Below are 72089 nucleotides of genomic sequence, written 5' to 3' on the forward strand. Positions count from 1 at the left end.
TGTCTATTCTGTAACTCCTGTTTCGAGTTACTAATCTTAGCAACCGAACAAGTATCAAATACTCAGGGGCTACTATAAACACTAGTAAGGCACACATTAATAACATGTATATCAAATATACCCTTGTTCACTTTGCCATCCTTCTTATCTACCAAATATTCAGGGCATTTCCGCTTCCAGTGACTATTTCCTTTGCAGTGTAAGTACTTAGTTTCAGGCTATGGTCCAGCTTTGGGCTTCTTCGCAAGAGTGACAACTTGCTTGTCTTTCCACTTGAAGTTCCCTTTCTTTCCCTTTGCCCTTCTCTTGAAACTAGCGGTCTTGTCAATCATCAACACTTGATGCTCTTTCTTGATTTCTACCTTCGTCGATTTCAACATCACGAAGAGCTCAGGAATCGTTTTTGTCATCACTTGCATACTATAGTTCATCACGAAGTTCTAGTAACTTAGTGATGGTGACTAGAGAATTCTGTCAATCACTATCTTATCTGGAAGATTAACTCCCACTTGATTCAAGCGATTGAAGTACCCAGACAATCTGAGCACATGCTCACTAGTTGAGCGATTCTCCTCCATCTTTTAGCTATAGAACTTGTTGGAGACTTCATATCTCTCAACTCGGGTATTTGCTTGAAATATCAACTTCAATTCTGGATCATCTCATATGGTCCATGACGTTCAAAACGTCTTTGAAGTCCCGATTCTAAGCCGTTAAGCATGGTGCACTAAACTATCAAGTAGTCATCATATTGAGCTAGCCAGACGTTCATAACGTCTGCATCTGCTCCTGCAATAGGTCTGTCACCTAGCGGTGCATTAAGGACATAATTCTTCTGTGCAGCAATGAGGATAAACCTCAGATCACGGATCCAATCCGCATCATTGCTACTAACATCTTTCAACACAGTTTTCTCTAGGAACATATCAAAATAAACATATGAAAGCAACAACGCAAGCTATTGATCTACAACATAATTTGCAAAATACTACCAGGACTAAGTTCATGATAAATTTAAGTTCAATTAATCATATTACTTAAGAACTCCCACTTAGACAGACATCTCTTTAGTCATCTAAGTGATCACGTGATCCAAATCAACTAAACCATGTCCGATCATCACGTGAGATGGAGTAGTTTTCAATGGTGAACATCACTATGTTGATCATATCTACTATATGATTCACGCTCGACCTTTCGGTCTCCGTGTTTCGAGGCCATATCTGTATATGCTAGGCTCGTCAAGTTTAACCTGAGTATTCCGCGTGTGCAACTGTTTTGCACCCGTTGTATTTGAACGTAGAGCCTATCAAACCCGATCATCACGTGGTGTCTCAGCACGAAGAACTTTCGCAACGGTGCATACTCAGGGAGAACACTTCTTGATAATTAGTGAGAGATCATCTTAAAATGCTACCGTCAAACAAAACAGAATAAGATGTATAACAGATAAACATCATATGCAATCAAAATATGATATGGCCATGATCATCTTGCGCCTTTGATCTCCATCTCCAAAGTACTGTCATGATCTCTATCGTCACCGGCACGACACCATGATCTTCATCATCTTGATCTATATCAATGTGTCGTCACATGGTCGTCTCGCCAACTATTGCTCTTGCAACTATTGCTATCGCATAGCGATAAAGTAAAGCAATTATTTGGCATTTGCATCTTATGCAACAAAGAGACAACCATAGGGCTTCTGCCAGTTGCCGATAACTTCAACAAAACATGATCATCTCATACAACAACTTATATCTCATCACGTCTTGACCATATCACATCACAACATGCCCTGCAAAAACAAGTTAGACGTCCTCTACTTTGTTGTTGCAAGTTTTACGTGGCTGCTACGGGCTGAGCAAGAACCGTTCTTACCTACTCATCAAAACCACAACGATAGTTCGTCAAGTTGGTACTGTTTTAACCTTCGCAAGGACCGGGCGTAGCCACACTCGGTTCAACTAAAGTTAGAGAAACAGACACCCGCTAGTCACCTATGTGCAAAGCACGGCGGTAAAACCAGTCTCGCGTAAGCGTACGCGTAATGTCGGTCCGGGCCGCTTCATCCAACAATACCGCTGAACCAAAGTATGACATGATGGTAAGCAGTATGACTTGTATCGCCCACAACTCACTTGTGTTCTACTCGTGCATATAACATCAACGCATAAAACCTGGCTCGGATGCCACTGTTGGGGAACGTAGTAATTTCAAAAAAATTCCTACGCACACGCAAGATCATGGTGATGGCATAGCAACGAGAGGGGAGAGTATTGTCCACGTACCCTCGTAGACCGTAAGCAGAAGCGTTATGACAACGCGGTTGATGTAGTCATACGTCTTCACGATCCGACCGATCCAAGTACCGAACGTACGACACCTCCGAGTTCAGCACACGTTCAGCTCGATGACGATCCCCGGGCTCCGATCCAGCAAAGCGTCGGGGATGAGTTCCGTCAGCACGACGGCGTGGTGATGATGATGATGCTCTACCGACACAGGGCTTCGCCTAAACTCCGCGACGATATGACCGAGGTGGAATATGGTGGAGGAGGCACCGCACACGGCTAAGGAACGATCCGTAGATCAACTTGTGTGTCTATGGGGTGCCCCCTGCCCCCGTATATAAAGGAGTGGAGGAGGGGGAGGGCCGGCCCTCTCTAAGGCGCGCCCTAGGGGAGTCCTACTCCCACCGGGAGTAGGATTCCCCCTTTCCTAGTAGAACTAGGAACCCTTCCATGTAGTAGGAGTAGGAGAGAAGGAAAGGGAAGAGAGAAGGAGAAGGAAGGAAGGGGGCGCCCCCCCCCCCCTCCCTAGTCCAATTCGGACTAGTCCAAGGGGAGGGGTGCAGCCACCCTTTTGGCCCTTTCTCTCCTTTCCCGTATGGCCCATTGAGGCCCAATACGAATTCCCGTAACTCTCCGGTACTCTGAAAAATACCCGAATCACTCGGAACCTTTCCGAACTCTGAATATAGTCGTCCAATATATCGATCTTTACGTCTCGACCATTTCGAGACTCCTCGTCATGTCCCCGATCTCATCCGGGACTCCGAACTCCTTCGGTACATCAAAACTTATAAACTCATAATAAAACTGTCATCGTAACGTTAAGCGTGCGGACCCTACGGGTTCGAGAACTATGTAGACATGACCTAGAACTATTCTCGGTCAATAACCAATAGCGGAACCTGGATGCCCATATTGGCTCCTACATATTCTACGAAGATCTTTATCGGTCAAACCGCATAACAACATATGTTGTTCCCTTTGTCATCGGTATGTTACTTGCCCGAGATTCGATCGTCGGTATCCAATACCTAGTTCAATCTCGTCACCGGCAAGTCTCTTTACTCGTTACGTAATGCATCATTCTGTAACTAACTCATTAGCTACATTGCTTGCAAGGCTTATAGTGATGTGCATTACCGAGAGGGCCCAGAGATACCTCTCCGACAATCGGAGTGACAAAACCTAATCTCGAAATACGCCAACCCAACATGTACCTTTGGAGACACCTGTAGTACTCCTTTATAATCACCCAGTTACGTTGTGACGTTTGGTAGCACCCAAAGTGTTCCTCCGGTAAACGGGAGTTGCATAATCTCATAGTTACAGGAACATGTATAAGTCATGAAGAAAGCAATAGCAACATACTAAACGATCAAGTGCTAGGCTAACAGAATGGGTCATGTCAATCACATCATTCTCCTAATGATGTGATCCCGTTAATCAAATGACAACACATGTCTATGGTTAGGAAACATAACCATCTTTGATTAATGAGCTAGTCAAGTAGAGGCATACTAGTGACACTATGTTTGTCTATGTATTCACACATGTATTATGTTTCCGGTTAATACAATTATAGCATGAATAATAAAAATTTATCATGAAATAAGGAAATAAATAATAACTTTATTATTGCCTCTAGGGCATATTTCCTCCAACAAGCACTTAGTCTTCATTGAACTCTATGTGTAGGATCTGTGGCCGCAATAGGAATCTTCACCGGTTCTTAAACCAGGGAAGATCCCTATTGACAATTTAGATTCTACACAAAAAGATCATTGATGAGCAATGTATTTTTGATTTTTTTTAGATGCTTAACCTTAGTGGTAGTGCATTTTCTCACAAGGCGCTACTGCTATGGGCCTAGCGGTAGCGCTTTTTCCACAGGAGCACTCTCCTATGTACCTTAGCAATAGCGATGTTTTCGTTCCAGTGCTACTACTAAGTGTACCGTATCCACCCGCGCGCGTGCCTCTCCACTCGTATTCTCACTCGCCCAACTCCGCCGCGCGCCGTCGCTTACCAGCGCCCCTAGGGAACTCCCTCCCTCCCTCTCCGCCCTCCTCCTTCCTCCGGTGGCCCCCTCCTCCTCTCTCCGCCTCCTCCCTCCGGCGGCCCCCTCCTCCTCCCTCCTCCTCCTCCTCCTCCCCCTCCCTCCTCCTTCTCTCTCCTCCTCCTCCCTCCTCCTCCCCCACCTCCTCCTCCCGCTTTCTATAATAGAAAGTTTTTTAGTAATAGAATTTAAGAATAATTTTTTAGTACTAGGGTTTACGAGGATATATAGATAGATGGATGGAACTGGTTGATCTATCTATATATAGTAAGTGCTTAGTTGAACTAGTTGAATTAATAGAACTAGTTTATTTTTAGTAAGAAAATTTAGGTGTATGAGATTTGATGATCTAATTAAAATTTTACTATAGAACTAGTTTATTTTTAGTAAGAAAATTAATAGAACTAGTTTATTTTTAGTAAGTGCTTAGTTGAACTAGTTAAATTAATAGAACTAGTTGAATTTATGCCATTATCACTTTGTCATCAAAGAATTCTATATGAGATTTGATTATCTAATTAAAATTTTACTCGATGGAATATGCAGGCTTTGTAGAGCCGTGTCTCCTTGGAGTGATCATCATCCGAGCTACCTCTAGCTACTTCCTCTACACCCGAGTCGGTGAGCTAAAAGTCCACCTCCTCCTTCTCTACTCCTTAGTGTGTTGAATAGAGTAGAACTAGGGTATTTAGTCGGTGAACTTATGTGTGAATGCTTATGATAATTGATCCGGATGGAATTGCAAGTTTAAGCATCGTTGTTTGTGTATGGACATCTTTGTATCATAGGGAAATTAAATCCGAGTGGCCTATGTTTTGCTGGAGTGTTGATTCATTTCCGTTCCGGCAAATTTCAGGCGCTCGATATGTCCTATTTTAGCAAAGGTCATGCCGGATTTTCCCATGAATTTAAGCATGACTTGTGCTAGAATATGTAGGAAATATCGAGTGCCCCAGATTTGCTAGAAAGAGAATTAAATGACATTTGGAGTTGACTGTAAGTCTGTCGGGGCTCCATACATGACAGTCAAAAAATCGGTGAGGGAGAGTCTCCACCATATATGAGAGAAGAATGCTGACTGTTGTCGTGGGGGTCGCTTCTCCCTCTTCTCTTTGTGCTAGATCTTTGTTATGCACTAGGGGAAGAAGGAGTAGAGACCATCATCGACGGTCGAAAAATCGGTGAGGGAGTGTCCACCATATATGAGAGAAAGAAGAATGCCGACTGTTGTCGTGGGGGTCGCTTCTCCTTCTTTTCCTTGTGCTAGATATTTTTAATGCACTAGAGAAAGGAGGAGTAGCGACCATCACCTACGGTCGCAATATCAGAGAGGGAGTGCCCACCATGTACGTGGCATGAGAGTTTAATTAGGAAGGAAGACTCGACAGACCTAAAGTCAACCCGTTGCATATTGAGTAATAGTGATCTGTGTGTTGAGTTTCCTGGTAGTTGCCTTCGATCAATTTTCAATTAATGTTTCAACTATGAACATAGGAAATGTCTGACGACGAAAAGGATTTCGGTATGTGCGAATACTGCAAAGACGAGCGCAGCTTGTGCGACAGAAATTTCCTAGTTGATGGTAGGCGCTTCAGCATCAAGTTGGATGAGACCTTTGAAGTGGATACAGTAAGTCACAACGACAAGTCTCTTTTTGTAATTAAGCATGACTTATGCTTCTTTTGCTTCAACTTATAATTTTAATTTTTTACTATTCTACTAGTGTATACCCTGCCATGCAAGAATTTTTGTCTTGGATAAGATTGGTTTTAGTCGTATGGAAACTATGGAGGTAAAGAGAGTTCACTTGAGGACCGAGCATGATTATACTTTTGCCACAAAATTATACAATGCAGACACCTACATCTATTTTGAATGCAAAAATTGGAGAGCACTATGCAAGGCTTATGCATTTGAGCCTGATATGCTTATCACCTTTGATATTCATCCGAAAGATGATATTGCAGGTAATATCGACATCTGGGTCGATGTGCAGATGCCTCCAGCTCTACCATTATGTGAGTTTCTCAACCATATTTATGTCTTGGATATTGTTTATTCAAAAATAGTTGACAACTAATTTCTATTGACATCTTATTTCCATTCAAGCAAACATGTCCGGTGCTTGGTATACATGACCTACTACTGTCCCGGGGCTGAACTAAACTGCAAGGAGATAAGTCATTATGTTTCATGGCTTGAGGATCTTGATACTGTCAAGACAAATTACTTTCCTGGACTTGAAAATCTTAGTACTCAAAACGTGCGACCAATAGTGTTCGTATTGAACTACGATAACATCTATTTAGGAAAGATGGTAAGATTTTTACTATTTGTCCTCAGTGCATCTTTTGCGCATATTATTTTTTGAGCTAAACTTCATTGTTAAGTATGTTACTACGATGTTCTTCAACAGGGGCTCCCGATGATAGTTGTGCCTCATTGGATCGAGCCTAAAGGTCGCATAGCAATGGTTAGCTTATGACCAAGACATCCTACATTGCACATGAGTGCATTCATGATTTCTAAAAGCGACCAAGTCTTAATGGTCAAAGACTAGAGCAAAATTGTGAAGGATCACAGAGAAGTACTAGGGGGCAGCAATCAGAAGCGCAGCCCACAATTAGGAGACAGGTTCATCTGCATGCTCCAATATGATGAATCAGGAGTGCTACACATGTTCTATGCTATTTTACCTGAGAGAGCAGCAGGAGTTATTAGCTAGCTAGAATGAGTTTGATGATGATGATGTGCTATACTATGACTATGATGATGAAATAGCTAGTGTTGGTGCTAATGACTATGATGATTATTATTAGCTAGTGTTGGTGGTGATTAGATAGCTACACTATGTCTATGATGATTAAATAGTGTTGATGGTAATGACTATGATGATTATTAGCTAGTGTTGTTGGTGATATGATGCAAGAGCTTTTATATTAATATGATGATGATGATGATTTGTTATTATAATCATGATTGGTTATTATATCATAGGTGGAAGGAACGCGGATAAATACACTAAAAAAATAAAAAATAAAAAATAGAATAATGGTAGCGCGGGGCAAGAAAAACGCTGCTACTAGTTATATTAGCAGTAGCACTGTATGGACGGCGCTACTGCTAAGTAGCTATAACAATAGCGCGGGTGGGAATGCGCTGCTGCTATAGGTTAGCTGTAGCGTCTTATCAGTAGCGCGGGCGCCCGCGCTACTGATATACCTAAAACCCGTGCTACTGCTAGGCTTCTCCATAGTAGTGATACTATATTATATGAAGATGCCATCTAAATATCTCCTTGCATGGCATGCCTGAACTATAATATTATTAGAATTGATAAATATGCCATCTAATCTCCTTCCATACTACTCCCTCTGTAAATATTAGTTAAAGACTAATTAAGTCACTGTTTTTTAATTTTTTCTATTCCTTATTTATACCTCCAAACAGTACAGAATGTCAGGAGTTGAACTATAAATGCTTGCTTATGCTTAATAGATCACCAAAAAAATGGAGAATTTATTCATTTGCATTTTTGTCGTGTAGAGCGGCTCGCTGGACCTGGCGAGCCAGGCCGGTAGCGGGGACGGCGAGGGTGGGAATCGAACCTGGTGGATCGGAACCCCCGCCGGTGGACAGGACCAGCCCAAAGATAACCGGTGGTGGCGGCGGCGACAGCTGTAGCGGCCCAGGCAGTGGTGGCGGCATTTGCAGCGGCCCCACGGATGCGGCGGAAGTCGCCAGGAATGATGGCTGCCATGGCGGCGCGGTGGCGGTGATGGGCGGCGCAGCCGGATGCGGCCCGTAGGACCCGGCCAAGAACAGGCGGATCTCCTGGACCGCCTGGGTTAGCTCCCGCAGCACCCCGGATACCTCCTCTGAGGTGAGGTCAGCGGGGGAGGGCGCGATGGAGGATCCCGGCGGGGGCAGGAGCGGGGCGACAGTCGTGGTGGTCGCCGGAGACGACGAGGTGACCGGCAGTGGGAGAGACGGATTGGCCCGTGGTGAAGAGATGATCGAACCGAAGCTAGCTGATACCAAACTGGTAGGAGCTTGGGCCCTACCTAGCCTGGACAGTAGGTTGTAGGGGCAGGAGGCTGGTTGGCGAGGAGATGGGCGCCGCCGGCGGCGCGTCGGCGCCGTAGTCGCGCGGGAGGAGGCAGCGGCTGAGAGGGAGATGGCGCAGGGGAGGTGGCGGCTAGGGTTAGGTCTCCCGGCTCCCTAAGGAAGCCGATCAAATATGATTGCTTCCTGCTTAACTTCAAACGAGTCCTTACATGAGTTTATATAATCTCCAATATGATAACTGGGCTAAGCCCCTAATAACGATAAGATAAACTGGGCCAGGCCCCTAAAGTATATGCCGGCCATAACAATTTTCATGTTCTATCTTAGATGTAGCACATTGTGTGTATGAATCATGGTGAATGTCAAGCCTACTTAGGTCATACCCAAGTAAGGTCAGTATAGATGTATATTCCTTATAAAATGTGGTGCTCTAATGTAACTTTGTTCCTCAATGGTGAATTATGTTTTTCTATAGTTAAAGTGCATGTGTGTTGCTTTGGTGTATATAAGTGAAAGGGAACAAAAAAAAAGAATGGGAGAAGGGAGCTTCTTGCTTTTCTTTTTCCCTTTTGTTTCTGTTTGATAATTACTCATCCATCCTGATGCTTGAGTATTTTCTAACCTCCACTGTTTTATTCTTTTGGTGCTACTTGGACGTTTCTAATGTCTGATTTTTTGTTTTCTTTCAGAATACAGAAAGAATAAGCTACTAGCATTCCTAATGTGCAAGTAAACCTACTACAACGAGAGATCTGGGCTGCTTCTTTGTGGCTTTCAAACTTGAAATGTTTGTTCGGAAGTTAGTTTAGTTTTTTGTTGTGGATTCACAGCTTCTCACATGTACCATCCTCTTAGACCTTTAGATTTCTAAAGAAACTAAATGAAGATATGGTGGTATGGTCTCTATAGTACAACTTAACGCCTTCCATGCTTTATATTTTCTCTGAAATTTGTTCTTGAAGAATCATGTATCTATGTTAGATCCGGTGAGAAAAGGCGGCTTCCAAGCAGAGGATGCGGGCGTGTTGGCCACATTTGGTTTTCGACTTGGGTGTCTAAATATTCTCACAATACTTGACTCCCTCTCACCCTTTGCGCCATTGGCGCAACTAGTCATCTAGTTCTATAACAGATGGTAGATATACAATTATACATGGTTAGAGAACAGAAAGAGGGGCATGCAGTGTGTACAGCCTGTATTTCAAAAAAGGGAGCTCGACAGGGAAGGAATGATGCATCTATGAGGAAGGAGGGAGCTCCATTAGAAAAAGAAAACGAGACTGGGAGATAAAAGGGTTATGGGTTGTTCTGATGGCTGTTGCTAGTAGCAGGGATGGTGAAAATAAATCTACGCCATGTTCCTGTGAGAGCTGCATGAAGGAGAGCTGAAAACCCCGTTAAAAAAAGGAACTGAAAATTCCAGCCTGGTCGATCGATCTGTAGGTGAGTGTAAGATGTTGACATCTTGTGAATAGTATATCCTGTAAAAAACAAATTTGGTAGATCTTCTGAATAGTATATCCACTCAAGGTGAGTAGAGGAGTGTAAGATGGTGCAACACCAGATTGACATCAGGTATTTAATCAGTCTTGTATAACGATTGCTTCTCTGGGCGGTTAAATTTATAGTCTGCTTTTTTCGGATTTTTTATTGAAGTTGTGCACTATTTGTTACTCCCTCCGTCCGGAAATACTCGTCGGAGGAATGGATGTATCTAGATATATTTTAGTTCTAGATACATTCACTTTTAGACATTTCTCCGACAAGTATTTCCGGACGGAGGGAGTACATAGGATCAAGAAAGCTAGATCTTTGTGTGCATAATGAATTTCCTTTTTGTTTCATGATTTACATTTATGATTAATTATTATTTTTATATGCACACAGTAATTTTATATGCTTTGACAAGAACTTTTAAGTGGCTCAAATTATCTGTAGAATTAATCTATTTTACAAAGGAACATAATAGCACATGTACCTCTAATTTTAATATGCCATGTCCAATTATTCCATCTACGGTGAAAGAAACCAAGATACCAGAAGACGATCCGTCGACATATAGACTTCGGAATCTTCCATTTAGACATCAAGAGTGGTGCTATCTCTTCTTCCTAGGAGCTCCTAAAAGGCATGCTCGTGGTTGTGACTAATGTCCATACTATTTATCTCAAGGCTACACTGGTGCACAAGACGGAAAGCGAACTTTGAGGTTTCAATGTCTCATTTGAAAAACATTGCAATAGAGTTCAGGCATTCTCCCCAACCCGCACACATACACCATCATCATCAATGACCTAGGAAGCACCATCCCAATGGCGCCAAGAATTATTCTATGGGGCACCATCAAACGCACCCCATAGCTTCCGCTGCATAAATAGCATTGCCGACGGCGGCACCTGGCAGGGGGGCAGAAGGGCTATTTTGGGACCATTACACTGTTGTACCTCGACAACGGTGATGGTGAGGTAGACATCCAGTACAAGTGGTACAACCTCACCTTCTACCTCGATAAAGATGGGTCTAGCACCAATTTTACCATGCAATGGTATGGGATTCATTATCACCTTAGCTCACGGATATCATACTCACCCGCATCAAGCCCACAAAGAATGCAAGGAAAAGATGGTGAAGGTACTGGTCACGACCGCCGTTGTCTGGGGCCATCATGGTGAAAGTGGATGGCTGGGATTCATGACGGGTCTGAGGCCGATCCCAAGCAAGATCTTAATCAATTGTGAATGTGATGCCATTGTCGATGAAAACGACGCAGGGCATGAAGGGTGTCAGCCGCGACACAGTGAGGAAGTAAAAATATACCTAATCATGTCATGTTTCTTCCTCCCCGCTTACCGCCTCCTTCCCGCTTCCTCTTGCTCCTCCTTGCTTGGATTCCGCGCTCGTCTACTAGTAACGCCACCGAATTGTTAATCTGGCTTGGGCCCTCGTGGAATTGGGAAGGGGGAAGGCTCTGGTTTAGTTCCGTCTTGGAGAAAACAGGTAGCTCACGCCTTTGGTTCGATGATGAATTAGATCCCAGTCTCGCCCAATCATCCAGCGAAAAAATATGGAATCCAATAACTCCCGAACGAGGTTCGGATTTTGAGCATTTCGTCCCGAACGTTTTTACATGGCAACTTTAGTTCATAGGGGATGGCAACTTTAGTTGACAGGGGATGACAACTTCGTCCTTTTTCGTTTTTTTGTCAGAAAATTGCCATGTTTTCCTAATCTCACGCAAACTAAACTTACCATCTAAACCCGTTTAGGTTGCCATGCTTAACTCCCGAATGTTCGGGAGTTATCATTACCGAAAAATATATCCCTGTTCAACTGTATATTTGGGAGGAATCGTTGCTAGTGCTTAACTCCGGTAGATTTGGATGCATCGTGTGTTAAGCCAGATGTCTGATTTGTAGTATTGAACCTGTGAGCTGCTTGGGCACAGGTATAAGATGGCGAGCGAGCTGACTGTGATGGCACTCCTGCAATGTTCTACACACAATTAGTTTGTGAGTTTGGGATGTCACTTGATGCCAGTTAAGACATCTCCCACTAGGATATCAAAACAGTGAATACTCATACACAGGCTTGCTCTTGTTCGATTTAAAGCACGCATTCCACATATTCTTCCTCTCTAGTGAAGCTGATTGAGGTTAATTTGAGATGACTGCAGAACATAGCATGCACAATCACTGTCGATTGGTACCAAATTTAGACATGAAAAACATTGTTATAAAACAGGCCCACCTAGACCACATAAGCGATGGGGGACTCCTTCACGTCTCGCCTGCCTATGCAGCCACATAGCCTGATGGTGTCAACCAGGTTGCACCCACCCTGCCGCTTGCCTAGCACCTAGCCATTCCCATAAAACTTTGAATTTACTTGAGTTCACTCTCAAATTAAAGAATGCTCCAGTACACTCTTAGATTAGTTTACAGAGGTAGTATGTTTTATGCCATGGCCCTCAACTTCTGTGGGGATTGATAGTACAAAATCACTTTCTATGTTGCAACTTTACATGAAAAAATTTAGCTGTAAAATTTACGAAACCAAAGTATTCTTTTAGGCTATAAAAAGAGTGAAGGATGAAAATCGGTGCATATGGAAAGAGAGAACTTCAAAAAAAAATTCTCTATCAAGTCTCTTGTGGCAGCTTATGCATTCAGAGCAGAATGTTTCCTGTTCTTCAGAAACTGAAGTGATTTTTTTCTTAATGTTAATGTACTGGAATTTTCGCAGGAGGTTGCAAAGACATTCCGCGTAGAGGCGATGCCGACCTTTGTACTGGTGAAGGGCGGGCAGGAGGTGAGTCGCGTGGTCGGGGCTAAGAAGGATGAGCTTGACAGGAAGATCAAGACGTTCATCTCATCGTCCTGATCCTAGCTTAATTAACCTGCACTCCAATTGCAGTGCCAGGTTCTGTCTTCTCCCAGTGGCAAAGGGGCTCCTATGGTTTCCCCATGGTGTTGTAGCACCAATCCTCCTAAAATGCTGCAAATCCGACGTAAAGTGGTAATAAAGGTTCTGAAACTTGGATCGTGTAAATGTGTAACTCTGGCCTGTCTGATCGTTACCTGTCACCTTTTGGCAATCAAGTTACCGAGGTACTCCCTCCGTCCGGAAATACTTGTCATCAAAATGAATAAAAGGGGATGTATCTAGATGTATTTTAGTTCTAGATACATCCCTTTTTGTCCATTTTGATGACAAGTATTTTCGGACGGAGGAAGTATAAAGTTTGTTACTTGTCAAGCGTGTTTTATCCTGATTCTTTTTGTTTTGTTACTACTAAAAGGCCAACCTGTTTCGCTTTGCTATCAAGTGACCGGCCGCAGTGCAGTTGATATACTAGTAGTCGTCGGCATTGGGACATGGATTCCTCGAGAGAAGCTAGCATAGGTGTAGTAGTTAGCTGAATGTGTTCTGCTTGCAGACTTCATTCAGCAAGACAGTAGTAACAACAGCCAAGAAACTCACTAGAACTTGGCCAACAATGTGCTGCAGATATCATTGCAGTGTCCAGGCGTCGATGAACGTATAGGAATGGATTTCAGGAACTGCATGGTTTACCGTTTACTTTGACCAAGGTTCTTGTAAGAAGTCATATAGAACAATCATGCATGGACCAATGACCTCTCTCAGATTGCCAAAAGATCTTCATTGAATAGGTGGGAGTCAATATGGGCATCCAGGTCCCGCTATTGATTATTGACGGAAGAGGAGTCTCGGTCATGTCTGCATGTTCTCGAACCCGTAGGGTCACACACTTAACGTTAGGTAGCGCTAGGGTAGTATTGAGATATTCATATGGTGAAGTCCGAAAGTAGTTTGGAGTCCCAGATGGGATCCGGGACATCACGAGGAGCTCCGTAATGGTTAAAGATTTATATATGGGAAGTCAGATTCAGGGTTCCGGAAAATGTTAGGTTTTTTGGGTATTGTACCGGGAAGGTTCTAGAAGGTTCCAGAGTGGGGCCCACATGGACGTGGGTAGTGGGGTAAGGTCCCATACCCCTAGTCTAGGTGCACCAATATCCTCCCCTAAAATGAATAGGATCGTATCTTGAAAGGGATAAGATCGAGATCCCTAAAAAGGGGATAGCAATCGGTGAGGAAGAAAAGGAGGGATTTCTTTCCTTCCCCCTTGGCCAACGACCCTAGGGGCTTGGAGGGCAATCTACTAGCCTCCTCCACGCCTATATAAAGGTGGGGAGGTGTTGGGGGCAGCCACCCTTCCACACTTGTCCGTCTCCCTCCCGTCAAACCGCCCCCACCTCGTGCAGACGCTTGACGAAGCCCTGTTGCAGTTTTGCCGCTGCCACCACCACCAGACCGCCGTGTTTGTTCAGATCTTATTTACCTCTTCTCCCTCACTTGCTGGGTCAAGAAGGAGAGGACGCCATCGAGCCAAACGTGTGCTAATCTCGGAGGTGCCCGCACGTGCGGTGCTTCGATCGGATTGGACTATGACTACATCAACCACGATCTTTAGATCGTTAACGCTTCGGTCTAGAAGGGTACGTAGGCACACACTCCCCACTCGTTGCAAGCATCTCCATAGATAGATCTTTGGGTGTTTCGTAGGAAAAATAATAATTTGTTTTCCACGCAACATACCCCAATCCTCCATACCGTGCCTGAGAAGTCAGCACACGCCACAATAGTAGCCAATCTTCTCGTATTTTGTAAACCTTTTCTTTCAGGTCTGTGAACTTTTCTCATTTTTGCAAGCATTTTTTCAACATTGTGAACTTTTTCCCAAATTTCACGATTTTTTTTAAAAAATTATTATTATTTTTTTAAAAAAGTTGTGAACATTTTCCTCAAATTCGTGTATATTTATAAATTTCGTGAACTTTTTCCCAGATTTCATGAACATTTTTTCGAATTCATGAACTTTTTTGAACTCGTGGACTTTTCCCAAATTGATGAACATTTTTTGAATTTTCAGGATTTGTTTTCTTAGTAAATTTTTTTTTTGAAATTTTCAGATTGAACCGCTACAGCGACTGAATTGGTGGTATCGGTACAGCAATGTGTAAATGGGCCGGCCTGATCGGAGATGCTCTGTGTGCCGGCTTCTTCTCTCGTGCAACTAGTTTGGTGGCCCAATGAGCTTATTTTTTCGAGGGAACGGTGGCCCAATGAGCTGGCCCTGCCAGTGGTAGTATAACTTGGTCTGTCGCCTCTTTCCCGTCCATCGGTTCCCCAACCAAAGCAAAAAACCTAGGGTTTGTGTTAGGGCGGCGGCGGCGGCGGCGGCGGCTTTATTCCCGATCCCGATCACCATGCCCGTCGAAGCCGCGTCAAGCTCGGATGAGGAGGAGGAGGAGGAGATGGCCGCCCTCTCCGATTGGGAGATGGCGGCGGAGGAGGGGACCGATTTCTTCACCGATTGGGCGATGGAGGGGACCGCCGTCTTCCCCGATTGGGCGATGCTGGATCGCATCGGCCGCACCCGCTGCCACAAGGACCTAGACGCTGCTCGTCGGGTTGTCAACAAGAACAAGACCGCCGCTCAACTCCGCATTGACCACGGCCGCTCCTGCTACGTGTCCTTCACCCTCGCGGCTCCTCCAAAAGGGGTCTCCTACCTCAACCTCCACTGGCCGATGCGAGAATGCTCCGACACCAAGCCCCCCGCCTATCCCTTCGTCCGGGCAACCGACAAGGACCTCGTCCTCTTCGACATCGACATCCTGAGCCGGATTTGCGCCCCGTCAGATCTGTTCGTCTACACGGCCGCCGGTCCTTCCCCCTCGGTGCAGTTGCTCCCCCGGTACACCGAGGACAGGAGGAGGAAAAGGCGGTTGTTCCTGATGGATAAATTCTCCACAGGCATCCTGCGGCTCTCGGAGAAGCGCTACATCGTTGCCGACCTCAGTGTCCTGGATGGTGCACTCTTCGTCTTCGACTCCTCCCAGACTGAAGAGTGGACAATCATCCCCATTATGCCTGGCCTGATACGTTGGCACGCACCCAAGCAGAAGCAGAGCAGTGGCAAGCTCCCCAAGCTCTGGTCAACTGACGATGTGCTCGCTCTCGACGACCGTTTCCTGTGCTGGGTTGACTACTTCAGCGGTGTCCTGCTATCTGACTTCTCTTCCACTAGAGGTTCCCCGCCCCTCCACTTCGTACCTTTCCCTGGAGAAAAAGAATACCCTGAAGAGCTACGGGTCTCAAGGCACTTCCCTGGGAGGTTCCGAAGTGTGTCCATTAGCCAAGGCAAGATGCGCTTTGTCCACATTGACAATGACTTCCATGAGACAATCCACGATGATGATGACTCGCCATGGCATCAGCTTCCTCGCATAACAAGCCAAGGGCAGCAGCATAAGGGTCCCCAAAAAATCACCATTTGGACTTTGAACTCCGACAAATTCAGTTGGGAGCAACATGCCATGATCAACCTGGATGGTCTATGGGCGCAACGTTGTTACAAAGCTCTGGACATACAGCAGCGTCTTCCCGAGTTCCCAGTCGTCAGTGTGGATGACCCGGATGTTCTATGCTGCCTGTTAAGGGAGAAGGAATTTGGTGGCAAGGGGTGGATGAGCGTGATTGACATGAAGCTTGCGAAACTGCAGGCATGTACTCAATATATCAATCGACGGTCCTACTGTGCTGAGTGCAAGGATGCGGGCTGTGCTGAGTGTGTGGATGACAAAAACGATTTCCCTAATATGCCCCTACTTCCAACTGTCTTCTCCTCCAAACACCTTGAAAGGCCAACTGGTAACTACTAGCTATAAGAAGCTCACTTATAGTATTCAAATTATGTCTTTTACGTACCGTTCTTGCATACAGTATTACATAACATGGTCGCCTTTGCTTAGCTTTCTGTTGGATATGGTAGTGTAACACTGGTCTTTTTGCTTATTTATTATATATATTTTACCTGTGAATCTATGACGCAACTCACCTGCTGCCTGGTTTGGTGTACGAGTCTCAGCAACTCTCTGCATGCCGACTTTCTAGACCCGCACCACTCTACTTATCAGGGTTGTGTGCCCGATGTTATTCCTGTCTCAGGTTTTTCAGTTTCCTGCCTTCATCACGGACCTCTAGTGTGCCTGTGTTAATAGTAATATGTTAATTTATTACCCCTCGGCAAAAAATAGTAACATGTTAATTAATTGAAGCATTTACAATATTGTTACCATGAACCTTCTGTTGGGCTGTTCAAGCGTTTCAGTTTTAGACGCTCCAGTTGTGTAGGTGCACTACACTGTATATCAATAATAGCTCTGGTCCTTCTGTCATCAAGTTGTCCTTGTGTAGGTGCACTCCATCTCCTTGTTGGATCTTTTGCTCTTTTGGGGACGGTCCATTTTATCTGTACACGTGTAGTTCTTGATTCATCAGGCAGCCTTCTGTTGCTACTACTATGGTGCGCTATCTTGAAGCGGATTCTAGGAACCACACTATTTTGATTGCTCTGGTGAAGGATAGAACTATATTGTCCTCTATTTTCTAGTATGTCGGAGCAAATGCCTTGTACCTTTAGAAGATGATATACGATGCTTTTAACACATATTTTTCTGTTGACAAAAGTTTTAGAATGTGTTTTGTTTGGGTTACTTTGGGTCAACCAGGCCACATCTTTGGCTGTCCCTGTTGTAATCCTTTTGATTCTGATATTGTGTACCTTTTATACCCGTGTGTAACTGGATACTCGGCCAAGGAAAAGCCGTTCTCCCTGCATGGAAATGTCATTAGGTAAAACTCCCGTAGCATTAGCCTCGCTGCCCTTCTCATGTTACTTTCTTTGGCTTTATTCAGGCGACGGGCCTTCCGACTGTCTTCTACATCCTGTCATGCATAATCCGACGTCCTTTGCACGTGGACTGTTGTCGGGACTCCATGTATCTTGAGTTTACTGCTTTCTTGCTGCCTTCAGCCTTTTCCCACCTGAATACAGCACCCATGTGCCGGCCTTGTCTGCAGCACAGTCGCCACCAATTCCTTGCGTGTCAGCTGTAGTCCTTCCAGCTGATTGACAAAGGCGATACCTGCTCATTGAGGCCACAAAAGTCACATCATGGCTAGTGTGGTGTTCTCAGACAACGCTTTGATGACGAGTTAGCTGAGAGCTAATGGAAAACAGATATGGAGTCATGACGATCTGAAACCTAATCAAGGATATGATGGCATTACGTTTGCATTAATATTGACGGCGAAGCAGTTTTCTTTATCAATATACTCCACTGCAATGCCATTTCTCTTGTTTGTCTATTCCTTCTTTTTGAACAATTATTGTGTACATCTTTTTTATGAAGTTGCAATTCATCTCATCTTCCCATACTGCTTGCGAGATGTTCAGATGGTGTATGTATCTGAGTTAATTTTTATTTCTATTTTCAAAGGGGTGGCATTGGACAACGACAAGGTTGCAACTCGTCTTTCAAGTAAGTCTGCAAGGTTTGTTCCAAAGAGGCGTAAGTGTGCAGCGTAAAGACATGGAATCTGGTGACATGGTGTTGATCACTTTGGCGTCGCTCCTATCGAAGATGATGTTTGTGTTAATGCCTTAATGGTGCACTGCAGGCAGAACCAAGTTAATAGGGCAAAATCCATATATGTGATGAAGATGATGTACTGATGAATACCTATATCTATTAGAGTAGACTATGCATGTTTCTGGATCATCTAATCATGATGTACTGATGAATACTCCTACAATTTCTAAGCTCTCTTTAATTGGGAAGCTCTCATAGCTCTATGGTCTAGAGTTGTTGCTGCCTGCACCTCTCAGTCGGGTCCTCTCGTGTGGCCATATGGTGTTTTCTATCCCTTGATGCTTTATTATATGAGATAAGAAAGGACGCCCTTTTTTGAAAAAATATCTCTCTCCAATCTTCATTCATCTTGATTTCACTCATGTTGTACTCGTGTAGTTCACCCACATGTGATTTTCTCTCTCGTCTCTTCAGGCTAATCTTGACCTCAATCTCAGATTATTTATTATTATTTTTCTATCCATTTCTTGCCTCTCCAGGCTAATCTTGACCTCAATCTCAGATTACTAGACCGAAAGCGCACCCTGGCGCGCCTTGCCTGGTTCAGCACTATGGCCAAGCATCTAAAACTTCAATATAAGATATAGAGCATGGACATAAATAATATACCATAAGCAAGGTGAGAAAGGTTATAATCCTACATGTTTCAGTTATGTTCCAGCCTCAGCGAGTTCAAAAGGCACAATATGTCTCAAAGAGGTGGGATAAGAACATGTATACTAGTAATGATTCAGTACAAAACGCGCACACAACTATAAATGATAGTAATGCTTCTGTACATAGATCCTTTTATCCACAACCAAGCCAACGCTGGGTATCTATGAAAAATCATTGTCATTTACATGTGGTACTCTTCTACTTGAGCTTATCTTCTCAGCATGTATAGTGTTTTTCTCCAAACGATAGCCTGGTTTCGCTTGTGCAAGGCTTTCAGTAAGCATCCCAGTAAAGGTGCAGAGATGCAAATAAACCACGGCATGATGCATCCATACTATGAAATGAAAAGAAGGACAAGATCGTTAAGGCACATGGAAGTGCGTGATGTGCTTATACAAAAACAGATACTACATTGTAGAAACATAACTTCTCAAAAAAGGAGTGAACAGTGAATACATCAAAAGTACAATGAATGTATACCCATTGTCAGTTCATTTACTCAGTAATCAGCAAAAATATACTTCTCAACATTTGAAGTTTCAAATAAAACAAAGGCTTGAGAAAGGACTAATAACATAAATGAGAAGAGGAACACAAACGATAGAAGAAAGAGGCCAGGGTATACCTTAAATCAAGTATATTTTAATTCAGTTTCTCGGTCAATCCTTCATACCTCCTCATTTGTAGTTATCTGAGGCAAGGAACAGAGAGTAATCATTCACACAAAGTACTTCACAACATGAACAATCTCATTCAGTTTCTCGGTCAATCATTCATACCTCCTCATTTGTAGTTATCCGAGGCAAAGAACAGAGAATAATCATTCGCACAAAGCACTTCACAACATGAACAATCTCAGCATACAACTCCCAATTGGAAAAATCTTATTCTAGGTCACAAGGAAATGATTTAGTGAAGCATGCACATGAACCCAACACTCTGTAGAAGCAAATAAATAGAGAAGGTAAAAAGAATGGTATACCTTCAGCTTAGCCACAACGTCGAGCAAAATAATATGAATTATCATAACTATTTTCATTCATTGTAAAGATTGGTAAAGAATGAGTCATGTATAGCACAAGTATGACTCAACATTACAACAAAAGGGGGAATGGAATGGTTGATTAATGATTATTATAGCTAGTATTTTGATTCACTGTAAAGGTACAAAGAATGACTCAGCATTAGAAATAATTACATTAGTTGATTATTGATTATCTGTAGCTAAATCTCATTTTAAAATACAACCAAGATGAACAAAAAATCTCACCCCGCCTTTGGTGAAAACACTCTTCTCTAATTGCTCATTCCGTGACACCGTGAGTCGCTTGTCATATCACAAGTCGATCTGCAACCACAAATGCAGTCAGATAACCAATCTAGATTAGTGACCTACCTGAAAGAACAAAATAGAGGCAGTCAAAAAGCTACCATAGCTAGCTATTTCAAAATAACTAAATATGAAAGTGAAGAAAAAAATCAACATATATTGCCTTTTAAATGAGGCAAGTACATCGATGATTCCTCTGACAGAAGATGTCAGGTCCTAAAACCGCAAGGGTGTGTGCATCTAGTGTGAAATTTGTTGCCGACTCTTCAAATTTCTATAATAGAAGCGGGGGGGGGGGGGGGGGGGGGGGGGTACTTACAACTAAACCCATGCATAAAGGTTAACAGAAAGCAAGCTGAAAGCTTGTTTACCTTAAAATCATCTCTTACATAGCTTAATATCTACAACCCATCTCCAAATGATTCGTACAGTGTTGCAAACCTTGTCAATTGGGCATCATCCTCACATTCTTAAGTATTTACATATATGAATTAAGCTCAGTTGGTATGAGCACACAAGTGTAATATGATTCAGTGCCTAGCAAGATAGAACAAAAAATGTCAAAAAGGGTAGAATAGACTTGCAGAGAGGCTACCAACATAACAATAGGGATTCCTTTTTACCAAAAGCAAAAGCAGCAAGCTTCACCTTGCTCCATGAAAAGTAGGGCTCATACGGGCTAGGGACCTGATTCATACCTATGGCAGGCTAGCCTCGATAGGAGCAGAGACTTATATGTGAACCTGCAGCGCGCATTGGTGCACCGTGCTGGTTCCTAACATTTGTGCCTAAGCATTTGTGCCAGGTAGATTGTAGTTGTGGGACAAGCTTAGCATGTTTAGCCAATTAACATACCCATGATAAAGCATTTTTAAGAGCAATAGGGTTATCTTGTTCAAGAGCAATAGGGTAGCAGAAGCAGCCACCACGGCAGTGAAACGAATATTGAAGCAGCTCCCATTCTTGTCCTTTTTGGATTGTTTAATTTATTTCCCTAAAGATATGTTATGCGCAAGAGCATTCCAAATTTCAGAACATGGCCGATTACATCGTAAAGATTGAACTTCAAACGAAGAAGTCAAAACCATTCAAAGTTGTTACTACCCTTTTTTGTCTGCCTGTTTGTTTGACTTTTTCAGTGATACTTAGGATACCAGTATACCAGTTATTTGAGAAGAAGGACGGTACAACAAAATGCAAGCCTAGTAGCGAAGTATAAGCATTGCAAGATCGAAGTCTGGTTGCCCATTTTGACTCCTGTTCTCACCTCGATCGGCATGAGTGGGTGATTCATTTATACTCAAGCAACTGATCATCTCCATTAAGCCTGAAGTTTGCAAGCCTCACATCACCCTGGAGCATGCCCCTGGTGAGGAGCCGCGTCGGCCGTTCCTCAGTGATGCACGGGGTCTCCGCGTCCTTGGGCTTGAGCAAGAATTTGAACTCAAGTGTTTCTGCAGTAAATTCCACAGATCAAAATAGTTAGAAACAATGCACATGTGCGGTAGTTTACAGCAACGTTTGCGAAAGTGAATCATACATTTGAGCATCCAATTGAGGCAAACAAACCCGTGCAAAAGAATAGTATATGAAAACACAAAATCCTAAAGGTTTTCAGTTTACTGAAAGGCTACTTGAGAGTACAACACTAAGCAGTTCAGTTTAGTTAGGCAGTAGGTATGTAGCATGCATACCATGGTCCGGCAACACAACTAAGCTGACCTCCCGCATGTTCGCCAGCTCCCTTTCCATCGCGAGCTGCATAACCGAAACTGAATCAATGTAAACCTAAACTGTCAAGCACGAGCGCAAAAGTAATCAGGAGCTGGTGGCGGGTCCTTACGGCGCAGGCAGGTTCTCATGAGCCGATGATGGGCTCAGAGCCGTAGACGTGCGGCACGAGGTCGCCAATGATCCACACGTTCTCCATCTTGAGCGACACGTAGAGCTGGGCGCTGCCATGCCACGACCCCGTCACGGCGCCGCCGCCCTCGTCCCCGCCAACTCCGTCGCCGCCGCCGCAGCCACCAATCAAATAGCAAACCCTAACCCTAGAACAGTAGCAGGCCCGACGTGTTACCAGCAGTGCCAGATAACAAATCGAACAAAAAAAGAGTAAGGGAGCATGAAAGAACCTCCTCCGTTGCACGAAGACATCAGCGGCATCCAACTCACCCCTACTCCGGCCCAACCGCAAGACGATAGCCTCCTTCCCCTTTCCCAACTGCAAGCGGACGACCAAGAGGGAATCAGTCGCAAGGAAAGGAAGGAAGCTGACAAGGGCGGGAGGAAAAGCACCTTTTTCACGGCGGCGAGGCAACGATAAGCTGGAACGGCGTCGGATCTGGTGGAAAGGGATGAAGTGGAGAGAAAGGGACGAATGAGAAGCAGGAAGAAGATGGATGCACCCCTCAGGGCATGTCCATCTTAGCAATGCCACGTAGGATAAATGATGAGGTGGAGGAGAGAAAAATCATAAAAAAGGCTTGTTTTCTCTAATTTAAGAGAAGACAAGAGATGATCTCTTAGTACGATATGTCTTACCATGTTTTTAGGAAGAGCTAGTTATTGAAGATAAGGCTGAGAGATGACCCATTGTATACAATTTTTTTTGTCATTTATAAATTTACATGCAAAACTTAAGATAAGACTACCTTATCAACCATTGTACATGCCCTCACTCACCTCATCCACGCCCGAGCAAACCAGCACGTGACACGCGAAGGGTCGACACATGAAATCCCCATACTGCCCACGACGGGTTCTCAAAATTACATGCGGAGCCACCGCACGATCCAGCGTGGAAGCCACACACCGCAGCTAGCCTCACGCACGACGCCGACAAAAGGGCCCCACCAGGCATCGAGCCCACGCGACAGAGAGGCGTGAGCCAACGGGGAACGTCAGAAAGGAACTGTATAGCTGTTCGAAGCCGAATTTTATGCAACGGCCCAGCTCATCCCAGGGACAGATCTGACGGCCCAAATCGCATCAAGTTCGAGATCTGACAGTCCAACTAGCCTGAGCTCTGAGAGAGCCCATGTTTAGACAGGAATATAACGGATAACACTCGGTAGAAGCAAATAAATAGAAGGTAAAAAGAATGGTATACCTTCAGGTTAGCCAGAACATCGAGCAAAATAATATGAATTATCATAAATATTTTCATTCATTGTAAAGATTGGTAAAGAATGACTTATGTATAGCACAAGTATGACTCAACGTTACAACTAAAGCGGGAATGAAATGTTTGATTAATGATTATTATAGCTAGTATTTTCATTCATTGTAAAGGCACAAAGAATGACTCAGCATTACAAATAATTACATTAGTTTATTATTGATTATCTGTAGCTAAATCTCATTTTAAAATACAACCAAGATGAACATAAAATCTCACCCCGCCTTAGGTGAAAACACTCTTCTCTAATTGCTCATTCCGTGACACCGTGATCCGCTTGTCATATCACAAGTCGACCTGCAACCACAAATGCAGTCAAATAACCAATTTAGATTAGTGACCTACCTGAAAGAACAAAATAGAAACAGTCAAAAAGCTACCATAGATAGCTATTTCAAAATAACTAAATATGAAAGAGAAGAAAAAAATCAACATGTATGGCCTTTTAAATGAGGCAAGTACATTGATGATGCCTCTGACAAGAGATCCTAAAACTGGAAGGGTGTGTTCATCTAGTCTAAAATTTGTTGTCGAATCTTCAAATTTCTATAATAGGAGCACGCACGGGGGGGGGGGGGGGGTACTTACAACCAAACCCATGCTTAAAGGGTAACAGAAAGCAAGATGAATGCTTGTTTACCTTAAAATCGTCTCCTACATAGCTTAGTATCTACAACCCATCTCCAAATGATTCGTACAGTATTGCAAACCTTGTCAATTGGGCATCATCCTCACATTCTTAAACATTTACATATATGAATTAAGCTTAGTTGGTTTGAGCACACAAGTGTAATATGATTCAGTGCCTAGCAAGACAGAACAAAAAATGTCCAAAAGGGCAGAATAGACTTGCAGAGAGGCTACCAACATAACAATAGGGATTCCTTTTTTACCAAAAGCAAAATTAGCAAGCTTCACCTTGCTCCATGAAAAGTAGGGCTCATATGGGCTAGGGACCTGATTCATACCTATGGCAGGCTAGCCTCGATAGGAGCAGAGACTTCTATGTGAACCTGCAGCGCGCATTCGTGCGTCGTGCTGGTTCCTAACATTTTTGTCTAAGCATGGGTGCCAGGTAGATTGTAATTGTGGGACAAGCTTAGCATGTTTAGCCAGTTAACATACCCATGACAAAGCATTTTTAAGAGTAATAGGGTTAGCTTGTTCAAGAGCAATAGGGTAGCAGAAGCAGCCACCATGGCAGTGAAATGAAAATTGAAGCAACTCCCATTCTTGTCCTTTTTGGATTTTTTTAGTTTATTTCCCGAAAGATATGTTATGCGCAAGAGCATTACAGATTTTAGAACATGTCCGATTACATCGTAAAGATTGAACTTCAAACGAAGAAGTCAAAACCATTCAAAGTTGCTCTTACCCTTTTTTGTCTACCTGTTTCTTTGACTTCAGAGATACTTAAGATACCAGTATACCAGTTATTTGAGAAGAAGGACGGTACAACAAAATGCAAGCCTAGTAGTGAAGCATAAGCATTGCAAGATCGAAGTCTGGTTGCCCATTTTGACTCCTGTTCTCACCTCGGTCGCCATGAGTGGGTGATTCATTTATACTCAAGCAACTGATCATCTCCATTAAGCCTGAAGTTTGCAAGCCTCACATCACCCTGGAGCATGCCCCTGGTGAGGAGCCGCGTCGGCCGTTCCTCAGTGATGCACGGGGTCTCCGCGTCCTTGGGCTTGAGCAAGAATTTGAAGTCAAGTGTTTCTGCAGTAAATTCCATAGATCAAAATTGTTAGAAACAATGCACATGTGTGGTAGTTTACGACAACGTTTGCGAAAGTGAATCATACATTTGAGCAGCCAATTGAGGCAAACAAACCCGTGCAAAAGAATAGTATATGAAAACACAAAATCCTAAAGGTTTTTAGTTTACTGAAAGGCAACTTGAGAGTATAACACTAAGCAGTTCAGTTTAGTTAGGCAGTAGGTATGTAGCGTGCATGCCATGGTCCGGCAACACAACTAAGCTGAGCTCCCGCATGGACGCCAGTTCCCTTTCCATCGCGAGCTGCAAAACCAGAACCGAATCAATGTAAACCTAAACTGTCAAGCACGAGCGCAAGAGTAATCAGGAGCTGGTGGCGGGTCCATACGACGCGAGCAGGTTCTCATGAGCAGATGATGGGCTCAGAGCCGTAGATGTGCGGCACAAGGTCACCAATGATCCGCGCGTTCTCCATCTTGAGCGACACATAGAGCTGGGCACCGTCGTGCCACGACCCCGTCACGTCGCCACCTCCCTCTTCCCCGCCAACTCCGCCGCCGCCGCAGCCACCAATCAAATAGCAAACCCTAAGCCTAGAATAGTAGCAGGCCCGACGTGTTATCAGCGACATCCAGCTCACCCCTACTCTGGCCCAACCGCAAGGCGATGGCCCCCTTCCCCTTTCCCAACTGCAGGCGGACGACCAGGAGGGAATCAGACGCAAGGAAAAGAAGGAAGCGGACAAGGGCGGGAGGAAAAGCACCTTTGTCACGGCGGCGAGGCAACGATAAGATGGAACAGCGTCGGATCTGGTGGAAAGGGACGAAGTGGTGAGAAAGGGACGAATGAGAAGCAGGAAGAAGATGGATGCACCCCTCACTCACCTCATCCACGCCCGAGCCAACCAGCATGTGACACGCGAAGGGTCGACACATGAAATCCCCACACTGCCCATGATGGGTTCTCAAAATTACATGCGGAGCCACCACACGATCCAGCGCGGAAGCCACACACCGTGGCTAGCCTCACACACGACACCGACAGAAGTGCCCCACCAGGCATCGCGCCCACGCGATAGAGATGCGTGAGCCAACGAGGAACGTCAGAAAAGGAAGGAACTGTGGAGCTGTTCGAAGCCGAATTTTGTGCAACGGCCCAGCTCATTCCAGGGGCAGATCTGACGGCCCAAATCGCATCAAGTTCGAGATCCGACGGTCCAAATAGCCTAAGCTCTGAGAGAGCCCTTGTTTAGACAAGAATATAACGGGTAACACTCTGTAGAAGTATATAAATAGAGAAGGTAAAAAGAATGGTATACCTTCAGGTTAGCCACAACATCGAGCAAAATAATATGAATTATTATAAATATTTTCATTCATTGTAAAGATTGGTAAGGAATGACTCATGTATAGCACAAGTATGAATCACCATTATGACAAAAGGGGGAATGGAATGTTTGATTAATGATTATTATAGCTAGTATTTTCATTCTTTGTAAAGGCTAAAAGAATGACTCAACATTAGAAATAATTACATTAGTTGATTATTATTGATTATCTGTAGTTAAACTCATTTTAAAATACAACCAAGATGGACAAAAAATCTCACCCCGCCTTAGGTGAAAACACTGTTCTCTAATTGCTCATTCCGTGACACCGTGATCCGCTTGTCATATCACAAGTCGACCTGCAACCACAAATGCAGTCAAATAACCAATTTAAATTAGTGACCTACCTGAAAGAACAAAATTGAAGCAGTCAAAAAGCTACCATAGATAGCTATTTCAAAATAACTAAATATGAAAGAGAAGAAAAAAAATCCACATGTATGGCCTTTTAAATGAGTCAAGTACATCGATGATGCCTCTAACGAGAGATCCTAAAACTGCAAGGGTGTGTGCATCCACTCTAAAATTTGTTGCCGACTCTTCAAATTTCTATAATAGAAGTACACCGGGGGGGGGGGGGGGGGGTACTTACAAACGCATGCATAAAGGTTAACAGAAAGCAAGCGGAATGGCTTGTTTACCTTAAAATCATCTCTTACATAGCTTAATATCTACAACCCATCTCCAAATGATTCATACAGTATTGCAATCCTTGTCAATTGGGCATCGTCCTCACATTCTTAAATATTTACATATATGAATTAAGCTCAGTTGGTTTGAGCACACAAGTGTAATATGGTTCAGTGCCTAGCAATATAGAACAAAAAATGTCAAAAAGGGCAGAATAGACTTGCAGAGAGGATACCAACATAACTATAGGGATTCCTTTTTACCAAAAGCAAAAGCAGCAAGCTTCACCTTGCTCCATGAAAAGTAGGGCTCATACGGGCTAGGGACTTGATTCATACCTACGGCAGGCTAGCCTCGATAGGAGCGGAGACTTATATGTGAACCTGCAACGCGCATTGGTGCGCCATGCTGGTTCCTAACATTTGTGCCTAAGCATGTGTGCCAGGTAGATTGTAATTGTGAGACAAGCTTAGCATGTTTAGCCAATTAACATACCCATGATAAAGCATTTTTAAGAGCAATATCGTTAGCTTGTTCAAGAGCAATAGGGTAGCAGAAGCAGTCACCACGGCAGTGAAATGAATATTGAAGCAACTCCCATTCTTGTCCTTTTTGGATTGTTTAATTTATTTCCCTAAAGATATGTTATGCGCAAGAGCATTCCAGATTTTAGAACATGGCCGATTACATCGTAAAGATTGAACTTCAAACGAAGAAGTCAAAACCATTCAAAGTTGTTACTACTCTTTTTTGTCTGCCTATTTGTTTGACTTCAGAGATACTTAGGATACCAGTATACCAGTTATTTGAGAAGAGGGATGGTACAACAAAATGCAAGCATAGTAGCGAAGCATAAGCATTGCAAGATCAAAGTCTGCTTGCCCATTTTGACTCCTGTTCTCACCTCGGTCGCCATGAGTGGGTGATTCATTTATGCTCAAGCAACTGATCATCTCCATTAAGCCCGAAGTTTGCAAGCCTCACATCACCCTGGAGCATGCCCCTGGTGAGGAGCCGCGTCAGCCGTTCCTCAGTGATGCACGGGGTCTCCGCGTCCTTGGGCTTGAGCAAGAATTTGAAGTCAAGTGTTTCTGCAGTAAATTCCATAGATCAAAATTGTTAGAAACAATGCACATGTGCGGTAGTTTACAACAGCATTTGCGAAAGTGAACCATACATTTGAGCATCCAATTGAGGCAAACAAACCCGTGCAAAAGAATAGTATATGAAAACACAAAATCCTGAAGGTTTTCAGTTTACTGAAAGGCAACTTGAGAGTACAACACTAAGTAGTTCACTTTAGTTAGGCAGTAGGTATGTAGCATGCATACCATGGTCCGGCAACACAACTAAGCTGAGCTCCCGCATGGACGCCAGCTCCCTTTCCACCGCGAGCTGCAAAACCAGAACCGAATCAATGTAAACCTAAACTATCAAGCACGAGTGCAAGAGTAATCAGGAGCTGGTGGCGGGTCCGTACGGCACGGGCAGGTTCTCATGAGCCGATGATGGGCTCAGAGCTGTAGACGTGCGGCACGAGGTCGCCAATGATCCGCGCGTTCTCCATCTTGAGCGACACGTAGAGCTGGGCGCCGCCGTGCCACGACCCCGTCACAACGCCGCCGCCTCGTCGCCGCCAATTCCGCCACCGCCGCAGCCACCAATCAAACTGCAAACCCTCACCCTAGAACAGTAGCAGGCCCGACGTGTTACCAGCAGTGCCAGATAACAAATCGAACGAAAAAAAGAGTAAGGGAGCATGAAAGAACCTCCTCCATTGCACGAAGACATCATCAGCGTCCAGCTCACCCCTACTCCGGCCCAACCACAAGACGATGGCCCCCTTCCCCTTTCCCAACTGCAAGCGGACGACCAGGAGGGAATCAGACGCAAGGAAAGGAAGGAAGCGACAAGGGCGGGAGGAAAAGCACCTTTGTCACGGCGGCGAGGCAACGACAAGCGGGAACATCGTCAGATCTGGTGGAAAGGAGCGAAGTGAAGAGAAAGGGGCGAATGAGAAGCAGGAAGAAGATGGATGTACCCCTCGCTCACCTCTTCCACGCCCGAGCAAACCAGCACGTGACACGCGAAGGGTCGACACATGAAATCCCCACACTGCCTACGGCGGGTTCTCAAAATTACATGCGGAGCCACCGCACGATCCAGCATGGAAGCCACACACCGCGGCTAGCCTCACGCACGACGCCAACAGAAGGGCCCCACCAGGCATCAAGCCCACGCGACAGAGAGGCGTGAGCCAACGGGGAATGTCAGAAAAGGAAGGAATTGTAGAGCTGTTCGAAGCCGAATTTTATCCAACGGCCCAGCTCATTCCAGGGGCAGATCTGACGGCCCTAATCGCATCAAGTTCGAGATCTGACGGTCCAAATGGCCTGAGCTCTGAGAGAGCCCATGTTTTGACAGGAATCTAACTATGGGATTTATTGGGCACGCCAGGCGGCTGGACTGCCGTCTGATTGTTTGAAATTCATAGGGACATGCACCCGCGCATTCTTTCACAACCGTTGAGGTGCAGAACATTATTGTGCTGGAAATTTGTTGAAAAATGAATGACTTTTTTAATCCTCTCAGTACGAGACAATATACGTGTTTATTTTACTCCCTCCGTCCCAAAATTCTTGTCTTGAATTTGTCTAAATACGGATGTATCAAATCACGTTTTAGTATTAGGTACATCCGTATCTAGACAAATCTAAGACAAGAATTTTGGGACGGAGGGAGTATATAAATACGTCGTCTAGGTGTACTACTACGCCCTTGTACGTGTCATACGCTGCATCACTCTGTTCTGTTCTAACTGTTCTTTGCCACTGTTCATCTTCTTCTTCCTTCCTCTCTCTTGCAATGTGTACATACTCTTTTTTTTCACGTCACCTGCGTTCTTCCTTTCAACCGTGTAATCATTTTCATTCCCAATTTGTTTTTCTTCTGTTTCATTAATTTCCTTCACCTGATTTAAAGTCATCAGTTCATGCTATTCTGTCCTTTCCCAACTTCATCCCATCATTTTCCCATGAATTATTCCATACACTCCTTTTGCCTACTTTTTAGCGTCCTACGATACACGCTATGGTCCGTGAAATATCTGTTGTTAGATTAGCCAATTCAATCCTTGTACGACCAAATCTAAAATTTTGAAACCGTTTGATGACTTCCTTGAAAAAGTAAAATCTTTAACACATTTCATTCTTTCAACTGCCCTAACATTTGATTTCATTTTCACTCCTACGGTATACTTCTAATTCTCTCAAGTTCTTTTCCATGAAACTTATGACACACTATTTTTCGTTCAGCTTTCTGAAACTTACTGTCACTGCTCGCATGGACATAATATTTTACTCGTGAGAGCATCCCACCAGTCACCCCGAGTAACTAAACATTTATTTTGGGTTGCTGACTGCACCCACGTCTCATCTACTTTGTCCCTACTCTGATCCCCTCATCATCTTCTTTTCTACTGTGATCCTTTAGATCTACTTTCTTACGGCTCACACTCCACATTCCTGCCACCGTTTGTCGGAATTTGACGTCCTCGACCATCGACAGGTACTGCAGATATTGTCTGTTGTTCTTTCCATTCCACTCCAACTTCCCCCACCCAAGAAAACCCCAATGGAGCTCGGTCTAGTTCATGAAATGGAGGTAAATTACAACCAACGATCTTTAATCTGCTCCAAATCAACGACCCAATCTTATTTCTGACTAAATTTCCTGTTCATGCATTTGTAGTGCCCAGTCTGTGTAAGCACGAACTAGAATCACTCTCGAGTAGCTATGGATTGATCGGAATTCAATTGTTCAGGAGAGTTCAAACGAGAGGGAGGAGATTACAGCCAATCCTTACAAGCCAACTATCCTATCCATTCTCGGCCGAAGCTGCCAGCCACCCGTTACAGAACCACTACAGCAGTATATAAGTAATGACTAGCGGGCCCATTCTGGGCCGCGCAATCTCGCTGGAACCTGGGCTCTCCTCTTGGGCCTGGCCTGCTCTGCGCTTGCCGGATTCTCCTGTAGCGGTTCCTGTCTTGCTGTCTCCTGTAGCGATTCAGCTGTTGTCACTATAGTATCTTCAGTGCCGCTGACAATCCCCCCTGGAGAGAAAAAGGTTTGCCCCCAAGCCGGTGCGCGTGGGAGTTGTTGCTTCAGCATGTCCTGGTCTTCCCAAGTTGCCAAAGAACTTGGGGAATGGCTCCACTTGACCAGAACTTGAGCCACCATCTTGTTCCCTCGTGAAATCAGTCGACGATCCAGGAAACACGCCGAAACCTGCAGGTTAGCCGCTGACGATGGAAGACCTGGCAGTACCTGTTGATTTGGTTTGATCTGTCGCTTGAGCAAAGAGACATGGAACACTGGGTGAACCCTGCAGTTGTCTGGTAACTTCAGTCTGTAAGCCACCGCGCCGATCCGCGCCAGGATTTCAAAAGGACCAAAGTACTTGAAAGCTAACTTGTGGTTTGCGCGCGGGGCAATAGACGACTGAATATACGGCTGCATCTTGAGAAAAACCATGTCGCCCACCTCAAAACTTCTTTCTGTCCGATGCTTATCGGCCTGAACTTTCATCCGCTGCTGCATACGTAGTAAATGCTGCTTGACTGATTCCATAACGACATGTTTGTCACGCAGCCATTGTTGAGCGTCTGAATTGCTGATAGCATCGACAGGGGATAAACCAAAGTAACAGGGTGGATGCCCATAGACCAGTTCAAACGGGGTACGACCAGTCGAAGAATGCCAGTTTGAATTGTACCATAATTCACAAAGTGGAAGCCAACTGAACCAACAATGCGGATGAGCACTTATAAAACATCTGAGATATCCCTCCACCTGTTGATTCACACGCTCCATTTGCCCGTTAGTTTGAGGATGTTGACCCGAGCTCATGCGCAGTTTGATACCTGTTGTTGCATACCTCCTTCCAAAACAAGCTGGTGAAAACAGGATCACGATCAGAAAATAGGGAAATAGGAGTCCATGGAGACGGTACACACGGTCCAAAAATGACTCGGCCACTGTGACAGCAGTATAAGGATGTTTGAGAGCGATGAAGTGTCCATATTTTGTCAGTTTATCCACCACTACCAAGATGCAATTGTGATGCTGTGACACTGGCAAACCTTCGATGAAATCCATCGTCATCATCTCCCAAGGCTGTGAGGGAATAGGTAAAGGCTGCAGTAGACCAGGGTAAGGAACTCTGTCAGGTTTGGCAAGCTGACAGATTTAACACTGCTGTAACACCTCCTTGATCATCTGCTTCATTTTCTTCCAGTGAAACAATTGAGAAATTCTGCGATAAGTTACTGGAAAACCTGAGTGACCCCCAGCCAAGCTAGCGTGCAAACTGTCAGCAATCTTACGTTGCAGTTGCTCATTTGATCCAATCCACAGCCGCTTCTTGAAACGGAGTAGCCCCCCTTGCAATGTAAAGTTAGGAACAACTGAAGGATCAATTGCTAGTTTCTGTAAGATTGCTGTAACATGAGGATCTGACACATAACTGTCCATTATTTCCTGCACCCAAGCTGGTTGCACTGCTGACAGAGCATATCAGTCCCCTGACAGATGAGGGCGCCTGGATAATGCATCAGCAACTTTGTTTTCTGTTCCTTTCCTGTAAATGATTTTGTAATCGAGACCAAACAACTTGGTTAGAGCTTTTTGCTGCCAGGCTGTATGCAAATGTTGTTCTGTTAGACTGACCAAAGCTTTTTGATCAGTGATGATGTTGAATTCTTTTAGCTGAAGATAGGAGCGCCACTGTTCAACTGCTAACAGAATAGCTAAGAATTCTTTTTCATAAACCGACAGTGTCTGATTTTTGGGTCCTAGGGCCTTGCTGACAAATGCCACAGGGTGTCCCTCCTGAGATAAAACGGCGCCAATTCCACAATTACTGGCATCTATCTCTATAGTAAAAGGCTGCTGAAAATTGGGCGAGGCCAAAACAGGGGCAGTAACTAGGGCCTGTTTCAGTGTTTGAAATGTTGTGTCCTCAACACTGGTCCAGACAAACACAGAGCCCTTGTGTAATAAGTTAGTCATTGGCTTGACAATAATTCCAAAGTGGCGAATGAACTTCCTATAGTACCTAGCTAACCCTAGGAAGCTCCTGACCTCTTTCACAGATTCAGGTTGTGGCCACTTCTCAATTGTACTTATTTTCTCAGGATTAGTGGAAACTCCATCCTTGCTGATTATGTGACCCAAAGTAGAGCATCTTTTGAGAAGCAAATTCACACTTGGAGAGTTTTACATACCATTTGTCTCTTCTCAAAACTGCCAAAACCCTTTTAACATGTTCAAGGTGCTGTTTCAATGTTTTACTAAAAATCAGTATGGCATCAAAGAATGCAATGACAAAATTCCTAAGCATGTCAGGTTCTTCAGACAAGGATACATTAATAGCTCCTTGAAAGGTGTTTGGAGCTCCTGTCAGACCAAAACCCACAACCAGGAACTCAAAATGACCACGATGAGTTTGAAAGGCTATCTTATATTCTTCTCCAGGGGCTAACCTTATTTGGTGGTATCTTGCCCTAAGATCCAACTTTGTAAACCATTGTGCTCCATGTAATTCATCTAGAAGTTCATCTATCACAGGCATAGGGTAATTTCCCTTGATTGTGAGAGCATTGAGGTGCCTGTAATCCACCACCAACCTCCAGGTGTGGTCCTTCTTTTTAACTAGGAGAATGGGAGAGGAAAATGGATTGTTACTCCTTCTGATTACACCAAAGTCTAGCATCTCTTGTATCCGCTTTTCCACCTCATCCTTAAGTTCTGGAGCTAATCTGTATGGTCTATGAGAAAATGGTCTTGCACCTGGAATAAGTGGTATAGAGTGATCACAAGCTCTCTCCGGTGGTAATCCAGTGGGAATAGCAAATACATCCTTGTACTCATCCAGCAGTTCCTGAATTTCAGGTAAGACAGTTTGAGCATTTTCATCAGTAATGACAGATAACTCTATGATGGTATAAGAAAATTCCACAGGTGTTGCCCCTTGGATTGTTACTGTTTTTCCATGCAGAGGAAATGACATCCATTGCTGATCCCAGTCCACAATCATTGGACTGTGTTTTGCCAACCAGTCCATTCCCAATATTCCATCATAACAACTAAGAGGCAAAATCTTGAGATCATGCTCGAACTGGACACCATGCACTGACCAATTGCATTTTGGAACAAACTGGAACAATTCATTATCTGTCCATTAGCCACCTTGACCTTCATTGTTGAACATGTCTGAACTTCTGATAGGAGTTTAGCTGAATCAGAATCCAGGAATGAGTGGGTGCTACCAGAGTCCACTAGGAATGTTTTCTACTGTTCTTGAATGGTATCTGTCAACTGAAATGCTTTACTACGAGCAGATCTTCTTTCGGCTGCCTCAGATATGGCCATTAAATTAACTTCATCATCCTCGTCTGATCCCAGTTCCTCTGAAGATGTGCATTGGAAGAACTCCACCATTTCCTGCACTACATGAAGGGACACTGTTTGTTTGCACTGATGATCTCGGCTCCATTTTTCTCTGCACATAAAACACAGTCCCTTGGCCTTATGGTAGGATCTAAGGGCCTCCCACTTATCTTCTCCCATTTTCTGTTTTTGTACCTTTGAACTGTTTCGCCTGTCGTCGGTGGTTTTGCTAGCAACTGTCTTAACCGTGGATGCTGGGTGTGAAAATTGTTGCCTCCTATTCGATTGATGATACTGAGGAATCAAATTGGTTAGGGATTCATGCAACAAGGCTAATTCATAAGCAGCATCCAAATCTGTCGGCTGCTGTAGTGCCACCAAAACTCTAACAGAAGGATTCAGACCATCGATGAATTTGGTGACATAGTGCACTGATTCAGGTACCGCTTCGTATGCAGACAACTGATCATAGAGCTCAGCAAATTGCTCCACATAATCCTCCACTGAACCCGTCTGAGTAATGCTGTGGAATTTGCGCACCAATGCCTGATGCTGGTTGCGCCCAAATCTGCACTGCAATAACCTACAGAAATCCTCCCACGGCGCATTTGGCACTCTACGTTGAACCGATTCCAACCATCGTGCTGCTGGCCCTTCGAACAAGGTAGACGCAAATTGGACCCAGAGTTTCCATGGTGTACAACTCATGCTAAAGTAATCTTCGCATCTCGTTTGCCAGAGCGTCGGATTTCAGCCATCGAAGCGGGGCAGGTCGATGCGAGGGCCAAAACCATATGAATCAGAATTTTCTCGTTGCAAATCTGCCAAGCACGAACTGAGAACGGAGCTCTGTTCAGATCTCGTACCTCTGGCCGGTGGCGGAACGTAAGGAACATGATCCTTTCCCTTGGCTGAAGTAGCTCTGTGGCTGCTCTCCGGTGCCGCGTCGGGATTGCTGTACGCACCTTGCTTTGCCTGCGGGGGCCGTCCTGTAGGAGTCGTCGTCGGAGCGGCAGGCGGTCGATCCAGGCCGGCGCGGAGCTCGTCCATGTCCACACCGATCGACATCTTGAGGTCGTCGATGCGCGTCGTCAGATTCCCCATGATGGAGCGCATCGACTTCGCTGTCTCTTCATCCTGTCGCTTGAAGCGGGCATCGAGGGATTCCGCCAGGTCGGCCTTGAGGAATTCGTACACCGCCTTCATCGCCGGCGACAAGCTCTCCATCACTTCCCAACGGTGTCTTGCTGCAAATCTCGTCACGTGCGGGTGGTGGAGGGGAACTGGCGGCGCCAGGATCTAGGGCTCTGATTCCAATTGTAAGCACGAACTAGAATCTCTCTCGAGTAGCTACGGATTGATCGGAATTCAATTGTTCAGGAGAGTTCAAACGAGAGGGAGGAGATTACAGCCAATCCTTACAAGCCAACTATCCTATCCATTCTTGGCCGAAGCCGCCAGCCACCCGTTACAGAACCACTACAGCAGTATATAAGTAATGACTAGCGGGCCCATTCCGGGCCGCGCAATCTCGCTGGAACCTGCGCTCTCCTCTTGGGCCTGGCCTGCTCTGCGCTTGCCGGATTCTCCTATAGCGATTCCTGTCTTGCCGTCTCCTATAGCGATTCAGCTGTTGTCACTGTAGTATCTTCAGTGCCGCTGACAGTCTGTTACAACCTTAGGGGCTTGTGTGACAGTGACCACGTTTTTAGGAACAAGTGCTTCTCCTTGTTTTTTCCAGGCTACAAAGAAAGAATGACAAGTTTCTAATTATTGTTCAAACCTTGTTCATGACATTTTTTACTTAACTTTTACTTGATTATAGATTATTGCTAGGCATGTGGCTCAACAAGATCTCCAATTCAATTACTGTTCACTCAACAAGATGTTCACCGGACAAAATATAGGTCCAACTTATGTCCAATTCAACTTGTTGTTCCTCATGATTATAGAATTTCCCTAATTAGGCCAACACACATTTCCTTTCAACCCATAATCATATTTTACCAACTGCTACATCAGTACATACTGGTACATTCATTTTGTACTGCATACCAATTGCATACTAACAATTGGCCCATTTCTAAATTTTGGCTACATATCCTTCTTCCAAATATACTCTTTGAAGAGAATATTTCACTCAGATTCACTATACTTTCTCTACGTATATTGACTTCATATTCTTCTTTATTTGTTTTCATGTTTCCCAAGAAAAGATTTCTTAAAAAGATTAACATTACAAAATGTGCTTTCACTCAAGTTACATATCTGCTTCACACAGAACAAGGGTTCACTTTTGTTGTGGATGTCATCAACTCTCGAGAGAAAACCTATTTTACTGGCAAGTCTTGGAAATTATTCTTCAAACTATACCACCCCAAGTTGATAGAGAAATGAGACTCACTTTAGCTGGCGACGCTGATCGATCCGTATCTGTCAACCTGCCGAGTCCTCCAATTGCTATCCATGCACTACAAAAAAGACACATCCGTGACATAATGACCCAGGCAAAAAAATTCTGTCATGAATGTGACACTTCCATGACCATAATTGTGACAAAAATATGTACATCATAGATGTGGTGTGTTCCTACTTATATTACCAAAAATTATGATAGAAAGTGGACTTTTTGTCCTGGGCGAGCAGGAGGCGCACTTGCATGACAATCTTTGGGCTGTCCATGGCGTAAAAAGTCATGGTAGAAGTGAGGGCAAGCAAATTTTCAGGGATTTCCCATTATACGGTAGGCAATCGGACCTGAGCGATGAAGTGGTTTGCACGTTTATCTTGTACGCGCGCATGTGCGAGCCCTTCGCTACCTGAACCTAAGCGAGTCGTTCGCTACTGAACCCGAGCGATTGATCCCTCGAACTACACTAAACCCGAGCGATCCCTCCCTTACTGAACACGAGTGATCAATCCCTCTCACTACTACTGAACCCGAGCGATTCCTTCACTGCTTACTGAACCCGAGCGATCCCTCGTACTACGTACTGAACCTGAGTGATCCCTTTGCTTCTTAGTGAATCCGATCAATGCGAGCGAGACTCATGCGCGTACGTAGTTTGTTGGCCCGATCGATCGATGTGGTGCATCAAGATCTCATGCGAGATGTGAGTTGACCTAGCCAATTGGTTGCCTCTTGATGAATAGTCCCTGTTACTGCCACGTGCGTGATACGTAGATCGATTCGAGACTAGCTACCGGTTGCATAGATCCAACCCCTTGCACGAGACATGTTGACCTAGCCGGTTGGTTGGTTGTGGATGAACATTTCCCATTGCTGACGCCCGCTCATACGCCCCGCCCAGCCGATGTGGGTTGGATGAACAATACCCTGGCCGTGTAGGCGGTTGGCGCTGGATGAATAGGACCCTGATCGATTGAAGGGGCCGTTTTGCAGTACACCACACACCAGCCTATGCGTGTTGGATGAACAAGACCTAGTGGAAGGCCAGGTCATCGGCGGTTGGCGCTGAATGAACAGGACCCCGATCGATCAAGGAGGCTGTGTCGCGGTACGACACACCCCAGCCGATTGGGGGTGGATGAATAAGACCCCGTGGAGGCCGTAGGCGGTGGATGAACAATAGTCCGTGGAGCCTTAGGAAGTTCTTAGTGCAATAGCTTTCCCCCTTGTGTTTTGAAGATCATTGTCAGAAACAAGCATGGTCTGATTTGTTTGCTAGTGCACATAAAGAGCTATTGCACTAAAGAATGTTATGTTCGGTGTCTTCAATGAAGATTATCTGCTTGGCAGAAAAGAAAGAGCTACATTTCGAGAAGAAATGGAAGTGAGAAGATGGTATTGAAGGAATTGACCCCTTTAAATTTACTGCTGACGTAAAGCAATATTCGTTCGGTTTGTCCGAAGAAGAATGACTGCAGTCAAGAATATTGAAGGCAAAGTGAAGACGTAGCATTTCTTTCATCATTCTTCTTTCTCTTATTTAAGTTATAAGACCTCTGTAATATTAAGAGGGAGAGAGATATCTGCTTCAACAGGTAGCATTGTCTACTCAGAAGACCTTGTTTTCAGTCTAGATTTTTCCATAACCGACTCAAATGGCTGATGCATAGGAAGAGTAGTTCAACATACAAACTTGTCGACAAATGGAATACGTAATAAAAAAAGGATGGCAGAACATAATTCACATATATCATGCCTGGCTACACAGGATTACAGTCATTCTACTGGAGTTACCTTAATAGGATTAAGCTTGTGGTAATTCCTACTTTAGAACATGATATTCACTGCTTCAGTGTTAGGAATAGCACCTCGAAATAATGCATGATTTTCCTATGTTTCCAGTGAAGGCAAACAATCCAAGTGGTAGATCATATAATTGTCTTCGTTATTGGTAGTTTCCTCAATTTAGATAGCAAAATGATATCAGTATAAGAACCTATTCCCTTCACTGCCTAGGCATACTATGCTTTACACAATTTCCCACAATTATTTGTAATGTTATTCACGTCATGTATAGACTTGTGATAAGCATGTAGTATTGCTTCATCCAAATGTACAGATCAGTTGCAGTGCATAATGATGATGAATTCCTGGAGCTATGCTTCTTCAAAAAATATCAGAAAATTGTAGCAAGCTTTGCAAGAGCTATATGAATTCAATTGTCCATCTTGATTTTGAGGGGATATTAACATCGATGACTGTAGTTACAATTTATAGAATTCATATAGCTCTTTGTTTAGAATTCAACATGTTTTTATATTCTTACAGGGTGTTTGTAGTTACCATTTTATCTTGGGTCAAATTAACCATCAGTATTTTCCACAAACGTTCGCGTCATTCTGCCTACATTGAATATGCGTGTGCATGCTTGTAATTAAACTACCTCTCATGGTATTTGCTCGATAGACTCAGGTCCTTAAGTAAATATAATGCATGGATCCTGCTTCTATAAACTAGAATTACACACTTATCGCTAGGTTTAAATATACATTTAAACGTAGTTTTTCTTAGTTGGCATAATTTATATTACAACAACATAGTTTCATAGCATTAACAGTGCCAGTACACGTGAGGCTGTAGAAAATATTTCATTATTCTATAATATTGTTGTTACTATTACATATTATTTCCTTTTCTTCACTAAATTTTTATGAAATAGCTTCCGTATATGTATCCTCCATAACAAATCGTCTCTATGACTTACAAAACCATATTAAATCAAGAAGCGTAATAACTAGATAAATAATATTTATATAGGACAAATTTTTTTCTTTTGGATGTTTCAGAACAAAAGATGGTGTTTCCCTACAAGCACGCGAACAAAAGGAATTTATCACCAATAGTATTACTCAATAGTATTACTCAGGATAAAACAAAGGAAATGGATGTATAGCAAATGTATCCTTTATTTTTCAAACTATTTACAGGAATACAATGCTGGAGTTGGTCTTCATCGACAAAAACAATTGGATGGAGTGCACTGAAATCGCATCAGCTATGCAAAGACTGACAATTAAACCATCAAAGAATGTGAGAGTATGATGAAAGCACCATAGCTTTTCTCATCTTTTGTCCATTCCTCCTATTGGATAATAGAGCATACTCCAAAGATGGATTAATTTATCTAAAGGCCAACTAACATTGGACATCATGAAAAGCAATGCCTATCGCTGTTCTTTGCTTTTCTACACACTGCTCATGTTTTAGCTAGCATGAGTTATGTTTTAGTTCTAATATTTGAAAATAAATCAAATTTACGCTCACTTTCAAACTTCAGCGATCCTCCTCAAGTTTCACTTACAAAAAGATAACTAACATTTTTGAAATGATTCTCAATATATTAATTTGTTCACCATATATCATTAACCATTTCTAGAGTTTCCTATGACTATAATTAAAATGCACATGAAAAAGTTAAATGAAAAAATAATTTAATCAATTATCAAGTGTGTCAGCTCCATTTTCAGTAGCATATGACTTCATTTATTTTCATAAAAATTGTCTATTAAGAATTAATTCCCACTCATATAGCTAATATCACATAATATAATTGACATCATTTTACTAAGAGTTTTGGAGTACTAAATATGGATAAAACAAATTAAAACATAATGAAAACATGTTGCACCACTTCATGCTTATTTAAAATAGCACATAACACAAATACCGAAAAAGGGTTTCCCCCCGCTTTATATTATAAAGCAACAGACACCGATCACAGGGTAACTGCCGGGGCGAATGGCACAACAAGCCCAAAAGGGAAAAAGAAGAAGAAATAAAAGCCAACAACGGCAGCTCGGCAAGCACAGATGACCCGCCACCGCTGCGCCCTCCATCTTCGTCCCACCACACGCCATGGCACCGGACCGCCGCATACCAAGCAGCACCTCCAAGAAGGAATGCGACGCCAACGATGCTGCTGCCCGGACATGTCCTAGGGTTTCCCCCGGCATACAGAGGGGAGCAGGGGATGGGTAGCGCCGACGCCCTTCAGGAAGGAATGATGGCACCCTCAGGTGTCACCGCGTCGGAGCCGGATGAACCGGCAGAGATTTCTCCTGCATCCCCAAGCACCGCTACCCACTCGAACCGGGGCCATCCAACCACCTTGCCACCCGCAAGCACGCGCCACCACGGTCTTGGACACAACCACGCGGCCCCGCTGCGAACACCACCACGAGGCCAAGGAGACCGGAAAGAAGCGCCAAGCAACAGGAGGAACCACACCGAAGCCAAGCGGGAGGGAACCACCTCCCCCGCCGACGTGCGGGAGGACCGAGCCCCCGACGACGTCGTGGTCACCGTCCGGACGTGGCAGCAGGGCACACCAGGTCACCCCTGCCCCGGCCAGGCCTGCAATGGCCCCACAAAGCCCCGCCATCCATGCTGCAGCAAGCCGGCACCTGCGCCGCCCGCTCCCAGCCGCCAACGCTGCTCTCCTGCCTCTTGGAGGCCACGCTGCCGGCCCGTCCCGTCGCCGGCCCGCCCAGACCCAGATGGGGCCCGAAGGGCCTAGATCTGGGCCGAGCGGGCTGGTTCAAGCCGCGCCGCAGCGCCACCCCGCCGCCAACGGTGACGCCATCGCCTAGTCGTCCACCCACGTCGCGCCAGGATCTCCGCCGCCACATCGGACCGCCACCGCTGAAGAGCACCTCCCGGTGCACACCGCCCCGCGCCGGGGAGCACCGAGAGGGGAAGGGCTGGAGGCCGCCGCCGCCAGCGACCCAGGGGCCAGGCCCGACCGCGGGTGCCAGCGACGGCGGCGGGGAGGTAGGGAAGGGGGCTCTAGAGGAGGGGCCACCGGAGCGCAGCCGGTCGCCCGCGGGGACGACGCGGTCGCGCGAGAGAAGGGGGACCTATATACGTACTTGCTCGTGTCTCCACCTTCCATAACACAAATATAACAAGGAAAATTGTTTCCATCCAGCTAATCTAACCATTGACCTAACCTACCAAATGAACCATACTAGATTGGCGCAAAAAGGACCAGCCGGTTCAGTTCAAACCGTGCGAAATGAGACCAAAGGGCCGACCGTTGGACACAGTGGCGCCGCAGTAGCACGTCGGAGCTCATTCGAACATGCGGGAGCATGTAAGGCGAGGAAATGCGGGGTGTGCGGCTAGATGGGCCACAATAAACTCCAATTGTGAGATCCCAATGTAGTTTTCTCTTCTAATTATACATACCCATATCTTATAATTTTTTCAGGGATTATATTTTGTGTGGATTCAAATGATAAAATAATTGGCTACTCTCTGCCCAAGCATTTAACTTTTGCAAGGAAGTTGATGGTGGATAATATTCTTAGAGAACTTGACACACACCACCACCTACAAAGGGTACATAAAGACTTAGTGTTTCAGTAAAAAGATGAGTACATATTTTCGTATGTGTTTACTCCATCCAACTACCTATATTTCATCAATTGGCCAAGCTAATTTGACCACAAAAAAATATCTGTTTTCAAGCATCACAATGACAAGATATATAAATTGAAAAAACATTTGGAAATAGAAATCTGTTGAAATAATTTATGATAATATTAATGGAGGGCTTAAAGAGGTTGATATGTGTGTATTTATTTATTATTCTTTAACCATTCAAGTATATTTATATGGAGTTAGAGACTCATTATTAAACTTTGTAAAGTCCTAGCCGGCGCATCGAGCGGGCCACTTTGCTAGTTATTAACTAATGACAGTATAAAAACATGTACCTCCAAGGTAAATATCATTTCGAACTCTTGGGGACCTTAAAAATTGCTATCACAATCTTGATAATCAATCAAACATAAAAACTTGATCGAACGAATCAAGAGAACAAACGGAGGAGGAGGTGCCCACTCTTGACCTTTCCTCTTGTCTTCATAATTTGTTTTGCAGTTTAACCAAATTAAAATGACATCAGCGCCTTGGCATTTTGGTGACACTGTACAAAAAAATTAACTTATCTCATGAAAGTGAGGTATGTAATCTATAAGCATTAACAGTGCAAAAATCTGAAGGTAGTAACAAGTTTCATCGTTGGTATACTGGCTATGCAAGAGCATTAGAATGCCTTAGCTGAAAAATCTTTAATACATCCACAATCAACAGCTAACCCTGAAATAATCCAGTGACATTAAATGGCATTGCTTAAATTTATCGGTGGCATTAGACTAAGTGCAGCATTAGTTAAATGTGGCATCACTTTAGCAGTAGCATTGCTTGACTTGACTGCTGGCGTTATACTAACAGCAAAAAAGTGGCAATAAGAGCATGGGAGGCCCATTCGAACAGTGGGCACACCAGTACGATGTACCTCCACGGACGCAGAGTGGTGAGGAAGGTATAGTTGCCCAGAGCAACAAATATCCAGGCAGCATATGTGATTACTTCCCATTTTTGTTCTCTTTAGCCACCTTTTTCCTATGTGAGGACAACAAACCGATCGGCCTGGTCATTCTCTATTGCATTGTCATGCCTTTCTACCCTTCTTCAACCAAGAGACACGAGACTTGTTCCTTAGCTACTGATTTCCCCTTTTCAACCTACATGCGGGTTCGATGCCTACTCTCTTGGACAATACAGTTGTTGGTGTGAAAACCGGCGGATCTCGGGTAGGGGGTCCCGATCTGTGCGTCAAGGCTGATGATAACAGGAAGCAAGGGACATAGATGTTTACCCAGGTACAAGAGTAGATCTACCACGAGATCATAGAGGCTAAACCCTAAGAGCTAGCCTATGATGGTATGATTGTAATTGTGATCGGCCTTCTAAGGACCAACCTCTCTGGTTTATATAGACACCGGAGAGGGCTAGGGTTTACATGGAGTCGGTTACAAGGAAGGAAACACAATATCCGAATCGCCAAGCTTGCCTTCCACGCCAAGGAGAGTCCCATCCGGACACGGGCCGAAGTCTTGAGTCTTGTATCTTCACGCTTCAATAGTCCGGACGTTCTACACACTCCGGCTGTCCGGATACCCCCTAATCCAGGACTCCCTCAATAGCCCCTGAACCAGGCTTCAATGACGATGAGTCCGGCGCGCAGCATTGTCTTCGGCATTGCAAGGCAGTTTCCTTCTTCGAATACTCCAAAGTACCTGTTACAATGAATAATGTCCGACCTCCAATCAATGTTGTGCTCCTCGGCTTCAGTGCCTCAATAATGGACACCTCCACGTGTTGAGCGAATGCGAGGAGCCAAGGCGCTTTTGCATTTGACACCCTCGATCCTCCGAGCTGACCGCCTATTTGAAGGGACAGGGATTCTCAGATCCAAACCTCACTCTCTTCCCTTGAGCTAGCATCCCGTAGAGCGCTCCGCAAAAAACCATTCCAACATGGCCAGCCGTCGCAGCTCTTCTGCTTGCCCTCCTTGCTCTAAGTCGGGAGATTGGGGAGAGTGTTCGGTTCCTCATAGCCGTTTGATAAAGTTACAAACCCAAGGGTTTCTCCCACCGGCGTTCATGGTCTCTGTTCGAGCCGGAATAGCCACTTATGACGGAGGGGAACAAGCGGAGGGATCTCCAAGCCCATCCCCAGAGGAGCGCGTATGCCTCATCCAGCATCTGCTAAGGGGCGTCGGGTTTCCTATCCACCCGTTTCTTCGCGGGCTCCTGGAGTTCTATGGCCTCCAGTTGCACAATCTTACCCCTGCCTCTATTCTGCACATAGCGGGGTATGTCGCACTTTGCGAGCTGTTTTAGGCTGCGAACCTCACTTTAGATTATGGAGGAAGCTGTTCTGCCTTGTTCCCCGCACCCAGGGAGAGTCCCTATATCAAGTGGGCAGGGCTGAAGTATGGCGCATTGCCGAAACCGGACACCTATCCGGCACTCCCAAGAAGGCACCAGAAGACTGGCCTTTAGAGTGGTTTTATATTGATGACGTTCCCCTTCCGGATCCAGTCCGGACTGGTCTCCCCAAGTTCAGCAACGCCCCGCCGAGGGCACGCCTAAGTTGGCGCCCCCACGGCCCTCAAGAAGAGGATACAAGGGAAATACATTTCCTGATGAGCAGGATAAAGTTGATGGCCAAATCCGGACTGACAATAGTCGAGGTTATGGCGATATGCATAAGGCGAGGAGTGCAACCGCTTCAATATCAGGGGAAGCCCATGTGGCACTTCAACGGGGAAGACGACGCCACCTGTCGGTGTCAAAACCGGCGGATCTCGGGTAGGGGGTCCCGAACTATGCGTCTAGGCGGATGGTAACAGGAGACAAGGGACACGATGTTTTTACCCAGGTTCGGGCCCTCTCGGTGGAGGTAAAACCCTACTCCTGCTTGATTAATATTGATGATATGGGTAGTACAAGAGTAGATCTACCACGAGATCAAGGAGGCTAAACCCTAGAAGCTAGCCTATGGTATGATTGTTGTTCGTCCTACGGACTAAAACCCTCCAGTTTATATAGACACCGGAGAGAGCTAGGGTTACACAGAGTCGGTTACAATGGTAGGAGATCTACATATCCGTATCGCCAAGCTTGCCTTCCACGCCAAGGAAAGTCCCATCCGGACACGGGACGAAGTCTTCAATCTTGTATCTTCATAGTCTTGGAGTCCGGCCAATGATGATAGTCCGGCTATCCGGACACCCCCTAGTCCAGGACTCCCTCAGTAGCCCCCGAACCAGGCTTCAATGGAGACGACTTCGGCGCGCATATTGTCTTCGGCATTGCAAGGCGGGATCTCCTCCAAATTCCATGTGCTTGCCGAATGGTGTCCGGCTTCTTATAAATGCTGCGCTTCTTGGCTTCCACGTCCAATAATGGCCCTCCTCCACGTGTCGTACGAATGCGAAAAGGCAGGGTATTTTTACACTTTACCCCCTAGCTGCGTGAAAAGCTGCCTATAAAGAGAGGCGAGGATTTAGATCCGAATCACACCATCCTCCTTCCGCGAGTATTCATCGAAGCGCCTCTGACAAAAATCCACTCCATCATGGACAGTCGACGCGGCTCCTCCTCTCGCGCTCCCAGCCCTCAGCCAGGAGATTGGGGGAGATGTTCAGTCCCGCATAGCGAGCTAGTGACTCTTCAAGCAGAGGGATTTTTTCCCCCAGCCTTTATGGTTCTGGTTCGAGCCGGACTTGCCACCTACAAGGGCGGAAAGCAGGCGGAGAGCGTCCCCAATCCCTCCAAAGGAGAGCGGGTATGCTTCGTCCCTTATCTAATAAGGGGCCTCGGATTTCCCATACATCCGTTTCTCCGGGGGCTCCTGGAGTTCTATGGGCTCCAGCTTCACCACCTTACGCCTGCCTCCATCCTGCACATCGCGGGCTTCGTGGCCCTTTGTGAGCTGTTCTTGGGCGTCGAGGCCCATTTTGCGCTGTGGAAGAGATTGTTTTGCCTCGTACTCCGTTCTAATGAGGGGTCAATATATCAAGTGGGCGGAGCCAAAATATGGCGCATCGCCGGGACCGGATATCTATCCGGAACCTCGAAGAAGGCGTCCGAAGACTGGCCTTCAGAATGGTTTTATATGGAGGACGCCCCACTACCGGACCCAGTACGGATCGGCCTCCCGGAGTTCAGCAACGCTCCTCTAAAGAAACGCCTGAGTTGGCGCCCGCGGAGCCCTCAACGGGAGAATGATAGGGACGTCCAATATCTGATGGGCCGAATAAGGTTATTGGCTCATTCCGGATTGACCATGATTGGGGTCATGGACACATGCATTATGCGGGGGGTGCAGCCGCTCCAGTATAGGGGCCACCCCATGTGGGATTTCAACAGGGAGGATGATGCCACCCGCCATGGCCGCAAGGGGACGGGATCAGTCGCCGATCTGGTGAAGATACTGTCCGGCCTGTACAAAGGGGAGAAGGAGGACTTCCTCCGTGCTAGTCCATTGAATGGATTTTCCATGAATAACCCTCGGAGCTGGGTAAGCGGACGTTTATCTATCCGATCCATATTCCCAAAGTTAAGTGTCTCACTTTGTGATTTCGACGCAGGAACTGCGCCGGGCCGTAGAGGACATACACAGCCCGACTCCACAGCCCGAGGATCCGGAACGATCCCTTGATCTGGCCTCCGAAGAGGATCCGGACATAAAGGTGGAGCTGATCGATGGGGTGTTCCACCAACTTAGCATTGACAATGCTTTGGTCGCCATTACGGCCGACTACCCCGGAATATCTCCGGTTTCCCAGGTAACTGTGACCGGAGTCCTGATAACATTACTCATCCATGCTTATCTCTAACCACTGTATACCAACGGTGTTCCGCAGGAGGTGCCTTCGAGGCGGGAAGCCGAACCCGCGGCGGCTGGCCAACAAGGGGCAACTCGGGCCAGCAGGCGGAAAAGAAGTGCGGCGCGAATCGAAACATCGCCGCAACAGTATGGCGTGCCACCATGTTTCCAGGAAAGATTCATGGAAGGCCTATTAACACTCGTGGTTTTTTCAGGAGAAAGAGCGCTCGCCGGACTGTGTCCGGAGAGATTGCCAATCAAGCCTCCGCCGGCCAGGCTCCAACGCCAGGTCCGGAGGGGGAGGCGAACGCAAGGCGCGCGTCGGGTGCTCCTCCAATGGAGGATACCGACAGGTTGTCCACCACCCAATCTGAGGTGGAGAGCGCCATGAATCACCGGCGCCGCCGGACAGTTCTTCGCGACACCTGCTTCTCCCCGGAGGCGTTAAATGCCTTTAATTCGGGAGAAGCGCACCTCCGTGCTGCTCGAGATGGTCTAGCCAAAGCCACGGAGCAGTATTTGAAAGACATACGGGTGAGGAATTTTGACAGTTATATATGCCAGTAGCCCCCGAGACTTAAAATAGTTAGAATAACTGATTTAAGGATCATTTGTTATTTAGGATCTTACAGAGAAGAATACCCACCTGTCCCAGGAGCTTCAAGAGTGCAAGGCCCAACTTGAGGCCGCACTAGCCGCCACAGGGGGAGCCACAGAGACTCCCTCTGGTAAGATATACTTCGAAAGATAAGTAGTTTGTGAAGTGTGGCGTGTGTATAAGTCTGACAATAATATTGCAGATGGCGCCGGACTAGATCCGGACAAGCAACAGCTACTACGCCAGCTGAAGGCCGGCAAGAAGGTGCTTACAAGGGTGCAGCAAGAGAGGAATAAGCTCCAGGATGCCAACACCCAGCTGGGCGAGGAACTAAAAGATGTTCGGGCCCAGCTATCTGACTCCATGAAGGAGAATCGGCGGCTTCGTCACGGCATTTATAGTAAGTGCTTGAGCAAACTTTTGAAAAAAAGAGTTCGGCGAGGAAGTCGATTGACAGAAATATGTCTGTAGGCGTGCTCATGGGTCGTCCTGCGGAGGAAATGCCCGGTTCAACTGGTGACCTACTTCCCGAGCTGCTGCAACTGCACGAACTAGTTCGGCAGGTGATGAGCGGCGTCGCCCAGGCCTTGTGGCCATCCGTGTCCCTACCCGAAGGTCTTGGAGAGCTTGCGGAGAAGCTTCAGGGAGCACGGCGGCGCTTCTGGTTGTGGAAGATATCGGCCTGCCATCAAGGCGCCAGGGAGGCCTGGGCCATGGTGAAGACACGGTATGCAAAGGCTGACCCAAACCACATGGCCGAGGTCAGACCTGTGGGGCCCGATGGGAAGGAGATCCCTGTGAGCTTAGTGTACGACCAAGTAGAGTTGGCCGCAAAGTATTCACAGCGGGACTGTAAACTAGACAGTTTATTAGATGGTATCGAAGAGGAATACCATCAGTCAGCTTGACTGTGTAATTTAAAATGACATGAAAAATGCCTTCTAGCCGGATTGTAGATCGTTTGTCATTGCGGACCTTTTCGCTTCAACCTCGGGACCCGATAGTCCGGAGTGTGTCCGAATACCCTCACGGTTATTAAAAAACCGGGGCATGCATGGAGACCAGGCGTAGGGGTCATTAGTGCTTTATCAGACAAGTGCCCAACTAGTTATGTTATATTACATGGTTAGTAAGAAACATCTTCCAGGGAGAATAGTTCCATTAGGGGTTCCTTTCCCTGGGAGGCATGCTCTAAAGTGCATGTCCGGACTGCGAAAAAAGCAGAAAAGCATCTGGGGGCAGATAAATAAATAGTTAAGAAATCATCTTTCAATTCACCGACCGAATATTCCCTTAAGAACGCTAGCTTTCGGCTTCACCCAGTCTGAGGTACACATCCGGCTGACCCGGCAGTAACAATCGCAGAGGTGCTCCCTTTACCTCCTAGCCGAACAATCGGGAACGTAGGGGTAAGCACAGGAGCCAGGCAACCCAGCTTGGCCAAAACTTAAGTCATATCGATGCATATAATGGTGAATAAAAGGTACATGCGGAAGTGTAACACATGTATTGGGTATAAATCCCGTATAAATAAGCTTTTGTTAAAGAAGCCCCCAGGTATAATGAGTGCGAATAGCACGTCAAGTGTGTGCGAACAATGCGCAGGCGAGCCACCGAAGGCCCGTGAGAGAAGAAGAAAAAAAGAAAAAGGGGGGAGAAAAATAATAGATAGTTAAAGTATAAAATGTAGACGGGGGAGGGAGACGAACTCAGAATCCGGCGCTAGGTGTAGAATCTACGGAGACGGGCTGCATTCCATGGATTTGGCTCGAGTCGGTTGTCCGATGCGTTTCGCAGACGGTATGCTCCGCCGGTCAGGACTTGGTCAATGATGAAGGGACCTTCCCATTTGGGCTTGAGCTTGTCCTTTTTCTTGTCCGGCAGGCGTAGAACTAGTTCACCAACATTGTAAGTTTTGGCCCGTACTTCTCTGCTTTGATATCTTCGAGCCTGCTGTTGATAGAATGCGGAACGATCTTTTGCCACGTCACACTCCTCCTCTAAGGCGTCCAAACTGACCTGTCGATCCAGCTCGTCTTCTCTTTCTTCGTACATGCGCACGCGAGGTGAGTCATGAATTATGTCGCAGGGCAAAACTTCCTCTGTGCCGTATACCATGAAAAATGGTGTGAATCCGGTAGTCCGGTTTGGCGTGGTCCGCAGCCCCCAGAGTACGGAGTCGAGCTCCTCTACCCAGTGCGTGTTGGATTCCTTAAGGGACCACACTAGTCTGGGTTTGATGTCGCTCATGATTAGACCGTTTGCTCGTTCGACTTGACCGTTAGTTTGAGGGTGATAGACTGAAGCGTAGTCGAGCTTGATGCCCATGTTTTTGCACCAGAGTTTGACCTCGTCGGCCGTGAAGTTCATGCCGTTATCAGTGATGATGCTATGGGGGACGCCATAACGGTGTACTACCCCTGATATGAAGTCTATCACGGTTCCGGATTATGCCGTCTTAACTGGCTTGGCCTCTATCCATTTGGTGAATTTATCCACCATGACCAATAGGTATTTTTGCTTGTGGGTTCCTCCTTTAAGGGGTCCAACCATGTCAAGCCCCCAGACCGCGAACGGCCAGGTGATGGGTATAGTTTTCAGGGCGGTGGGAGGCATGTGGCTTTGATTAGCAAAGAGCTGGCAACCGACGCATCGTTGGACTAAATCCTGAGCGTCTGCCCGGGCCGTTGGCCAATAAAATCCTGTACGGTAGGCCTTGCTTATAAGGGCCCGGGCTACGACGTGGTGCCCACCGAGTCCGACATGAATTTTCGCCAGAAGATTTCGCCCTTCCTCTTCGGAGATACACCTTTGAAGGACTCCGGTTATGCTTTTCTTATAGAGCTCTCCCTCATGGACCTTATAGGCTTTAGATCGCCGTACTATGCAGTGGGCCTCGTTTTGGTCCTCGGGAAGTTCCTGCCTAGTTAAGTAAGCTAGGAACGGCTTGGTCCACGGGGCAATGACTGCCATTATTTCGTGGGATGAAGTTGTTATTTCATTGGCAGAACCACCAATTGTGTCAGAATGTGTGGTGTCCGGCGGTGCGGTTGGGTCCGGATTGTTGTTTCCGGACTCCCCTTCCCATAGTACGGATGGCTTGAAAAGCCGTTCCAGAAAGATGTTGGGAGGGACGGCATCGCGCTTTGCATCGATGTGTGCCAATACGTCCGCCGCTTGATTATTATCCCGGGCTATATGGTGAAATTCGAGCCCTTCAAACCGAGCTGACATTTTTAGAACGGCGTTGCCGTAAGCTGCCATTTTCGGATCCTTGGCGTCGAAGTCTCCATTTATTTGAGATATCGCGAGGTTCGAATCCCGCCGCACCTCTAGGCGTTTAATGCCCATGGAGACCACCATCCGGAGGACATGTAGAAGGGCCTCGTATTCGGCTGCGTTGTTGGAGTCCGTGTACATTATCTGGAGTACGTATTGGACCGTGTCTCCGGTTGGGGACGTCAGGACGATGCCAGCCCCCAGGTGTAACATCCCAAATTTTCAATTTGGAATGTTATACATAGATCATCATTGCATATCATATTTTTGTTGCATTGTTGGCTCGATCCTAGAAATTCTACGCAACTCAATGACCCACAGAGAGAGTTGGGGATTTCGTTATTTTCCTTATTTGAGTATTTCTCAAATTTTGAAAATAGGATCATTGATTTTATTTATTTTATCTTCAATTATTTCTACTACCAAAAATTCAGAGAGGGAATAAAATGACTTTCCCAAAATAAAGAAATAATGAAGATTTAATAAAAAATCAAATAAGATTTATTTTGGAGTTTTTCGCTTTTTATTTGAATTTAGGAAAAATGCGCGTTTTTCAAAATTGCATTTAGGCCCCATATAAATGTTCGTCTAGTCCGGCTTGATTTTAGAAGCCGGGGAAAATTAATTTCGGGATTTTTGGAGTCCGTTTAGTATTTCTTTTTATTTTTTTACCGAGCGTAATTATTTAAAAAAACGCGCACCGACCTACGGGTCGTGCCCGAGCGGGACTCCGCCCGGGGGCGCCTTTATATAGCGCCGCCCCGAGCGCCCAGCCCACCTGAGCCCACCCCGCGCCCTAACCCTAGCCGCCGCCGCCGCCAGCCGCCGCCGCCGCCGCCGGAGTTGCACGCCGCCCGAGGTTCGCCGCTGCCTCGAAATCCGTGCCAAAAATATTTTTTTTAAAAATATATATATATTTTTTTCGTCAGTTTTATTTTCGATATTTTTTTTATTTTATTATTTTATTTATTTTTGGATTAGGATAATGAACGATTAATTCGTTCGTCGTTTTTCTTTTTCGTCGGATTTTCCGCGGTTATTTTCTGATCGCGATTTCTGATCCGATTTTCATTTTAGTATAACTTTTCTCTCGTTTATCGGAATCAGGCGATTCAAGCGCCTGGAGTTTCGTCTCGAAACCCTCTTTCCAAATAATCTACTTAAACAAGTTTTTGCTTCTCTAAAATTTGACTTAGATCCATATTAGTAAAACGAAGCTGATTTCTTTCGCCGTTTGACTTTCGTTGCTTTATTTGATTTGATTCTTTTTGCAAACCGGAGTTCTTAAGTTGAACATTCTGGTTGGATCTTTTATTCGAGTTTTACCTGTGCATTAGATGAGTATTTATTGTATGCTTGTTTGTTTGTCTGCGATAGAATACCCGGAGTGCGCCACCTGTTACTTCGAGTCTCTAGGTTTCGCGGATCATCAGCAAGGCAAGTAACACTTGATCATACCTTTCTACTACCCAGTTTTTATGCATTAGTTCTATCCTCAAACATTGCATGATTAGGATCTAATTAAATTGTGGGATGGGAAGTAGATGAGGTAGTACCTATTACCTGTTTTATTATCAAACCTTTGGGAGTTACTTCTACGTTTGCTTATTATGCCATGCTATGCTAGTAGACGTGGATTGGGTGAGTGAATATCCATGACAGATGTGAGATTGTTAATTAATGGTTTATTTAAGGTGGCAACTTAAACACACATCTGGGTGGATTGAGGCACCTGTTTTCTAGCAGGACTTGCCTGTATTTCTTCGGACCGCCACCCAGGCTCAAAGGGATCATGAGATTATTCAAACTAGAAACTTACGTGTGCAGCCACAAGCCATTATGGGCTCTGGCATAGTTGACTAAGTTGTGCGAACTCTTACGGGTAGACTAGCAGATGTAGGGGAAAGTAGGTGTACCGGTCTACCCACATGTAAGGTGCTAGTGCTTCCGAAAGACTATGTCTCGGTCATCCGTTTCTCAAACATCATGTAGTGCGAGGAATCAAACGGAGGCGATCGAGTCTTGTGGGAAAAGTGCGCAAACCTCTGCAGAGTGTATAAACTAATCATGGTTAGCCGTGTCCCCGGTTATGGACATCTTGAGTATCTAGTACTTGATTATCATGTGAATCTCATCATGTTACTTTAATTAATATTGTTGGGTTTTAATGAGTACTTTTTAATTGGGATTGAGAATGCTGTCAACCATTCTCAATGTTTAACAACCACCATGATAGTTAAATAAAATTTATTCCTTTGCAGTAGGGAAAAATTGGCTTTATGCAAAAACTGTAACCATAGAGCTTTACCACCAGCCAAATATGCATGTAGTATAGCCTATCTCCATTGTTATTCTCTATGTGTTACATTGCCAGCATATTCCATGTGCTGACCCGTTTTCGGGCTGCAACGTTTCATGTTGCAGACTTTTCAGACGACGAGTAAGGTGCTTTTAGGTCGTGGTTCTATACTCAGTGATGCCGTTGGAGTTGATGGACTCGCTTATCTTCCAAGCCTTCCGCTGTTATCGTTTTAGATGGCCTTAAGCCATATTTATTTCAATAAGTTCTCTTTTGAGACATTCGATGTAATAAGTGTGTGATTGCTACTCTGTTATAAATCCTCCAAGTACTGTGTGGTGTCAGCATTACTGATCCAGGGATGACACTGAGCACAGAGATCAGACTGTTTGAGGTCTGGTCGCTACAAGGTGGTATCAGAGCACACGCTGACTGTAGGACACGGCCACTAAGCTTAAGCCCTAGATCACTACTCTTTCTTCTCATTTCTGACTCCTCATCTTTTCTATTCTTTAGGATGGCGGATGCAAGGATCAAGTTCGCGCAACCAGATGAGAATTCACCTTTTGGATGTCACTTGAAGGAAGCCGCTAGATACTTGAACATAGGAGTACCAAGCTTCACTGGGACTTTCAACGCCACTTTACCCGAAGAGGAGCGCTGGAGGATTCAAGTCTACATTCCAGGAAGGACGTTTGCACCAGTCACGGAACCAATAGAATTTACCTTTGATGTACCAACATGGAGCCTAGGAAAGAGCATGGCAGCTCACATCGCCATGGGACGAATTGGAGAAGTTTACCACAACGATCTCAAGAATACTATCTACCAGATTTGTGGGCGCCGAGATGAGCATTGGGAGATGATCACCACCAGGAGGGACAGATCAATCGCAGCTTATATTCAGGAGTTAAACCAACACATCCGACGCCAGGAGAACCAGATGTGCACAGATATGGAGGAGCTACAGAAGGCTATGACCAGGATTAAGGAGCTAGAAGCAGAACTCAAGGCTACACGTAAAGACTATATGGAAGAAATCGTCGCTCTAGTAAGACAGAATGGTGACCTTAAGGAGAAGATTGGAGTATTCATGGGAGGTTCAGCACCCAGAGGAGAAGATGATGAACCTACATGTCCAGATAATTATATCATCATCGACGACACCGACTCAGATCCCGACGACAGCGATGATGACTATGTTGATGAAGCTGGAGCAGATATCATGGAATCTGCATCGGATCAGTTTTTCTAGTTGACCACCATAACAGTAGTAGAATTTTCCACCATTTAACTAGTTTTAGTCCAAGCACTTTTGTAACGATAGTTAGACCGTTGTATGCCCTTGTTTGAATTGATTGGAATGATATTGTGTGTTTGTCTCATGTGCATATGGGTAGTGTATTCTCACTAGACCTCATTCTATTCTTAACTCTCCCCTTTAAACCCTCAGATGCCTCTGAGACGCGACCCCGAGTTTGTTTTCCCGCCAGAGATCACCCAGTTGATTCAGCAACAGAATACCTTGATTCAAACATTGGTACAGAACCAATGCAACAACAACAACAACCCACCACCACCACCACATGTTGACCATCTGGCACGTTTCTTAAGGTTGAATCTGCCGGTGTTTTCCAGTAGCACCGAGCCGATAGTAGCAGATGATTGGCTCCGTAAGATAGGGAGGGAGTTGACCACTGCAGGATGCACAGATGGAGAGAAGGTGAAGTTTGCCGCGCATCAGCTTGACGGACCCGCAGCAGCATGGTGGGAGAATTTTATAGCCACTTACCTTGTAGACACTGTCACATGGAATCAGTTTCAGCAAGCTTTTCGTACTGCCCATGTTTCAGCAGGAGCTATGGCCATGAAGAAGCGTGAGTTTTGCAACTTACGCCAAGGAGGACGGACTGTTGGCCAGTATGTGGATGATTTTAGTAAGCTAGCACGTTATGCCCCAGATGACGTTGCTACGGATGCAGCTAAGCAGGAGAAGTTTCTAGAAGGCCTGAATGATGAGCTGAGCATGCAGTTGATGGTAGCCACTTTCAATAACTACCAGGAGTTAGTAGATCGTGCTCTTATGATTGAAGGGAAGCAGCAGCAGATTGATAATCGTAAGAGGAAGTATGCCCAGGGGAAGTATAATTTTGGAGCTCAGCAGAAGCCACGCTTTACCCCAAATTCAGGAGGACATTTTCAGCATACTCATGGAGGAGGCAGCTCGCACAATCACAATGGCACAGAGAATGGAAACGGGAATGGAGGAAGCAATGGACAAAGCCGCACCAACCCGTCAACACCAACCAAGGTAGACCTGAGCCATATCACCTGTTATAAGTGCCGCAAGATGGGGCATTATGCAAATGATTGCCCAGAAGCCCAAAATGGAAATGGTAATGGAAGCTCCGGAAAGAAGTCGAACCCTTTCAACAAGGGGCAAGTGAACCACGTTACCGTGGAGGAGGTTGAAGCTCAGCCAGATGCAGTAATAGGTAAGTTTTTGGTTAAGACATTTACTGCAATTGTTCTTTTCAATACTGGAGCATCGCATTCATACATATCAAGGGGATTTGTGAATAAGTTTAGCCTGCCTACTAAGACTCTTAAGACACCCATGCTAGTAAGTTCACTGGGAGCTGAGTTTATGGTCAGTCAAGGATGCTTCCAGGTGCCGTTGAGTATAGGAAGGCATGTTTTCCCCACGGATTTGATTATATTGGAATCCCAAGGATTGGATGTAATTCTTGGTATGGATTGGCTGTCGATGTATGGAGGAAACATTGATTGCGCCAGTAAGACAATTTTGCTTACAACACCAGAAGGGATAAGGACCAAGTATGTATCACGGCATGAGCCGAGGAGAGCACATGTAAATTCCTTATCAGGAGTTGTGCAGGAGGAAGTACCAGTGGTAAAGGATTTCCCCGATGTATTTCCAGAAGAGTTGCCAGGCATGCCACCGGATAGAGACATTGAGTTCTTAATTGAGCTACTGCCAGGCACTGGGCCTATATCCAAGAGACCGTACAGGATGCCAGCCCAAGATTTGGAGGAAATTAAGAAGCAGATCAAGGAGTTACTGGAAAAAGGTTTTATTCGCCCAAGTTCTTCGCCTTGGGGATCGCCAGTACTTCTAGTGGAGAAGAAGGATGGATCATTAAGAATGGTTGTTGATTATCGCTGATTGAATGAAGTAACAATCAAGAACAAGTACCCACTACCAATGATCAATGATCTGTTTGATCGGTTGCAAGGAGCTAAGGTGTTTTCCAAGATCGATTTGCGATCAGGGTACCATCAGTTGAAGATTCGGGAGCAAGATATACCGAAGACGGCTTTTACCACCAGGTACGGGCTGTATGAGTATACCGTTATGTCATTTGGTCTGACTAACGCCCCAGCCTATTTTATGAACATGATGAACAAGGTGTTTATGGAGTTTTTGGATAAGTTCGTCGTGGTGTTCATTGATGATATTTTGGTTTACTCGAAGAATGAAGAGGAACACAAGGAGCACTTGCGATTAGTACTCGAGAAGCTCAGGGAACATCAGCTATACGCCAAGTTCAGCAAGTGTGAGTTTTGGTTGAAGGAAGTTGGATTTCTCGGACATGTTATATCCGGAGAAGGTATCGCAGTAGACCCCACTAAAGTAGTCACTGTGACAAACTGGGAAGCACCAACACAGTTGGAGAGATCAGGAGTTTCCTTGGACTCGCAGGATACTACCGAAGATTCATTGAAAATTTCTCGAAGATTGCCAAGCCTATGACAGAGTTGTTGAAGAAGGATACTAAGTTCATTTGGACTGAGGAGTGTGAGGCTAGTTTCCAAGAATTGAAGAAACGTTTGGTTACCTCACCAGTGTTGATTCTGCCAGATCAGACTAAGGATTATGAAGTGTATTGCGACGCTTCACGACGAGGACTTGGAGCAGTGCTTATGCAGGAGGGAAGAGTTGTTTCGTATGCTTCACGACAGCTTAAGCCCCATGAGTTGAATTATGCTACTCATGATTTGGAGTTAGCAGCCGTAGTGCATGCACTGAAAACGTGGAGACATTTTCTCATTGGAAATCATTGTGAGGTGTACACGGATCACAAGAGTTTGAAGTACATCTTCACGCAGAAGGAGTTAAATCTCAGGCAGAGGAGATGGTTGGAACTTATTAAGGATTATGATATGAGATTGCATTATCACCCCGGGAAGGCTAACGTTGTAGCAGACGCGTTGAGCCGCAAGAGCCATGTCAATACTCTAATGACGGGAGAAATACCCAAGGAGTTAGCCGAGGACCTTCGAGAGCTATGTTTGGAAATAGTTCCGAGAGGCTATGTAGCAGCATTGGAGATTCAGTCTACGTTGATGGATAAAATCAGAGAAGCTCAAAAGGCAGATACGGAAGTTGCCACTATTAAGGAACAGATGAGCAAGGGGAAGGCTAAGGGATTTCGTGAGGATGAGTACGATACCCTACGATTTGAGGACCGTGTTTATGTGCCCAATGACCCGGAGATCAGGAAGTTGATTCTGCAAGAGGCACATGATTCACCATATTCGATCCACCCCGGAAATACAAAGATGTATTTGGATTTGAAGGAAACATTCTGGTGGACCGGAATGAAGAAGGATATCGCAGAGTATGTAGCAGTTTGTGATGTATGTCAGAGGGTGAAAGCAGAACATCAGAAGCCAGCTGGATTGTTGCAGCCATTGCCTATACTCCAATGGAAGTGGGATAAACTAGGCATGGATTTCATCACGGGATTGCCCAGGACTCGTTTAGGCTATGACTCGATTTGGGTTGTAGTTGATCGTTTGACGAAGGTAGCTCATTTCATCCCAGTAAAGACTACCTATAGCAGTGCCAAATTGGCTAAGATATACATGACGAGGATTGTATGTTTGCATGGAGTTCCGAGGAGTATCGTATCAGATAGAGGAACCCAATTCACCTCGAAGTTCTCGAAGCAGTTGCACGAAACATTGGGAACCAGACTAGAGTTTAGCACAGCTTTCCACCCACAGACAGACGGACAGACCGAGAGAGTCAATCAGATTTTGGAGGATATGCTTAGAGCTTGTGTTTTGGATTATGGATCAAGTTGGGATGACAACTTGCCATACGCGGAGTTTTCTTACAACAATAGTTATCAATCCAGTTTGAAGATGGCCCCTTTCGAAGCCTTGTACGGAAGGAGGTGCAGAACCCCGTTGTTGTGGGATGAGGTTGGAGACCGCCAGTTGTTTGGACCAGATTTGGTTAAGGAGTCTGAACAGAAAGTAAAGTTGATTCGCGACAGGCTCAAGGTAGCTCAGTCAAGGCAGAAGAGCTATGCAGATTCGAAACGCAAGGAGACAGAATACGAAGTCGGAGACAGAGTTTATCTTCGAGTATCTCCACTTCGAGGAGTTAAGCGTTTTGGAGTTAAAGGAAAGTTAGCGCCACGTTTTGTGGGGCCATACAAGGTTTTGGAACGCATGGGAGAAGTAGCATACAAGTTGGAATTACCTGAGGGATTGTCAGGAGTTCACGATGTGTTCCATGTTTCACAGTTGAAGAAGTGTCACGCAGAGATGGCTGATATACCACTGAGAGATACGGTGCCATTGGAAACGATTCAGTTGAAAGAAGATTTGACCTATGAAGAGAAACCTGTTAAGATTTTGGATTATGCCAGCAGAGTTACCCGCAGCAAGGTTATCAAGTTTTGCAAAGTTCAGTGGAGCCACCACACTGAAGAGGAAGCCACCTGGGAGCGAGAGTAAGATCTGCTCAAGGACCACCCTCACCTATTTGCTAGCCAACCCGAATCTCGAGGGCGAGATTCATCTTAAGGGGGGTAGGTTTGTAACATCCCAAATTTTCAATTTGGAATGTTATACATAGATCATCATTGCATATCATATTTTTGTTGCATTGTTGGCTCAATCCTAGAAATTCTACGCAACTCAAGGACCCACGGAGAGAGTTGGGGATTTCGTTATTTTCTTATTTGAGTATTTCTCAAATTTTGAAAATAGGATCATTGATTTTATTTATTTCATCTTCAATTATTTCTACCACCAAAATTCAGAGAGGGAATAAAATGACTTTCCCAAAATAAAGAAATAATGAAGATTTAATAAAAAAATCCAATAAGATTTATTTTTGAGTTTTTTGCTTTTTATTTGAATTTAGGAAAAATACGCGTTTTTCAAAATTGCATTTAGGCCCCAAATAAATGTTCGTCTAGTCCGGCTTGATTTTAGAAGCCGGGGAAAATTTATTTCGGGATTTTTGGAGTCCGTTTATTATTTCTTTTTATTTTTTTACCGAGCGTAATTATTTAAAAAAAACGCGCACCGACCTACGGGTCGTGCCCGAGCGGGATTCCGCTCGGGGGCACCTTTATATAGCGCCGCCCCAAGCGCCCAGCCCACCCGAGCCCACCCCGTGCCTTAACCCTAGCCGCCGCCGCCAGCCGCACCCGCCGGAGTTGCACGCCGCCCGAGGTTCGCCGCTGCCTCGGAATCCATGCCAATTTTTTTTTAAATATATATTTTTCGTCAGTTTTATTTTTGATTTTTTTATTATTTTATTATTTTAATTATTTTTGAATTAGGATAATTAACGATTAATTCGTTCGTCATTTTTCTTTTTCGTCGGATTTTCCGCGGTTATTTTCTGATCGCGATTTCTGATTCGATTTTCGTTTTAGTATAACTTTTCGCTCGTTTATCGGAATCAGGCGATTCAAGCGCCTGGAGTTTCGTCTCGAAACCCTCTTTCAGAATAATCTACTTAAACAAGTTTTTGCTTCTGTAAAATTTGACTTAGATCCAGATTAGTAAAACGAAGCTGATTTCTTTCGCCGTTTGACTTTCGTTGCTTTATTTGATTTGATTCTTTTTGCAAACCGGAGTTCTTAAGTTGAACATTCTGGTTGGATCTTTTATTCAAGTTTTACCTGTGCATTAGATAAGTACTTATTGTATAGTTGTTTGTTTGTCTACGATAGAATACCCGGAGTGCACCGCCTGTTACTTCGAGTCTCTAGGTTTCGCGGATCATCAGCAAGGCAAGTAACACTTGATCATACCTTCTACTACCCAGTTTTATGCATTAGATCTATCCTCCAACATTGCATGATTAGGATCTAATTAAATTGTGGGATGGGAAGTAGATGAGGTAGTACCTATTACCAGTTGTATTATCAAACCTTTGGGAGTTACTTCTACGTTTGCTTATTATGCCATGCTATGCTAGTAGACGTGGATTGGGTGAGTGTATCCATGACAGATGTGAGATTGTTAATTAATGGTTTATTTAAGGTGGCAACTTAAACACACATCTGGGTGGATTGAGGCACCTGTTTTCTAGCAGGACTTGCCTGTATTTCTTCGGACCGCCACCCAGGCTCAAAGGGATCATGAGATTATTCAACCTAGAAACTTACGTGCGTAGCCACAAGCCATTATGGGCTCTGGCATAGTTGACTAAGTTGTGCGAACTCTTACGGGTAGACTAGCAGATGTAGGGGAAAGTAGGTGTACCGGTCTACCCACATGTAAGGTGCTAGTGCTTCCGAAAGACTATGTCTCGGTCATCCGTTTCTCAAACATCATGTAGTGCGAGGAATCAAACGGAGGCGATCGAGTCTTGTGGGAAAAGTGCGCAAACCTCTGCAGAGTGTATAAACTAATCATGGTTAGCCGTGTCCCCGGTTATGGACATCTTGAGTATCTAGTACTTGATTATCATGTGAATCTCATCATGTTACTTTAATTAATATTGTTGGGTTTAATGAGTACTTTTAATTGGGATTGAGAATGCTGTCAACCATTCTCAATGTTTAACAACCACCATGATAGTTAAATAACTTTATTCCTTTGTAGTAGGGAAAAATTGGCTTTATGCAAAAACTGTAACCATAGAGCTTTACCACCAGCCAAATATGCATGTAGTATAGCCTATCTCCATTGTTATTCTCTATGTGTTACATTGCCAGCATATTCCATGTGCTGACCCGTTTTCGGGCTACAACGTTTCAAGTTGCAGACTTTTCAGACGACGAGTAAGGTGCTGTTAGGTCGTGGTTCTATACTCAGTGATGCCGTTGGAGTTGATGGACTCGCTTATCTTCCAAGCCTTCTGCTGTTATCGTTTTAGATGGCCTTAAGCCATATTTATTGCAATAAGTTCTCTTTTGAGACATTCGATGTAATAAGTGTGTGATTGCTACTCTGTTATAAATCCTCCAAGTACTGTGTGGTGTCAGCATTACTGATCCAGGGATGACACTGAGCACAGAGATCAGACTGTTTGAGGTCTGGTCGCTACACCAGGCCGGCCAACATTTTGGAGCCGTCGAAGTGCATGATCCAATTAGAATATGCGCCATACTCTTTAGGGAGTTCGGCTTCGGTCCATTCTGCGATGAAGTCGGCCAAAACTTGCGACTTGATAGCTCGCTATGGTTTATAGGTTATGTCGAATGGTAGGAGCTCGATGGCCCATTTTGCAATCCTGCCAGTCGCGTCGCGGTTGTTTATAATGTCATTAAGAGGTACTTCGGAAGCTACTGTTATTGAACACTCTTGAAAGTAGTGTCGCGGCTTCCGGGATGCCATGAACACTGTGTACGCTATCTTTTGATAATGTGGATACTGGGACTTGCATGGAGTTAGGACAGTGGATACGTAGTACACTGGTTTTTGAAGAGGGAACTTGTGTCCGTCCGTTTCTCGTTCGACAACGAGCACCGCGCTTACAACTTGATGTGTTGCCACGATATATAATAACATTGGTTCGCCCAAGTTGGGAGCGGCCAGGACCAGATTTGTTGCCAATATGGCCTTTATTTCTTCAAGTCCGGCCGTGGCGGCATCCGTCCACTCGAAGTGTTCGGTGCGCCGGAGGAGGCGATAAAGGGGTAATGCCTTTTCTCCTAAGCGGGAGATGAAGCGGCTTAGAGCCGCCACGCATCCAGTCAATTTTTGTATTTGCTTGAGGTCTTTTGGGATATCCAGTTGTGACAGAGCTCGGATCTTGGCTGGGTTTGCTTCAATTCCTCTACCGGATACAATGAAGCCCAAGAGCTTTCCGGCTGGTACGCCAAAAACGCATTTTTCCGGGTTGAGCTCAATGTCATATGCTCGGAGATTGTCAAATGTGAGCCTCAAATCGTCTACTAGAGTTTCGACATGTTTGGACTTGACGACCACATCGTCTATGTATGCCTCCACTGTTTTGCCGATCTGGGTTGCCAGACATGTCTGAATCATGCACTGATATGTTGCATCGGTGTTTTTGAGCCCGAAGGGCATTGTGTTGAAGCAGAATGGTCCGTATGGAGTAATGAATGCCGTTGCGGCTTGGTCTAGCTCTGCCATCTTGATTTGATGGTAGCCGGAGTATGCGTCGAGGAAGCACAATGAATCGTGCCCTGCGGTAGCATCGATAATTTGATCGATGCGGGGAAGGGGGAAGGGATCCTTTGGACAAGCCTTGTTAAGGTCCTTGAAATCGACACACAGGCGCCAGGATTTGTCCTTCTTTGGTACCATTACCAGGTTTGCTAGCCAGTCCGGATGTTTTATGTCTCTGATGAATCCAACTTCTAATAGTTTGGCTAGCTCCTCTCCCATTGCCTGTCTTTTGGGTTCGGAAAATCGCCGAAGAGTTTGTTTGACTGGCTTGAATCCTTTTAGGATATTTAGGCTGTGCTCTGCCAGCCGGCGTGGGATTCCTGGCATGTCTGAAGGGTGCCAGGCAAAAATGTCCCAATTTTCCCGTAGGAATTCTCGTAGTGCGGTGTCTACATCAGGGTTTAATTGTGCCCCAATGGAGGCCGTCTTTGTAGGGTCCGTTGGATGGACTTGGAATTTGACTATTTCGTCCGCTGGCTTAAAAGAGGTGGACTTGGATCTTTTGTCAAGTATCACATCATCCCTGTTCACCGTGGAGCGCAGCGCTGTGAGTTCCTCGGCCGCTAGGGCTTCAGATAGCGCCTCTAGGGCTAGTGCGGCTGTCTTATTTTCGGCGCGGAGCGCTACGTCCGGATCACTGGCGAGGGTTATGATTCCGTTGGGCCCGGCATTTTGAGCTTCATGTACCCGTAATGGGGTATAGCTTGAAAAATTGTGAATGCCTCTCGTCCTAATAAAGCGTGATATCCGCTGCTGAATGGGGCCACATGGAATGTGATCTCCTCGGACCTGTAGCTGTCCGGTGATCCGAATACTACATCTAGTGTTATTTTTCTTGTGCAGCATGCTTCCCGACTAGGGATTATTCCTCTGAAGGTTGTGTTGCTTCGCTCAATGCGGCTCCAGTCTACTTCCATTTTTCGAAGGGTTTCCTCGTAGATGAGGTTTAATCCGCTGCCGCCATCCATGAGTAACTTAGTAAGGTGAAAGCCGTCCACTATTGGACTGAGGACCAATGCGGATGGTGCTCGGGCTGTTCGGAATTTAGGTTCGTCACTGGCGTTAAAGGTAATAGCCGTGTCGCTCCATGGATTTATTGTTGCTACTTGGTAGACTTCGGCGAGGCTGCGGAGTGTTCGTTTCCGCATATTATTTGATGCGAAAGTCTCGAAGACTGTTAATACCATACTGGTACTGTCAGGCTGGTTCTCTGGGGCTAGAAGCTCTTCACCACTTTTGGCCACCTACCATAGTATCCAACATGCTCGAAGGCTATGTGTTGGAGTGGCGCCCTCTGTACTATGGATTTTGCAGGGTCCGCTGAGCCATCCCTCCAGTACGGTTCCGTGCCCTTTAGGGGTTTTTTGCTTTTTGGTTTTTAACCCAGGTGCCTGAATATGATGCACCCTTTTATTTCGGACTAGGGTTGTGTTCGGAGCCGAATTGTCCCAAAATTTGGTTTCGGTTTTCCAGGCACTCTCCATCGCACAGTACTTTCGTACTATGGATGCCAAGTCGGCGAAGCGTGTAATTTCACGACGACTTATGGCGTTCATGATTCCCTTGTCCGTGCAATTATTGCAGAAGATTCAGATTGCACTTCCCTCATGGCAGTCCTTTATACTGTCCATAACCAGGAGGAATCTGGCCCAGTAATGGTGTACTGTTTCAGCAGGCTCTTGCCGGATTCGGTATAGATCGCTTATGTTTGGGTGGGCGGGTGGAATTAAATTCGGAACCCCGTCCAATCTAAGACTCAAGGGCCAAAAAGTTTCCGAACTTGGAAGCTTGGGTTGTTGGATGTTGTCCAACGAATCTGGCCTGCTGCCTGACTTTAGGTTCAGTGCTTGATTGACATCCATCCCTCCGCAGGAATCCGGCATGGAGGGGTCGCGAATTCAGACATAGCTTGTCCTTAATGTAGAAGAAGAGTCGCCGAGCTGTTCCTCCACCACATCAACATGGTGGGAAGCCTGGGGAGAGTTGATCTCTCTCAGATCGGTTATAAACCCAATCCGATCATTGTCTGTAGCGACTCCCAGGGCGGCGATGCGATCCAAGAGCTCGTTTAAGGAGGAGAGCTCCATCGGATCTAGCTACTCGGCGAGTTCCGAGTTGACGTGAAGATTGCTTCCGATGACCCGAGAGGTCATCGTCGGCGAGGCAGCCGAACAGGCGGTCATAAGAAAACCGCCTAGCCGAATAGTTTGGCCGATGGCCAAAGCTCTTTTGGCGACGGTGCCGTCTTTAAAGACGAGACGAGGCATCCTTCCTGATTGCGATGACACAGAGGAACTCTCAATGAAAGCACCAATGTCGGTGTCAAAACCGGCGGATCTCGGGTAGGGGGTCCCGAACTGTGCGTCTAGGCGGATGGTAACAGGAGACAAGGGACACGATGTTTTTACCCAGGTTCGGGCCCTCTCGGTGGAGGTAAAACCCTACTCCTGCTTGATTAATATTGATGATATGGGTAGTACAAGAGTAGATCTACCACGAGATCAAGGAGGCTAAACCCTAGAAGCTAGCCTATGGTATGATTGTTGTTCGTCCTACGAACTAAAACCCTCCGGTTTATATAGACACCGGAGAGGGCTAGGGTTACACAGAGTCGGTTACAATGGTAGGAGATCTACATATCCGTATCGCCAAGCTTGCCTTCCACGCCAAGGAAAGTCCCATCCGGACACGGGACGAAGTCTTCAATCTTGTATCTTCATAGTCGAGTCCGGCCAATGATGATAGTTCGGCTATCCGGACACCCCCTAGTCCAGGACTCCCTCACCTCCCGTTGCGGCCGTAAGGGTCCAGACTCCGCCACCGCTTTAGCAAGGATATTGTCCGATTTGTACAAAGGGGAAGAGGAGTTCCTCCGCATTAAAACACGGGACGAATTCTCCATGTACAACCCTCCAGAGTGGGTAAGTTGCCATTCTTTTCCCTGCTTCACTTACTTTAGCGTCCCTCTGCTAAGATTACCTACATCGATGTTTCCGAGCAGGAACTGAGGAGGGTCGTAGAAGGAATCTTCAGCCCCTCCCCGCAGCCAGAGGACCCCGGAAGGGCCCTAGATCCGGGACTCAAAGAAGATCCGAATATTACCGTGGAGCTTGTCAACGGGGTATTTTATCAAGCGAGCTGGGATGGCGCTTCAGTGGCCATTACGGCCGACTATCCTGGACTGCTCCCTATGTCGCGTGTAAGCCGAACTAAAAACCCTATCCTCCGAAGAGGATTTCCCTCCGGATTATGATTTACCCTTGAGGCGTCGTGCTGTTTGCAGAGGCGACGGTCGGAGCACGGGGCCGAGCCCCTAGGGACTCGTCAACCACGGGCATCTGGATCGGGCAGGCTCAAGAGAAAGGCGGTGAGGGTTGACACTCCGTTGCAGAGGTAAAGTAATAACCTATCCTGTGGTTATAGTATTTGAAATATGACAGCGCCCTTTGTGTCTGGCAGGAAGAGAAATAGTCGGACTATATCCGGGGGTCCCACCAATCACGCCTCCACTAGCCAGGTTCCAGAACCGGCTTCGAGGGCGGCGGCGGACACGGGGCCAGAACCGCGCAGTTCTCCGACAGAGTTCGCGGATATGTGTTCGGCCACGAATTCCGAGGTGGAGAGCGCCATGAATCACCGGCGCCGGAGGGCCGTGCTTCGGAACAACATCTTTTTTGAAGAGGCTTTTAATGCCTTCAATTCGGCAGACGCATACGTCCGAGCTTCTCAAGGCGGGCTAGCCCAGGCGACAAACCAATACACCAAAGATATACGGGTAAGAAATTTTGACAAGTATATATAGCAGTAGCCCTTGATACTTGAAATAGTTGGGATAACTGTTTGAAGGATCAACTTATGTATAGGTCCTCGTGGACAAGAATGAACAATTGGCTCGGGAGCTGGAGGCGTGTAAGGCCCAGTTAATGGACGTGGTTGCCAAGTTAGAGGAATCCTAGAAGGCCCCCTCTGGTAATATTTGTCTTAATTATGCGCCGATATACCAGTTAGTAAATGTCTGGTCTGGTTAGTCTAACAAAAAATTCTGCAGACCATCCCGGGGTGAATCCGGAGGGCGTAACGGATGACGACTCGCATCTCAAAAGACAGCTAAAGGCTGGCGAGCGCATCCTTACACAAGTAACACAAGAGAAGAACAAGCTACAAGATGCCAATATTCGGTTGGACGTGGAATTGAAGGACGTCCGCGCTCAACTCGCGGACTCCGTGAAGGAGAACAAAAGGCTTTGACGCGACATTTATGGTGAGTGCTTAGACGAACTGTATGATAGTTCAGCGAGGAAGTATTGTGAAAGAGTTTTGCTTGCAGGAATGTTAACGGGGCGCCTTGAAGAGGAGATGTCCTCATCTGCAAGTGATGTGCTGCAAGAACTTTTGCAGTTGCACGAGCATGCTCGGCGGGTGATGCGCGGCGTTGCTCAGGCCTTGTGGCCATCAAGCCTCCTGCCGAATGGCATGGGGGAGCTTGCGGACCTGCTTCAAGGAGCCCAGCGGCGCTTCCATCTGTGGAAGATATCAGCATGCCGGCAAGGTGCAAGAGAAGCCTGGGCCATGGTGAAGACGCGCTACACCAAGCTGGACCCGGACCATATGGCCGAAGTAGGACCGGCGAGGCCCGATGGTCAAGAAATTCCCGTAAGCCTGGTATATGACCAGGTAGCGTTAGCCGCTAAGTATTCTCAACAGGATTGTAAGCTAGATATCCTGTTAGATGGTATAGAGGAGGAATATAGTTAGTCCAAGTGACTGTGTAATTTGATGGGCATAAGTAGCCCCTAGCCGGATTAAAATCATTTGTCATGGCGGACCTTTTCGCTTTAGCCCCCGGATCCTACAGTCCGGGGTGTGTCCGAATACCCGCTCAGTTATAAAAAACCGGGGTATGTGTGGAGACCAGTCGTAGGGGTCATAAGTGCTTGAACAGACAAGTACCCAACTAGTTATGTTATATTACATGGATGGTAAGAAACATCTTCCACGGAGAATAGTTCCGTTAGGGGTTCCTTTCCGTGGGTATGCATGCGTCAATGCACATGTCCGGACTGCGAACGATGGCGCAGTATACAAGACTTCTGGGGATTTTTGTTGTAACCAACGAATACATCCTTTGTTCACCGATCGAATATTATCTTAAGGAAACTAGCTTTCGGCTTCACCCAGTCTGAGGTACACATCCGGCTGAACCGGCAGTAACAATCGTAGAGGTGCTCCCCTTATGCCCTAGCCGAATTAACGGGAACGTAGGGCATAAACACAAGAGCCAGACAACCCAGCTTGGCCACATCTTAAGTCATATCGATGCATATAATGGTGAAGAAAAGGCACATATGGAAAAAGAACACATATGTGATAGGCAAAAATCCATTTTAAAGTAATTATGTTTAGCTTCCGAATAGGAAGCCCCCAGGTATTTCTTACACACATAGTGCGGCCGGAGTAATCCGGGAGTCTGCATTATAAAGTACTTTGTGTGAAGAGAGAAAGAGAAAAAGGAAAAGGGGGGTCGAGAAAGGAAAAGTGGGGTGGAGCATAAGTAAAAAAAGGGGGAGTAAGGAGACGAACATTGAGTTCGGCGTTAGGCGTAGAATCTCCGGAGTCTGGCCGCGTTCCATAGGTTCGGCTCGAGTCTGTTATTCGATGCATTACATAAGCGGTACGCTCCTCCGGTGAGAACTTTGTCATGACGAAGGGACCTTCCCACTTGGGTTTGAGTTTGTCCTTCTTCTTCTCCGGTAGGCGTAGAACGAGCTCGCCAATATTGTAAGTTTTGGCCCGCACTTCTATGCTTTGATATTGTCGAGCCTGCTGCTGATAGAATGCAGAATGGGCTTTTGCGACATCGCACTCCTCCTCCAGTGCATCCAAGTTATCCTGCCGATCTAACTCGGCTTCCTTCTCTTTGTACATGCGTACGCGTGGCGAATCATGTATTATGTCGCAGGGTAGTACCGCTTCCGCATTGTACACCATAAAAAATGGTGTGTATCCGGTGGTGCGATTCGGTGTGGTCCGCAGCCCCCAGAGTATGGAGTCGAGCTTCTCCACCCATTGTGTATCTGATTCTGTTAAAGATCGCACTAGTCTTGGTTTTATGCCGCTCATGATGAGACAATTTGCCCATTCGACCTGGCCGTTTGTTTGGGGCTGGTAGACAGAAGCGTAGTCGAGCTTAATGCCTATTTTGCCGCACCAAGTTTTCACCTCATCGGCTGTGAAATTTGAGCCATTATCAGTGATGATGCTGTGGGGGACACTGTATCGGTGTACGACCCCGAATATGAAGTCTATTAATGGTCCGGATTCGGCCGTTTTAACTAGTTTGGCTTCTATCCATTTGGTGAACTTGTCCACCATGACCAATAAGTATTTTTTCTTGTGGCTTCCCCCTTTAAGGGGTCCAACCATATCCAGCCCCCAGACCGCGAAGGGCCAAGTTATGGGGATTGTTTGGAGAGCGGTAGGGAGCATATGACTCTGATTGGCGAAGAGCTGGCAACCGACACAATGTTGGACAAGGTCCTGTGCGTCTGCTCGGGCCGTCGGCCAATAGAAGCCTGTACGGAAGGCTTTGCTGACTAGTGCTCGGGCCGCGGCGTGGTGTCCGCCCAGTCCGGCGTGGATTTCAGCCAAGAGTTGCCGCCCTTCCTCTTCGGAGATGCACCTTTGGAGCACTCCAGTCGCACTAGTCTTGTAGAGTTCCCCTTCGTGGACTTTGTAAGCTTTAGAACACCGGACTATGCAGCGTGCTTCGTTTTGGTCTTCGGGGAGCTCTTGCCTATTTAGGTAGGCCAAGAAAGGCTCGGTCCACGGGGCAATTACGGCCATGATTTCGTGGGCCGAAGATGTTATTTCGGTGGCAGAGCCTCCGATTGTGTCTGATGGTTCAGAATCTGGGGGTGTGTTTGGATCCATGCTGGTATTGCCGGACTCCCCTTTCCATACCACGGATGGCTTGAACAGCCTTTCCAGGAATATGTTAGGTGGGACAGGGTCACGTTTGGCGCTGATGCGGGCGAGAATGTCCGCCGCTTGATTGTTTTCTCGAGCCACATGGTGGAATTCGAGCCCCTCGAACCAAGCTGACATTTTGAGGATGGCATTACGGTAGGCCGCCATTTTCGGATCCTTGGCATCAAAGTATCCGTTTATTTGTGATATGGCAAGGTTCGAATCCCCGCACACTTCTAGGCGTTGGATGCCCATAGAGACTGCCATCCGAAGACCGTGAAATAGCGCCTCGTATTCGGCTGCGTTGTTGGAGTCTGTATATAATATTTGAAGGACGTACTGGACCGTGTCTCTGGTGGGAGACGTCAGGACTACCCCTGCTCCCAGTTCGGCCAGTATTTTGGAGCCGTCGAAGTGCATGATCCAGTTGGAGTACACGTTGTACTCTTTAGGGAGTTCGGCTTCTGTCCATTCGGTGACAAAGTCGGCCAGCACTTGCGACTTAATGGCTCGCCGTGGTTTGTATATTATGTCGAACGGAAGGAGCTTGATAGCCCATTTAGCAATCCGGCCCGTAGCGTCGCGGTTATTAATTATGTCATTGAGTGGTACTTCGGAGGCGACAGTAATTGAACACTCTTGAAAGTAGTGTCTTAGCTTCCGGGATGCCATGAAGACCGCGTATGCTATTTTTTGATAGTGTGGGTATCGAGATTTGCATGGGGTGAGGACTGTGGATACGTTATAAACCAGCTTTTGACGCGGGAATTTGTATCCGTCCACCTCTCGTTTGACGACGAGCACTGCGCTTACCACTTGATGTGTTGCAGCTATGTATAATAGCATAGGTTCGCCAATGGTTGGCGTTGTTAGGACTGGATTACTAGCCAATAAGGTCTTTATCTCATCGAGTCCGGCCGCGGCTGCATCCGTCCATACGAAGTGTTCGGTGCACCGAAGGAGGCGGTAAAGAGGCAATGCCTTTTCTCCTAGCCTGGATATAAAGCGGCTCAAAGCGGCCATGCATCCAGCTAGCTTCTGGATCTGCTTGAGGTCTATTGGTATAGCCAACTACGACAGAGCTTGGATTTTTGCCGGATTCGCCTCGATTCCTCTATTGGAAACAATGAAGCTCGGCAGCTTCCCCGAGGGGACACCGAAAATGCATTTTTCCGGATTCAACTTGATGTCGTATGTCTGGAGGTTATCGAATGTAAGCCTCAAGTCATCTATTAGGGTTTCAACGTGTCTCGTTTTTATGACCACGTCGTCCACATATGCCTCCACTGTTTTGCCGATTTTTTTTCAGGCATGCTTGAATCATGTGTTGATAGGTTGCACCGGCATTCTTAAGCCCGAAAGGCGTAGTGTTGAAGCAAAAAGGGCCGTATGTCGTTATGAAAGCTGTTGTAGCTTGGTCAGACTCTGCCATCTTTATTTGATGGTATCCAGAGTATGCGTCGAGAAAACACAGCGAGTCGTGTCCAGCTGTGGCATCGATAATCTGATCGATGCGAGGGAGGGGAAAGGGATCCTTGCGGCAAGCCTTGTTGAGGTCTTTGAAGTCGACGCATAGGTGTCAGGATTTGTCCTTTTTTTGGTACCATTACCAAATTTGCCAGCCAATCTGGATGTTTAATATCTCTGATGAACCCGGCCTCAAGTAGCTTGGCTAGCTCTTCCCCCATGGCTTGCCATTTGGGTTCTGAAAACCGCCTTAGAGTCTGTTTGACCAGTTTGTATCCCTTTAGTATATTGAGGCTGTGTTCAGCCAACCGGTGTGGGATGCCTGGCATGTCTGAAGGGTGTCAGGCGAAAATGTCCCAATTCTCGCGTAAGAAATCTCGCAGTGCAGCATCCATCGCGGGGCTCAACTATGTCCCGATGGATGCTATCTTCATGGGGTCCGTTGGATGGACTTGGAATTTGACTATCTCGTCTGCGGGTTTAAATGAGGTGGACTTGGGTCGCTTGTCGAGTATCACGTCGTCCCTGTCCATGGTGGCCCGCAGTGTTGTTAACTCTTCGGCTGCTAGGGCTTCAGATAATGCTTCCAGGGCTAGTGCTGCAGTTTT

General features: G+C 45.8%; 1 protein-coding gene and 3 long non-coding RNA genes across 6 annotated transcripts; 1 reads left to right on the forward strand and 3 right to left on the reverse strand.

Moving 5' to 3' along the window:
* Positions 1-15108: 15108 nt before the first annotated feature.
* Positions 15109-18631, forward strand: LOC123113768 (uncharacterized). Of its 2 annotated transcripts, none has more exons than XM_044535078.1 (2): positions 15109-16659; positions 17707-18238. In XM_044535078.1, exons 1-2 carry the CDS (start codon positions 15213-15215, stop codon positions 17796-17798), a joined length of 1539 nt encoding a protein of 512 aa, XP_044391013.1. In that variant the 5' UTR covers positions 15109-15212; the 3' UTR covers positions 17799-18238. The 2 variants fall into 2 exon arrangements, with proteins under 2 accessions (XP_044391013.1, XP_044391014.1); XM_044535079.1 differs by lacking the exon at positions 17707-18238 and adding an exon at positions 18291-18631 and having other exon boundaries at positions 15110-16659.
* A 461-nt stretch (positions 18632-19092) lies between these two features.
* LOC123117247 (uncharacterized) lies at positions 19093-23448 on the reverse strand. Of its 2 annotated transcripts, none has more exons than XR_006457322.1 (9): positions 22729-23448; positions 22566-22654; positions 22274-22481; positions 22125-22188; positions 21698-21884; positions 20371-20448; positions 19880-19989; positions 19726-19791; positions 19093-19434 (listed from the first exon to the last, which is right to left on the reverse strand). It is a non-coding gene; the product is annotated as an uncharacterized lncRNA (long non-coding RNA). The 2 variants fall into 2 exon arrangements; XR_006457321.1 differs by having other exon boundaries at positions 19880-20039.
* A 335-nt stretch (positions 23449-23783) lies between these two features.
* Positions 23784-26014, reverse strand: LOC123117248 (uncharacterized). Its single transcript, XR_006457323.1, has 3 exons — positions 25723-26014; positions 25147-25637; positions 23784-23908 (listed from the first exon to the last, which is right to left on the reverse strand). It is a non-coding gene; the product is annotated as an uncharacterized lncRNA (long non-coding RNA).
* Positions 26015-26963: 949 nt separating this feature from the next.
* LOC123117249 (uncharacterized) lies at positions 26964-28376 on the reverse strand. The gene is made up of 3 exons (XR_006457324.1): positions 28256-28376; positions 27363-27528; positions 26964-27020 (listed from the first exon to the last, which is right to left on the reverse strand). It is a non-coding gene; the product is annotated as an uncharacterized lncRNA (long non-coding RNA).
* Positions 28377-72089: the final 43713 nt, after the last annotated feature.

This window comes from Triticum aestivum, chromosome 5B (genome assembly GCF_018294505.1).
Source record: "Triticum aestivum cultivar Chinese Spring chromosome 5B, IWGSC CS RefSeq v2.1, whole genome shotgun sequence".
NCBI lineage: Eukaryota > Viridiplantae > Streptophyta > Magnoliopsida > Poales > Poaceae > Triticum > Triticum aestivum.

Excerpts from the sequence above, each read along its gene's own strand:
- LOC123113768 (XM_044535078.1), top strand. The coding sequence starts at position 15,213 with ATGCCCGTCGAAGCCGCGTCAAGCTCGGATGAGGAGGAGGAGGAGGAG. Across the intron at positions 16,660-17,706 it reads ACACCTTGAAAGGCCAACTG|GCGACGGGCCTTCCGACTGT; the intron begins GTAACTACTAGC and ends GGCTTTATTCAG.